At 40.8% G+C, this 58,287-nt stretch overlaps 2 protein-coding genes and 1 non-coding gene across 3 annotated transcripts in view; all 3 read left to right on the forward strand.

Moving 5' to 3' along the window:
* Nucleotides 1-10,063: 10,063 nt before the first annotated feature.
* On the forward strand, nucleotides 10,064-33,747 carry LOC149279546 (ankyrin repeat domain-containing protein 12-like). The gene is made up of 12 exons (XM_089501056.1): nucleotides 10,064-10,153; nucleotides 12,127-12,274; nucleotides 17,514-17,579; nucleotides 23,249-23,395; nucleotides 24,901-25,101; nucleotides 25,524-25,666; nucleotides 26,252-26,399; nucleotides 26,797-31,271; nucleotides 31,980-32,078; nucleotides 32,530-32,673; nucleotides 33,143-33,238; nucleotides 33,562-33,747. Exons 1-12 carry the CDS (start codon nucleotides 10,064-10,066, stop codon nucleotides 33,745-33,747), a joined length of 5,943 nt encoding a protein of 1,980 aa, XP_089357182.1.
* Nucleotides 33,748-38,150: 4,403 nt separating this feature from the next.
* On the forward strand, nucleotides 38,151-38,280 carry LOC149279547 (small nucleolar RNA SNORA35). The gene has a single exon (XR_016278570.1). It is a non-coding gene; the product is annotated as a small nucleolar RNA SNORA35 (small nucleolar RNA).
* An 8,653-nt stretch (nucleotides 38,281-46,933) lies between these two features.
* LOC149279548 (twisted gastrulation protein homolog 1-B) overlaps nucleotides 46,934-58,287 on the forward strand; it is a 12,199-nt gene continuing 845 nt past the window's right edge. The window contains exons 1-3 of the mRNA XM_089501066.1: nucleotides 46,934-47,056; nucleotides 52,730-52,829; nucleotides 55,072-55,338. Of these exons, the coding sequence (XP_089357192.1) occupies nucleotides 46,934-47,056; nucleotides 52,730-52,829; nucleotides 55,072-55,338 (490 nt within the window). The remainder of the gene's footprint in view (nucleotides 47,057-52,729; nucleotides 52,830-55,071; nucleotides 55,339-58,287) is intronic.

Genomic DNA, 58,287 nt, shown 5'->3' on the forward strand with positions numbered 1-58,287 from the left:
TCACTCCCTGTAGTGGACAGGTAAATACTATGCTCAGTACTGCTACTGTTCATAATCTGAAACAACCAGTCTCTGGATGTGCTTCTAAAGAACATCACAGCATTGTGATGTCACAGCAGTATTTGACATCACAGTTAGGGCAGGCTTTACCACAGTGCAAGGGCCGTAGGGGTGTTCTGCCCTGGTTCCAAATATCCTCAGGGCCAATACACAGCTGCCTCTTTAACAAATTAGTGTTTTATTCCACATGACTCCACCCCCCCCCCCTTACACGAAGTGGTTTGTTCCTAGGAGGCTTTCTGCAGTGTTAAGAAGTAAGGTCTTCTTTTGACATTGCGCATGCTTCACAGAAATACTTGTAGCTTGTTAAAAGGTGCCAATGTTAATGATACTTGGACAGGAGAAGAAACCCTGTTTACACTTAATAAAAAGACAATTAACCCCTTAAGGACCAACAAGCCCCTCCAACACGCTGTAAGTAATTCAGTCAGATGTCTTTTGACGGAAAGTGAGCTAATTGTGCACCCGCAGTACGTCTACAAGCGCCGCGGTGAGATGTCATCTTTTTGGTTTCCAAGACTTGTTTACGCAGTAATGCCTATTTGGCAAGGGGCAGTTGTAACGGTTCATAAATAAACACAGCGCATTTTAACAAAGACGCAATGTTGTTGAGTTAAACTGCCTCGAGAAGTATGGTTGACAGAAAGCATTAATGTAGAAATGTTGGGGGGGGGGGGGCTATTTTTGAGAACGAACAAAACCCAGTGCAGATATGGCTAATTTATCCTACTACAAGCCTACTTAAAACTTTCCACATTTATGGTCCTGGTGCGAGCTCATAGTCGTGTGAGTAATATGAAGATGATCAGGCTGGGTAGGATATATCTCGTATCTTGGAGGGGGTTCTAAGCCATAGACAACACATTGATTTCACATGTAAGAGATTTATGTTATAGTGCAGTGTGGCATATAGGGGATAAAAGGCATATTGGGGGGGTAGAGTGGCATATAGGGGATAAAAGGCATATTGGGGGGGTAGAGTGGCATATAGGGGTTATAAGGCATATTGGGGGCACAGTGGCATGCAGGGGTTATAAGGCATATTGGGGGGGCACAGTGGCATATCTTTGGGGGTTGAGTGCCATATAGGGGGTTATAAGGCATTTGGGGGAATATTTTGGCATATTGGGGTTAATTATATCTGAGTTATAAGGCATATTGGGGGCATAAGGCATATTTGGGGGGCATAATGGCATATCTGGGGTATAAGTGATTGCAGAGGGCCCTATGGCATATATATGGGGTATAAGGCATATCTCTGGGGGCAGATTGGCATCTGGGGTATATGCCATATTAGAGGGCACAATGCCATTTAGCAGGGGTGTCCAAGTTTTTTCTGCAGTGGGCCACTTCATCAGAATTGTATACGTGTGAGGGCCGCACTCATTTTTTACTGTGAGAAAATATGGCCTTTAATAAAATATGCAGATTAAAATAAAGTAAATGACACAAAACCTTTACTTTTCCTCTCACTGATTTCTGGGCCTAGAAAGGTTTGTGACCGCAAATTCAGGATAATTAAAAATGAAATACTTCTATTTATTCTAGGGATGCACCAAAATGAAAATTCTGGACCAAAACATTCACGGTTAACTTAGCCAAAACCGAAAATGACCCCCCACCTTTAAAAATAATAATAAAAACTCACATTTTTAATAAAAGTAGGTAAAACACCACAATTGGACAAGAAAAATTAGCAATATGACTTGGCATGATAGGAGTGTGATTGCTAACAGCAATCACACTCCTATCATGCCAAGTCAGCCAGTACATGCTGGTACAGGGTGGCTGTAAGTGATGTGCAGACCCCATACTGCTGGCAGCATCAATACAAGGGGGCAGCTAGCTAGGTTTCAGCATGTACTGGCTGACTTTGCATGATAGGAGTGTGATTGCTAACAGTAGTCACAGTCCCATCATGCCTAGGTTCCAGCACTTACACATCCATGCTATCACACACACACTCATTCATTCATATACTCATTCATTCACAGATTCATTCCCTCAATCAGACATACTCATTCAAACACCCTCCCCACCCCCTTACCTGCACTGCAGCTCCTCGATGCCGCTCACAGACTTCAGCAGAGGGCGCGGCCTCCCTCTGCGTTCTCTGGTACTGCACAGAGGAAGCAGGACTGGAGCAGAGTCATGTGATGTCACGTGAACTCTGCTAGGTTCCGCTTCCTCAATGCAGTACAGAAGACCCTCCCACAGGTAAGTAGCAGGGCTCGAGGTGCGGCCCGCGTAAGATCGGTTGCCCTGCCATATAGGGAGGTATAAGGCATATCTGGGGGGAGCAGAGGGGTATATGGCATATCTGGGGGGGCAGAGGGGTATATGGCATATCTGGTATAAGGCGGATCTGGGGAGGGCTGAGTGGCCTATCTGGGGGTATAAAGCATACAGAGGGTATAAGGCATATCTGGGGGGGGGAGCAGAGGGGTATATGGCATATCTGGGGGGCCAGAGGGGTATGTTATAAGGTGGATCTGGGGATGGCTGAGTGGCATATCTGGGGGTATAAAGCATACAGAGGGTATAAGGCATATCTGGGAGGCAATGTGGCAAGCCTGGGCATACTGGGGGGGGGGGAAAGGTTGGGAAATAAAAGCAAATAATTCATTTTTCGGAAAGTTTTTTTTATTCTGCTTGTTTTTAACTTCCAGTTATTTAAAATAAACAAAGAAATTTACATTTATTTATTTTTATCCGATGAATCGAAAAAATAATCGGCCAACTAATCGATTATGAAAATAATAGTTAGTGGCAGCCCTATAAAGCTCTGTGTAAAATATTTTATCCGGGGACCTCAGGACACACTGGATCTCCGGTGGTACCTTGGAAGGTGCCACATGCTCATCAGATGGATACCTGTGAAGAAGGTTTCAGAAACACAAGCCTTATCCCTGAAGATAATACAATATTACAAAAAATGCCCAATTTCTACATCCGCTTTCGTGCATCGAGAGAAATCTGTACTCTTCCCAATACGTTTCCTTTTTTTGTGACTGATATTATACACACAAAGTACATAAAACAGGCGCACTAATGATCTTGGGATGAGAGTTTTATCCCGTTTTCTCATATAACAGCATACAATAGACCTACATGAGGATGTTCCCTTATATGCTGATAACACTTTGAAATACGGTCCAACACAATGTGTATAGAATAGCCAGCATTCATTGTAAGAAACATGTAAGCTACCAGGCAAGAAGGATTAGGAAAAGATCAAGTGTGAGAAGCTGCAGACTACTAGAAGATACATGTTCTGGAATCAGTGCAGGTTAAAAGAGCACAATGGGAACGCCGTACACCGTATACATACTGCAGAAATTGTGCTAATTGTACTAATACCTTTTTATTGGATTAAGATTTCAATGTAGTGCTGCGGAATATGAAGGCGCTACATAAAATAATCACTAATAACTATGATTAACTTCCATTATCAAGTCCAAAGTAATACTAGACAGAAGAACTGGTAATCAGACCCTGGTGGCGATGGCTGCGTGTGTGACATAGAGCATGTTTTATAATAGAGACCTACGTAAAGTGGCACCATCAGCGTAATTGTAGAACATGGGTTCCTTGCGTGGTGTAAATGTATATATAACATTTATATATATATAATGACCAACATTCAGTGTGCAGCTTGAGCTCCTGGTATATTATTCTAATATTCGGAAGAACAGAGTGCAGAGCGAGAGGGGCTGTTTGTTTCCTGTCCTCTCCAGGCTTACCATGTGAAAAAAAAAAAAAAAAAAAAAGGATCCAGTCAGAGTGTACGAGTGTGGTCAGCATGGTTATGTTTCAGTTTGTTGACTTCATTGTACAGTATGAGTGGCCGACCCCATTGAGCTTCTGTTTTAGGGAAGAGTTGTGCTGGCCCTGTGTAATGTATAGCTAAATCAATGTGTTTCCTACAGGGCTAGGGTTTGCTGGTGAGGACCCTTCAGAATGAACATCATAATGATGTCAGAGAGTTGCAGACCCTCGTGACGGCTCTCGCTCTACTCAATACACCTCTGCAACACAGCCGAGAGCCTAGTATGTAGAATTGCTAGTAATAGCAAAGCTTCTGTTGGTGGCTCCTGATACTCTCTGCTGCTTGAAAGCTCTTCGATTCAAATTTACATTTGCACGACACCGGCTCCGATCTGGGCCTGGCCTCAATTATTTTATTATGTTTATTATCAATTATCAGTAGTACTGTTTTGTAAACCCTGTATTGTGGTAGTTAAAATATAATAAAAATAAGTATGCCAGTGGCTTCAATATTTAATTAAAATGAATGCCCCCATTTAATGAAATCCATTCTTCTCCATGTTTGGAGGTCGCTGTACTGTCTGCGCAGGATCGTGGCTGACAGATGTTGGGATGGTGCTTGCCGTCTACGCTCCCAGCAGGTCCGTGATGCTGTGGTTTTGGTAATTGTGTCCGTGTCAGCAAAGCCGGTCCCTATGTGTAATTTCAAGAACTGAAGAAAGAGCGCGCTAGAAGTATTTCTTCTCTCCAATCATATGATCCGGTTAATTAGGCAGACTGCCAAACATTGCCATAGTGGCAAAATGCTACTATGCACTATAAAAGTTTGGCGCGTCAGTGGTTAATTTCTGTCTGCTAAGTGTAGTTCTCTTCATTGTAACGTAGTCCTTTTCTGCGTTGCCTAATCATTTGAGAACTGAAAATAACCGTTGTCTCCGTTCTGCACCTGGCAGATAGGCGATATTGTTCAGCAACGGCAAGTGCGTGGAGCATAAATGTCGTCCAAATATATAACCTTAACGCCTCTGTCGGGCGAGTTTTGTCTGTTTGTGTATGATAAAGAACGGGTTATTGATGTGTCATTGGGCGATATGTGATGTCAGATGTTCAACTTGACAAATGTAAAACTAACTTGTGACGGGGCCAAGAAACTTCAATATTGATGAATTTTTGCAACTATTTCCCCTACTTTTTTCTGTATTTCTGCAAACTGATATCCTGCATACCGAGGTACTGTTGTTTTGTTTTGCCATTTTTGCCATATGTTGGTTTGATCAAGATTTCCCTTTTCCGTGTTTGAGGTACCCACATAAGTTATACATCTTTTTTTTTTTGTATTTGCAGAAAAACAGGGCTTTCATTTAAAACCATAAAAACATGTAAAAAAATGTGAGTGCTAGTATATAAAATACATATTATAATAAAGAAGTGCTTAGAGTTTCTTCTATACAGTAGGTGCCACTGATGAACAATGACCCGATTTATGTTTGGCAACATCCCCTAATTACAGACATACCCAGCATGCATATTTCTGTATGTTCTAGAGGGCCACATCCATCCCTTACAATAGTACCTTTAGAGGTTTGGGGGGAGTGAACTGGGGGGTAGTGAACTTTTACAGCAATGGGATGTCAGGGCTTTATCTTTTTTATTGTTTTTGGATAGAGATCCCTTTAGTTTATCTTATGTATGTCAGTGATGTCACAGTGATATCTCCAAACTCACTGTATAATAAAAATAATACCTTTGTGGGGAACGTTGTTTCTCGCTCTTTCTTCTGATCTCCACTGCACTGATCTCATTGTGATCAGCAAGCAAAGGGTGCTTAGCCTTGCATTGCTGATCGCAATGCATGTTATCAGCCAGTGGGGGGGGGGGGGGGCAATCAGACTTTGGAGCAGGGATCTCTCCTACAAAGAGCATCCGGTGAATGTCAGCAGTGTGATTGGGCATTCCTTATGTAGCAGTGTACCCGCTGACAAGAAGCCACAATGGTGGCTTCTGCTGACAGGAGGATACTAAGTACATGATGTACAGTTACGTCCTAAGGGTAAACTTGCCACACATTTTGTGGATGTACCTGTCTGTCTATAGGCTAATGAAAGGGTTAACAGGATAGATTTTCCAGGGCATCTTAGGCAGCACTGAGAGGAGACAGCAAGGCGGGCTGGAAAACCTATACACCCCTCCCCCTTAATATGCCATTTTTTGTGCCCTACATTCGGCAGTCACGCCGCACCATCTTGAATATGTGGTTTTATGCCACTCTTGGCAGCTCGCTTCTGTTTTAATCCCTAGAGGGAGATGCTGTTGTTAACTGGTTTGATGACCAGTTGGTGTGGGGAAGTCAGCTGGAGGGACTGTCTCTCCCTAGCTTTCCCGTGGGACTGAGGATCTGAGCTGCTAGCTGCTTTAAGTGACATCTGTGAAGTATAGAAACGGTTGTATGGCTGCCTATTAATTGCTAGGTAGCGCCGTTATCAAGTCTCTCCAATGCTGTTCCTGTGCAATATTGCTTTTTTGGATCCTGCTGCTCTTAGGATATGTTATCCTGATGATTTTCTGCTCCCAAGTAAAGAGTCTGTTTCTTTTTTCCATTTCTACCGTTTCCTCGTAAATCGCTGCTTATCTTTGTTTCTGGGCTCATTCCTCTGTGCCATGTCTGACCTGCAAACTCCAACAGTGTGCCATGGAAGTTTTAACTTCTTCCGTGTTCTTCTTCTACAAATTATGCATGGTGGTTACAAAATGGATTATTTGCTTTCATGGACTGGTCTGAATGAAGATCAGATAAATATTTTATTGGATGTTCTGGTCTGGTGCTCTGTTCGGAACATAGGAAGTGACCTATTTTCGCATCTTGTCTGCAAGTCTTCGGGGACTTATTTAACCTTATTTAATTATTATTATTATTATTATTATTCAGGGACTTATTTAATCATACGGGACCAGCCAAGCTTTTCCTGCAGCAGAAGCTCTATGGGGATGGGTTTTCATGACGTATAGTGAAGTCAAGAGGTTTAAAATACAATTCTACTGTCTACCCCTTACTGTTGTGGCAAGCACATGGCCTCTTTTTCTAAACCTCTTGAAGTTTATATAGGGGAAGGTTTTCCTGTCACATGATACCTGGCACGGATCTCTTGTATATGTAGACAGATGGGTTCAGCTTCCCAAACTTTTGAGTGTCCCTTTAGTGGTGGCAGGTCTCAGACATCCGGTTCTTATGGCCAGGGAAGATTGTCTCAAGGCCTGTCTTCGCCCTTGCAGCATTATCTGGATGGAGCAGTAGTTTATGCTACCATGTCCCGAAGGCATAGGCAGCTAACCTCGTAAATACATCCCTGCGTATCGTATGTTTCGCAAGGTCTTCCTAAGCTGTCATGATCAGTTAGTAGCATGTGGAGGTATGGATATCACTTTTCAATTTCTGCTCTTCTCTACGTGTAAATCCTTCAGAAATTTATGAAAGGAATTCTGTGACACGTTGTTGTAAGGAACCATGTGGATGAAAGTCTTCTACGGTTTTAAAGGGAAAGGTCAAAAATATTACCACGGATCCATCTACTAAATCCATGCGTCTGGTTATTTTGAGTAAAAACTGTGCACGGCAACCTGGGAATGTAAATGGTGAACACGGCAAATGCGTTCTGGCCTGCGTAAGAAAAATAAGAAGACTTGCTTTCCTTGTACAAATCAAGTTTACACAATCTGCCTTTCTTCTTGTGGTGTGTTCTTGAATGGATAAAAGGTAAAGAAACCCTGGGCATCAAATAAGAATTACCATACATTCTTAAACTTTTTACAACTAGTGAAATAAACGGGTTAACCGAGCAGGGGATTTCCAGAAAGGGCATGCGTTAACGTATCTCGCTTCGTTCCTGCCGTTAGTTGGTGCAGGGCGCTGACTTTAGGCCTTTCTCAGGGATTATATCTACTTCCCTGGTCACACGAGTTACACACGCTGACAAAGTGAGTGTTTGTAAACATTAACTTTATCTCCCGCTCTGCTTTACGCTGTCACATGGCGTTTGGGGAGAAGAAGAATGCAACCCGCCGGCCAGCTTTTAACTACGATCAATCAGATCAATACGCTTAGAGTACTTTAGGTCCATGCAAGCCAACGCTCGCTTCTACTTTGTTATTGTAGTGTACAGCATTGCAATATCTATCAAAGGTTCCCTGGTGGAAGTGGGAGAAGAAAAAAAAACAACTTTTGGGATGTTTTGGTATTGTGACATCATCAAGGTGCTTTGTTCTTAGACCATTTCTCCCCATGCTTGCCCGGTTTGCCTGTTTCTTACCGGATTTTTTACTTGTTTATTTGTGCACTTTTCCAAAAAGTAGAAAGGGGGGGGGTGAATAGCTTATTAAATGTGACATAATACTGTTACAAAATATTCCGTTTATTTAGCCTCTGCTACACCGATAATTACCTCATTTACCCCAGAGGATTAAGTAGCTGCAGTAAAATGGGCAACGCTGACATTTAAGTCATGTTGTAAGCAAAAAAAAGCCACAAAGGCAATATGTAATGTTATGCTAAGCAAACGTACTTAGCAAAACCTGCTTATTAACTGCGCTAGATATTATACTTTTTCTTCCCTTCAAACAACAATATTCCTGGTCCGCGGAATGCGCAGTTTTGTTGTTCATTGTTATAGTAAAAGTAATTGTATTGATGTGGCACTATTGTAGTCTAGTAATATGCAATTTAATAGAATTATAAAGAAAATGTTTGCGAGCGAAAAGAGGGGGGGCATAAAAACTAGGCAGCAATCCTTTGTTTCAGGTCTTTTTAGACGCTTTGCGTCTGAATGAATTCACTTTTAACTAGCCAACAATTACTTTCTATCACATAAACAGAGCTCATTGGCGTTTTGAATGTTTTTTTTCCCTGAGAAATGTTGTTTCACAGGATAATGCAATAATTTGTATTTATTAAGATCACAGAATGTCGTTCCTAAAGCATTCCGTGCCTTTTGGCTTCCCAAACCTCTTTAACATTGATTAGTGTTGTACCCAACCTGGTTACCAAAGTATGTTTGTGAAATGGTGTGCAAGACTTCAGGATGAGCTTTTGCGTTGCTACTTAAATGTATAGGTAGTTCTCTCTTGAATCCCTATGGTCTAAGTCCTCTCCGGTTTATTACTTCCACCTCTGGTTCAGGTTTCTCACTTAGAAACATAGCCAGCCGGCCGGCCCGTTTAAAAACCCACTTTTAATTGTTAACCTTGCTAGGACCTCTGATTATATGTATTCTATCCCGTTTCAGACTTCTTTCCCTGTTACCTGACTTCACTTTCCATTTCTTCATGTCTTCAGTTCCATCTCTTAATCTTTTCACTACTCTATACTCAGCGGTGTGTCGGCACAGGCAGATTGCTTGACTGATTTCCAACAACAGTACAATCTTATTAAATCTTACCCCGGCGTGCCATGTATGAGCGTCCGTCAACATTTCCATCGTTCTGTGGGTCCCCTCACCGTAGTAACTGTGGAAGCCCCATCTTTTTGTCCCACATTTTTTTCTGGCCCTGTTTCTATGTATTGTACCGCATTCCTGTATCTTACCCCCCTCAGTCAAAGGGGTATATTCATCGACTTTCCTAAGGATTATGGGCTCATAGACCCTGTGTTTCCTTTGTGCTGATTCCCTTTCTTCCCTGCCTAGCGCCTGACCGGGACCTAGCCACAAATTGTACTGCAGCTAGGAATCATGGCAATTCCCGCCGACACTTGGAGCTGAGTCGCTACAGATGTCACGCGGTTATGGAGAGGGAGCTCATCTGGGAGACCTGGCTCTATTACCCATCCTTAGAACTGGGGTTTACCCAACTGTGGCTCTGGAACTCATCTTCTTCTTCTTCCGCCCCTATTCTTTCATCTCCATCTTTTTCCTGTATGTAAGATGTCGAGAATTTTGCAGGATGGGCCTTTGTTAACTTTGTTCCAGGTCATGTCTGTTAACTCGTATGATGTGAATGTATGCATAAACCTCGTACTTTACAGTGAAACGATTTCACAAATGCAAGATCAAATTGCACAAACCTTCACGTTTCAGAAGACCATTTTCTACCCAGAATATGTAATATTTATAAGATGGTTGATTTTAATAATAAAGACATTTTTCTTCTTTTTTAACTTAATATGAATATCTGTGTTTTTGTTTCTCTCTTCCAGACGTACGATGGTGAAGCGTGATAAGTGATCTGATAACCGAGAAGCTTTACAATGCCCAAAACATTGTCCACAAAAGCCATCCCAAGTGAGAACTCAGACAGTGACTGCAACACTATGGTGGAAAAACCAGCCGGAAGGAAGGTAAGACGAGATCCTCACTAAAGAAGAGCACAAACTGTTCGGCGGGCCAGATGTTTTCATTTGCTTTCCCTTAAATAGGTTGTTTTTGTGAAGTCTGTCTCTTTTTTCTCTGTGTCTCCAGCAACTGGCTCTGGATGTTTCCAGATGTCATTCTCCGAGCGTCGGAATGCATGGAAAACAGCTGGTGGGCTTTCTTGGAGAATTCGCTGTAGTTTACCGTACCACATAGGCTGAGTTTGCAGTCCACATCTAGCGTGTTCTGCCTGCTGGTTATGCCAACAGAATGATTTAATAGCGATACCATGTCAACACCATCTGTGCTAGTAGTTAGAAGAGCTCTTGGTTTTCTTATAGTTCGGTATACTTAGTAAACTGATATAAAGGTTGTAAATGTTTAAAGTAAGTTATTATTTACCCCCTTTGGTGAAGCAGATTGATTCTTGCAGGCTTGGATGGGCGATGTGAGGAGAGAATTGAGGACTTCAGGACAAAGAGTTAGCGACATTGTCACCATCTACAGAACCCAGTTAACAAAAACCCTTAATGTTAGGCCAATTACTTTGACATACACAAAAATAAGCTATAGACAAGTGTAATAAATGCAATGATTAAAGTTATTTGAAGGAAAATACATTGTTGGGTAAATGGTTGTAGAGGCTTATGTGGATTTGGAACCAGGGCTTGTGATTTTGGCAGCTAGGAGAGATGGCTTTGCGGTGGCTGCGCAGGTTGGCGTTGGCCAGGAACATGGTAAGACCTGTGCTTGTTTCAGGGATCTTCCAGGGAGCGGTGAGCGAAGTGTTACAGCTTGTTTAGCTGTGAATTCTCTCCTTTGTTTACCCGTTCACCAAGTTAAACCAAGTTAGAAAAAAAGGATCAAATATGATTAAAAAAAAAAAAAGAAATCTTGTGTGTATACCATTGGGGAAAGGATTTTTCTCTATAACATGTCGCTGGTTATTGTTCATTGGTTTAGACATCATTTTTATGGCTCCTTAAAGGGAAGTCCCATGTGGGGGGTGGTATTTTTCTCCTTGTGTGTTAAATACAATGCTGCTGTATACAGTAATGTAAGGGATCACTGACATAAACCTGGTTTTAGTCATTTTGTTCCAATAAACTTCTTTATCTGCAGACCCAGAGGCTGCCATTTAAATCCCCCATATGGACTAACTAAATTGTTATAACCCGGCATGTCTGCTTTAAATGTGTTAACAGAAAATCCCCCAAAACCGCTTCACTTGGCAGTGAATTCCACATCTTTACTGCCCTGACTCAGGTCTTTTCGTTGTCCTTAAATATACGTCTGTATGGTAATGATGTGTTAACGCAGGAATCTTTTATCCAAAGTAAACAAGCCCAATATGAAGTCCCTTTTTTTAAGGGCTTAGTTTTGTTTCTGTAAGTCTTTACCAGCGATATATAAATAGGCATTCGCACTCCCATGTACATGTCCCAGGTTCAGGATTTCAGACCCGTCGTATGTAGGTAGTATTGCAGACACGGTCAAAATGTATGAAATTTTGTTATTTTTATATGTAAATGACCAAAATTGATGCTATACACAGAAAACACGCTGAGCTTATAACCGTTAAACTGCTTCTAGGAGGGATGTGAAAGGGAAGTATAATAATTTTGAGAGTTTGGCACACGCACACTATATCAACTGTGAATGAGTTTGATGAGATATTGTGGGGTGGCTCAACAGAGACCGGGTTCAACTGACATCTGGGCAGCATATTCTTTGCCCATAATTTATTTGAAACACAATTAATCCCTAGCCTTACTTGTAACTCAGTATTAAATCATTTTTGATTCCACGGCACAGGCCTTTGTAATGTGCTCCTTCATGCGCCGTGCTTTCCATCATTTAATCTGTTCTGGGTGTAAGACGGCAGAGAACCGGCAGCGCAGACTCCCCTCCTCTCACCTGCCGTATGCGGCTTATTCTCACGCGATATTCTCTGTCCTAGAATAAGGAGAAGATTACATCTTACAGCAGAACTCCTAAACTGGACCGGAACGACATTAGCAAAGATGCAAAGGAAAAGTCTTCCATGAAACGCAAGCTTCCCTTCACGCTCAGTCCATCCAGAACCGAAGACCGGGAATCTGACACGGGTAACGCTGCGTTGGCTCATGTTGGCCACTTTATATTTTTTACTTTTTGTATTGTGGTAATTTTTTGTGTTAATGTGCTTTAGATATTTTAAGTAAATATTTTCATTTAAATGCATAAAATATTGGCGTAAAATTCTGCATTTTTTTTTTTTTTTTTACTTGGCTGTTCCGTTTGAGGTTTCATTTTGATCTTGCGCTCTAGATAACTGTATTATGTTTCTGGCAGTAAGAGGAGGACATGATTTGGAATATGAGGTTGTCGGCCAAACCACAAGACAGGGGCTACAGACACTTTATTTAGTAGCATGTAGCAGTAAAGCTATTAATTCATGCAAAAAGATGTTCTTCGTGTTTATGTCGAAGTGGAAACTATTTAGTAATCTAATTGGTATTCAACTTTTTCTTGTTGGTTGTGATCCTGATCTTATATTTGGAACTTTTAACAATATGGAGATATGTAGGGCAGCCTTCCACGGTCTGACAAAGCCAACGATGGACTTGGAAGGGGCCTTTATTTATTTAATAAAAATGGTCATATATACGATTGGTACATATAGAAGCGTAGTCACGGATACATATTGGTTACACTGGTTGGGGCTTAATGCATATGCACTATAATCAGACCTTCTGTGTATGCCCAGCCCAAGGCTCTACTTGTTTGCTGTGTGTTTTATTTTTATTAATGTAATAAAATGGCGTTTATTTCAGACTTTTTTGTCTATGTTAATGATGTGTAAAAGATGGATGTAAATACTGAAAAAAAAAAAAAAAAGTAGAGAACAGAAAGACACTGAGAACAGATGATGCTATCTTGCCCTACAGCGGGTCCCCGCTTGGGTATCATATTTTAGTTTATTCACGCCATTAAAATGGAAAAACCGCCATTAGCATATCAGACTAATCCAGCCTGGAAATGAAATGTGAGCCAGTTCAGCACAAGGCTACCAACTATTTCAAATGTTTGTTTTGGCTTTCATGGCTGAGAAAAGTTAGTTTCATTTAAAGTCATAGAATACACGGATCATATCTGTGCAGACCTAAGTAGTATTGCTTCAATGTTAACTAATGCAGAAAGGTGGTAAGAGCTGGTGGCGCTATATATACTGTGTGTGTGTATGTATGTATGTGTATATATATATATATATATATATATATATACTATTTATATATTCACTACCCTTTAGCCCCTGGTTTGCACATATACACAATTAGAGCTTGAAAGCACTCTGAATAATAAAGTATAGTGGAATACACCATTAAATAGAAAAAGAGTAATAGCTGTGTGATCTGCAGCAGCCGTATGTGTTCTGTGCTCCATTTCCAATTATTATCATTGTACTATTGTTTTGTACAGCGCCATCATATTCCGTGCAGCAGTAGCATGGGTAAATGGGACATCATACGTAGTGCATTAGATAACAGAGGTAAGGAGGGCCCTGCTCAAGCGTACAACTCTTATGCTCTGCTGCAGTAGACTGAAACATTTATTGCTGGCATAAAGCATAGGTTTTGACCTCTGGCATAATTACAGGGGCCCGTGCCTCTAGGGGGCCCGCTGCGACCCCGTCTTCCGGTCTCCCCGTGCCGGTTGAAAATTGTTTCCAACCTGGACCGCACCAATGCAGATCAAGAGGGCCCTTTATAAACGTATCGCATATATATGTACGTATGTATGAATGTGAGCATGGAACTGTACTTGTGTTTTGTGTGTGTAAGCATGCATGTGTACTCTGTGTGTGAGAATGTGTGTGTGAGCAGGGATGTGTAATTGTGTCTGTGTGTGTGAGCAGGGATGTGTAATTGTGTCTGTGTGAGCAGGGATGTGTAATTGTGTCTGTGTGAGCAGGGATGTGTAATTGTGTGTGTGTGTGTGTGTGTGTGTGTGTGAGCAGGGATGTGTAATTGTGTCTGTGTGTGTGTGAGCAGGGATGTGTAATTGTGTCTGTGTGTGAGCAGGGATGTGTAATTGTGTCTGTGTGTGAGCAGGGATGTGTAATTGTGTGTGTGTGAGCAGGGATGTGTAATTGTGTCTGTGTGAGCAGGGATGTGTAATTGTGTCCAGGGCCGGCCTTAGGGGTGTGCGACCTGTGCGGCCGCACAGGGCGCCATGGTTGCAGGGGCGCCTGACCGGGACTTAGATTAAAGCATCGTTTTTGTTTTTTTTTAAACTTTATTTAACATCATTCATGTTAAATAAAGTTTTAAAGAAAAAAACGATGCTTTAATCCAAGTCCCGGTCAGGGGCGCCGAGCGGTTGCTCGTGAAGTTCTCAGCAACCGCTCGGCGCCCCTTACTCTCCGTGACTCCGTCGCTGTGCCGGCATCTCATGTTGAGCGCCCGGCTATTCCGGCTCTCAACATGAAATGCCGGCAGAGCGAGAAGACGGATGCCTCCCGTTCTCACCGCAGGACTGCGGCAACAAGGTAAGTGTGTGTGGGGGGGGGGGTAGTTTGAAGGGGGAAAGGGGGGGGAAGTAGTTTGAAGGGGGGGTGTAGTTTGAAGGGACAGAGGGGGGGTGTAGTTTGAAGGGACAGAGGGGGGGTGTAGTTTGAAGGGACAGAGGGAGGGGGGTGTAGTTTGAAGGGACACAGGGGGGGTGTAGTTTGAAGGGGTAGAGAGGGAGGGGTAGTTTGAAGGGGCAGGGGGGGGCGCCAGAGGAGTAGTCCGCACAGGGCGCCACAACGCCTAAGGCCGGCTCTGATTGTGTCTGTGTGTGTGTGAGCAGGGATGTGTAATTGTGTGTGTGTGTGTGAGCAGGGATGTGTAATTGTGTGTGTGTGAGCAGGGATGTGTAATTGTGTCTGTGTGTGTGTGTGTGAGCAGGCATGTGTAATTGTGTGTGTGAGCAGGGATGTGTAATTGTGTGTGTGTGTGTGAGCAGGGATGTGTAATTGTGTGTGTGTGTGTGAGCAGGGATGTGTAATTGTGTGTGTGTGTGTGTGTGAGCAGGGATGTGTAATTGTGTCTGTGTGAGCAGGGATGTGTAATTGTGTCTGTGTCTGTGTGAGCAGGGATGTGTAATTGTGTGTGTGTGTGAGCAGGGATGTGTAATTGTGTGTGTGTGTGTCTGTGTGAGCAGGGATGTGTAATTGTGTGTGTGTGTGTGTCTGTGTGAGCAGGGATGTGTAATTGTGTCTGTGTGAGCAGGGATGTGTAATTGTGTCTGTGTGTGTGTGAGCAGGGATGTGTAATTGTGTGTGTGTGTGTGAGCAGGGATGTGTAATTGTGTGTGTGTGTGTGTGTGTCTGTGTGAGCAGGGATGTGTAATTGTGTGTGTGTGTGTGTGTGTCTGTGTGAGCAGGGATGTGTAATTGTGTCTGTGTGAGCAGGGATGTGTAATTGTGTCTGTGTGTGTGTGTGAGCAGGGATGTGTAATTGTGTCTGTGTGAGCAGGGATGTGTAATTGTGTGTGTGTGTGTGAGTAGGGATGTGTAATTGTGTGTGTGTGTGTGAGCAGAGATGTGTAATTGTGTGTGTGTGTGAGCAGGGATGTGTAATTGTGTCTGTGTGAGCAGGGATGTGTAATTGTGTGTGTGTGTGAGCAGGGATGTGTAATTGTGTGTGTGTGTGAGCAGGGATGTGTAATTGTGTGTGTGTGTGTGTCTGTGTGAGCAGGGATGTGTAATTGTGTGTGTGTGTGTGTGTGTGTGTGAGCAGGGATGTGTAATTGTGTCTGTGTGTGTGTGTGAGCAGGCATGTGTAATTGTGTGTGTGAGCAGGGATGTGTAAGTGGGGTGGAGTGTGTGTGTGTGTGAGTATAAGTAAGTGTGTTCATATTTGTTGTATGTTGGAAGGGGTAGCAAAAGTCAAAGAAGGCTAGCTGTTGAAGTCGGGGGCGCCGGGGGAAATTTTCTTACCATGGCCCCGTGGATTCTAGTTCTGACAATTAGCGATGTCAGTGGTTTTGATGATAGCGCACTAGTGTAGATTTTCTTTGTATTGTACGCGTCCCGTACATTTGCCAGGTAACTAAAATCTGTAGCTTCCCGCTAGAACGTTAAGGGCATCCCCTATTATCCATCATCCATTAACCACTATCTGTGTGCTACCTGCGGCGTTTGTACGCGACGTGTCCTGGCGCTCGTGTGTTGTGTGCAAGCAATCTGTTGATCTTGGTCTTCCGGTTTGTTTTTTAACCTGGCAGTAATCCATAACCACTAAAAACATGTTTACAAAGAGTTGTTGCAAAGTACAAGTTCATAAGAGGTTGACGTTTTATTAAGTAAGAAAAGAGTTTAAAATTATTTTTTATTTGATATAATACGACCTCCGTTGTGTAAGGGCATTGATGTGTTTTTTTGCTGAACCCCATTGTACAGCACTGCCGAGTATGATGGCGCCATATAAAACAATAAAACTAATCCGTTGCTTTGGGGGAGGCTGCAGACAGTCATTATAATGCGAGAGACGTGTCAGAGAAACGGGTTATGGTTTGGGGGAGAACTGTGTGGCCTGAGCCTGTATACGAGTCTGTCATAGATTTAAGTCAACTATACATACATGTACGTCGTGCGCCTGCCTGGCTTATAATTGAAAGTCTCAGTGGCTTATAGCATGTACTTTTCCATACATGTTGCCTACGTGGCTGCTTAAAGCGGATGCGTACGGGGGAAAGGGATCTCCCTGCTCTCAGGATTTGCATATCCTTCTCTGTTAAGTTAACACAAGTGAAAGGATGACGGAAGGAGAGAACTTCAGGGCGAGAAAGCGAGAGCGTTCTTCCACCGTTCTAGATATTAGATATCGCACAGGGAGTCTCGCTTGGAAACGCATGTTGGACAGTCAAGCGAATGCACAGAACTGTTCGCCGCTTACACTAGGAATGCCAGACTCTACGAGATGGATCATGTTGTATGATCTAAGGTCATGGGGTCAAGTGCCAAATGTTCAGTGTTCTCTACGGTGTTCACGTCACGCTACTAGTGAAGGGGCTCGTGTTAAGCACAGGTGACGTGACCAAAAAGTCCTGCATTGGGAAATATGTTTATTAGGCCTTTTTCCTTCCTGTATGGTGTGTGCGTGTGTATATGTATGTATATGTGTGTATATATATATATATTTATACAGGGATTGTGTACCGGTAGCGTCCTCCCTCCTTGCCTTCTCTCCTATGTTCTTCTATCGTGTAGCTGCTACACACTTATGGGTATGGTTTTTCTCTCTGCTTGTGCTCACATGCTGTCCTCCTTTGCTTTACTTGTTTCCTTTTCCCTTCTCTCCTGTGCCTTTGATTCTGTAGATTCAGAACCAGGAAACACAAGTGAAAACTGGGGCGAGCGGTTAACTCCTTTCAGCACATATGCAGGTAAAAGTAAGTGCGGATCCGTCTCCAGAGCTTGCTCGGTGTATAGGCAGCCGATGCGGGGATTGCGCAAGTACCTTTGGTGTAATGTACCCGTATCTCGTATGATGCAGAACGCTAGTAGCATCTCTCCTTGCCGTTAATTAGCATAATAGGCGTCACAGAGTAATCAGCAGACCTACGAGATCTGTCATTTTGGGGAAAAATAAAATGGCATTTCACGTTTCAGGACGTCCCGGGTTTTGTTTTTATTGCGTTGGACGGCGATCTTAACTTCCTCTTCTTAGATTTGCATGACTGATCCTCCTCGCTGAGCTATTCCACTCCTCTTGAATATAATTCTGGCACCGTCACGATCATTAGGAGGAGCAACACGAGAGAGAAGATGACTTTACTCACATGAAATCATCACAATGTTGCTAAAAGCTTCTCAAAGAGCAGGTTTCCCTATTTCTCTTGCTACGCCACCTTAGTTGGTTTCAGAGGCCACATCTCAGTGGCACAGATGGGTTTTTTTAAATAATTTTTTTGCATTCAGACATGATTAGGAGACAATCAAATTTATTTAGTAACCTCGTATTGACAGTAACAATGTCAGAAGTCACCAGCAATATTCATGAGCTATCACCTGTGTGGATTTACCTTAAGGATAGTGAGCTTCTACCTTACCCTCCTGTGAAAAGAAAATAACTGAATTCAATTATATCAAAATAGGCGAAAGCATTCTGTAACAAGTGTGGTTTGTATTATCGTCACCTGCTTCAAAATAAAAAATAATAATAAAAATGGGAACGCACCTTGATTATAGAGTACCAGCAGATTCTGTAGCGCTATTACAATAGGGGAGAATAGCAAATTGACAACATACAGATTAACATGTACGTGTAAAAGACCTGTACTGGTGCAGGGGAGAAGACGGCTGCTCTTGTGGGCTTACAGCGCTATCGGAGGTCAAGAGAGAATTAGTGATGATTGATTGTAGCAAAGGTCATGTGCAGCTATGAGTGACCTGGAGGTCTCCAGCGGACGGGAAACAGATATATACCTCCCAGCATTTCATATGGTCATAAAGAGACGCTTGTTTTTAGGTAGTGTGATTAGACTCATGGCTAAGGCCGGGTTTCTAGCAAGACTTTTTACTTGTCATTGTGACCGGTTGATGGCTGGTTGAATGTTGTTTCTAAGAAGAATACTGTATTGTATTTGTTTGATAATCGGCTTGTAGTTTAATAACCGCGTGTCCACCAAAGAGATCCTAGGAAAGAGGAACGTAAGAGGAGGACAGAGGGGCATTTGGGAGGTGTAGGGACTTTCTTTTGAGAATGCAGGTTGTGAGAATTGGGTGGGGAATTCCACAAGATGGAAGTATGCAGGTGAAACCCTGGATGCGCGAGTGGGAAGAAAAGACAAAGTGAGTAAGTTATGGGCACGGCGAACATGGTGGCTGCTGGAGAGTATTTGGAGAGAAGTAGAGGGTTGTAATGGGTAAGGGCTCTGTATGAATGGATGAGGAGGGTTTTATTATAGGGTGTATGCGGAGCCTGCACAGCGGGGCAGCAGATGGGATCGGAGTAAATTGGAGTGGGGAAAGAAGGGACATGACGAGGCTGGTTAGCAGTAGATCCTCATAGCTGGTAAGCTTGCAAGAGCATCGGCCACCTAAGAGGAAAATAAGACAGGTTCCTTTATGAAGAAGCCCCATAGTATAGGGGTCGTATAGCGAGCATTCATGCTGTCAAGCAGCAGGTGTGTTTAGCTGAATGTAACCCTAGGCCAAGGAGCTCTGAGCGGGTTATGATGAAGAGGACACTCGGCTTTTATCGGCATTAATGGACATATTTCCTTGGTACTGAATGCACCAGATCTAAATCTATATATATCATGCTTAAAATTCACTTTTTCTCCTTCTTGGCACAACTGACCTCATAAAATAGTGTTGGGAATCCTAAATTGAAAGTACAATCCAGGTTTATGTATAAAATGCATAAAATAATCAATTTTGCATAGACTCCAATGCGTTTTTACTGCATGCAGCGGCTGCCAAGGGAGGTGGCAATGAGACAGAAGTGACATTTTCAAACTCCAGTAACTAAAGAATGTCTGAAATGTGCCGGAGTCTGTGCAAAATCAACTCCAATACACATCTAGAAAAAATTACGACTAGCCTTTTCATTTTACTTTAGTAACGCTCTTTGCAAATTTTGGAAATCTCGGTTGAGGTTGGAGCTGTTACATTTGGCCAAGGATTGTGCTTGAATTGGGATTTACCCCGGACGTGTATCTCTTATAAAAATATGACAAGACGCCAGAGTAAAAATAATCTGTGCTGTGTCCGTTCTGAAGCTCTTGTATGGATTTTTTTTCTTGTAGTTAGAAGGTATAGCTTTTACCCGGACGCCATTGCTTTTCAGTTATAAGATACACATGGCAGCAAGTGAAGAGGGTAAAGGGTAAGTGCTGCTTTTCCCTTTGTATGGCAGAAAGGGGCCCCGTAATAATTACCTGCACTTTATGCTCAGAATATTATACTACCATTACATTGAAAGTAAGGGCCCAAACTTTTTCGGTGCATTCCCTTCCTGCGTTGTCAGCGCTGACTCTGCAGGAGTGATAACCCATCCCGTGATTAGGACGGCAGGCTCGCAGAACTGTATGTTCCTGTGATCGGCAGGCAAAAAGGTCACAATAAGAAGAACGGGGTGAATTAAGTAATAAAAAAAGAAAGAAAAATAAAATTATTAAGCTCTTAAATGTTCCTACTCCCCAGTCATGTTGCCGTTAATGGTTTTCTCTATTTGGGAACCAGTGGTCTAGGGGCATCCCTAAAACTAAGTATGTAAAACGAGCGAAAACTGATTTGTATTTATTTTTTAGTAGAAGGGTTAAAAGAACATGCCCACAAATTATATTGTATATATTGCCATAAAGGGCAAATCCTTTTTAGCTGCTATGCAGAGTACAGTCAGATAGCCCCTGTTAGTGTCTGTACTTGGGGTATGAGAAGGGGGTCCGGATTGCGCTCCAATTAAGGGCGACCTGTGGTTTTTGATCCCCAGAGTGCGGCTTCATCCAATTATTCATCAGAAAGGTTTGGTGTGTCTTATTTTCACGTGTTTTATATTCTGGCCCGACTGTTGTATGTGTCCATAGCCAGCTTTCTAACCTGCTGTAAAGGGATACTGACCAGTACACGTTATTATATTATAAGGGGAGATGGTGCTTGTTTCGGTTGTATTATTGTGTGTGTCTTTTCTATGGCATATTAATGTTTACAGTATGGGCTGTCCTTCCCCAGCCGCTATGTATTACAGCGCAGTGTAGTTAATAATGGTGATCGCAGAATGTATGTAATGGAAGACCCAACTTGGTGATACCATCTGCTTCTCTCAAAGTAATCCTAATCTCATTAGGCGGAAGCTATAAAAGAAATCCGTCTGTCTGTCTGCCTTCCATACTGGACACAGTTTCCACACACTCAATGCACACACCTTTTTAATGGCGTTTCCGCATTGAAATGGTGCTCGTGAATCTATATATGCAGCCACGTCCTTAAACGTAAAGAACGCCAATCCGTTTTCCTATTTTTTTCTAGTCTCAACCTAAAATGGAGTTTTTATAAATACCATGTTTTCTGTTTTAAAACAATGTCCCTTGATGTTTTTAGCCAGCGGCGGATCTGGCGTGTGTTCTAATTGCGTTATCTTGGCTCAATCCGCTAGACGAGCACACGGACTCCTTATCATACTGTCTGTGGTATGTGAGAAAATGTCTGGTTATCACCCAGAGGGATCTTCACAAGGACATTAGCATCACAGCAAACGGCTCAGCATGTGGAGCTAGAAAAAGGCACCATAAATCCGACCTGACAATAAAGCCACGGCGCTCCTCCATGCGACTCCGCCTCGCCGCGTGCAGCCCTGTCGTTAATGGATCCCGGTAACTGTAACGCCCTCTCGGTTCATGCCGCTCATGTAGATAATGGGGGCTCGTCTGTGACTTGTTGTTAGAAGGGTGGTCCTGTCGTGTAAACAGGGCGTATGATCAGGCCCTCTGCATCCCCCGATGTCGTATGTATGATCTGTGCATGGCGTTCTGGGGTATATCGGAGAGGCTTGTAGATGTGTGCACAGCCCACCCGGCGGCCACGTTTGTAAATGTATTTTATTCTAATATGCTGGCATAATAACCCCAATTTGATGGCGCTATATGAAACAATATTCATATATATAATAATAATAATAATAATAATAACAACAACTCATATTACCTATGCCAGTTCTGAGCCCCCTTAGATGGCTTTTGTGATACGGCAAACTCACGATCAGTGCTCTGATTTCACTATTCCATTCTATTATGTGTGTGTGATATTATTATTATTATTGGAATTACTGCAGGGTTTATAAAGTGAAGTGCTGGGTTCATGGACGTCTGTGAGCGTGTGTGTTCATATGTATGTGTGTATACCGATATACGAATACACTGCATTTACAGGTCTCGTGCGGGGAGGGCTTTGTTTAGACAGTCTTGGGTTATCTGTGTCCGTCTTGTCCGCTTGTCTTTTGTGTACGGGAGGCTTGTGTGTCGGCTGCCGTGATAAGCGTTACTAGGGCCCGACTGGTTTGTCTTAAAAGGCTTTATTTTCTTGCTGATTGGGCTGCGTTTCTTTCTGTCCTGCAGACTCCGATGTCTGATCTTATTTAATCCGGGCTCTTATGTAGCATAACGTGCAGCTTCTGCTTCCCCGAAGAGCTTAACGTCTATATCTGTGTATTAAGGCGGTGTGAATGTTTTCTGGCTTAGAATGGGATGCCGAGGGCTACCTAAACGCTGTCCGTCTTCACCGCGTCCGTTTGACAGGGATTTTCATTTTTTTAAAATAATAAAACAGGTTGCGTCTGTGTTTTGCTTGTGTGTAGTTCTTGGTTAACGAATGTCGTCGGTTGATGTGCTCAATCATCTAAGTTGCAGTATAGCCCTCACTATACAGCTACGTTAACATGCGTTTGTTTGTTTTTTCCTCATTAAAAGTGTTTATTTTGTTTTTCCTAAATAATTGATAGTGGTTTTCTAGTAACTAGTTCTTCCTGCTATTATTTGGCACAAAGCATTTTTTGTGATTCTTCGATCTGCATCGTAAGGAGCCGTGGGTACTTGGTGGCACGCTACTCCATAGAGTTCCTCTGTTGTTTAATGGTGGTGTAAAGGTCTCCTCTATGGTTTGGGGGGGTTTACCATTCAGGGAAAACAAATTGAGTCCGGCAGTAAGACCTGTAGCTCTAAGTGTGTCATGATGAAGCAACAGATAGTTTGGCAGCGAGAGAAGAGCATTAGCAAACACACAATAACACAGTCATTTGTTTTAAGAAGAGGGGAAGGATGACTTTCCGTCTCCTTGTGACCGGCAGCTGCCGTGACATCTATAGAACAAACCAGAAATCGAACCGCTTAAAGTAAAAATAGTAACATTAACTATAAGTCCTAATGCTCAATTCAAGCAAAGATCTAAATGAGCAAGAGGAATTTGCTTAACTCTGGAAATCTGCAATTAGTTGGTTCAGCCAAAATTGAGTCATTGTTTCCAGTTCACCTCCCAGATCTGGGCTCCAGTCTAATGCGCTGCATATTTCTAAAGTGTAGCCCTGAGATCTTAATCAATTTCATACTAATTACAGAGAAAGAAGGTCCAGAGAAAAAGAAAATGAAGAAAGAGACCGGCACCAAGAAATCTACTCCCGTTAATATCCTCTTCGGTTACCCGTTATCAGAGCGCAAGCAAATGGCTCTTCTGATGCAAATGACAGCTAGAGACAACAGCCCAGGTATACCATCTTTAAATCTTTTTACAGCATCTTGAAGAAAGACTTCAGTATTGACATTTTTGGTATCATGGTGGTTGAGCTTTATGGGTTGTTGAACTTCAGTCTTTAAGGGCCACAAATGCACTACAATTTAGGTAATTCCTTGCTTTGAATATAAGCGATTTAATCAGTTTTAAGCATTGATTAAGCTGCACGTGCTCAAAGTTCTGGCATCAAGGTCTGGAGTATGATAGCTCTGAAACTGTGAACACTATAGGTTGCGATGGCATGATGTGTAAATCAGCCAGTGGTAAAATCCCAAATACAATAATAAAAATGATGATTAGTTATATACTGTATTTGCTCAATTATAAGGCAAGGTTTTTTCAGAAAAAAATCATCTGAAAAAAGGACCATGTTTTATAATCAAGGTCGTCTTTTATTCGACCTCCAATCGTCACACACACCCAATCTCGCTCTCATTCCCTCGCTCTCATTCTCATATACACTCTCACGCTCTGTCTCTTCCCATATTCTCCGCTGACCGTTTCCGTGTCTCTCCTTTGCTGCAGCTCCGCTTCTTCTCTTGCCTTCTTGTTACTTCTGTCTTATTTCTTCGACCACTGCTTCGTGATACAGGCCTCCCAGAGCATTTTTATGTAAGGGGCGGGGCCTGTGGGCACACCCTCTCCCTGATTGGAGCGATGGGGAAGAGGCTGTCTCCGCACCTCGGCTCTTTTGCAGAAGTACTCCGAGACTCCGAGAGGCCAGAACAATGAGACAGATTTGCAGAACCGCTTCTCTTTCATCCGTCTGCAATATTCTGGCTTCTTGGGGTACTTCCTCAAAAGAATGCAGCCATAGCGTGCACCACAGGGACAGCCTCTCCCCCATTCCTCCAATTGGGGAAGAGGGTGTGCCTAAAGGAGTATGCCTTATCCGTCCGAAAAGTTGGGACCAGAAATATGATAAGGAATTTCCTGATAAAGGATAATTGAGCTGATACTGAAGAGAAGCAGACGAAAAAAGAAGATATAAGAACAATAAGAGGCAAGAGAAGAAGCGGAGCTGTGGAAACTGAGGCAGGAACACGGAAGCAGTCGGTGGAGGATCTAGGGAGACATTGAGAGAGAGTGAGAGTGTGAGAGCAACGAAAGCAAAAATAGTGTTTTTTATATATTTTTTTTTCTCATGGGGTCGCCTCATATTCAGGCCTCTTTCTTTTTTTCTTTAGTTAAGATCCAAAGTGCGGTAGGTTGCCTTATAATCAAGCAAATACAGTATATCCTGTGTTGAGGGTTATCTTGATAAAATCTTGATATACCCACTAAAAATGAATCGGCTCTCAACAAAAATCCTTGGTGTGCTCTTTTACGTTCTTACAGATATATAGAGAGAGATAGATATATATGTATGTTTTACGAGTTTCATAAACTGAGGGAAAAAATAAGCACTTGCAGAACAGGCTAAAGAATACTCTGTAGCTTTTTGAATGGATATTTTTACTCCTTTCCCTCTTTGTTTAGATTCCACCCCAAATCATCCTTCTCAGGCAACACCTGCTCAAAAGAAAACACCCACATCTTCTACACGTCAGAAAGACAAAGTGAATAAAAGGAACGAGCGTGGGGAGACCCCGCTGCATATGGCTGCCATACGAGGAGACACGGGACAAGTGAAAGAGCTGATTCGTCTGGGCGCTAATGTCAATGTTAAAGACTTTGCAGGTAATGTTTTATTGTATACGGGGATAAAATGAAATGTGAAGGGGGGGGATTGTGGTCAGTTCATAGTGGGGAATGAAGATGATTTCAGGACACCTTGCATTATTAATACCTGTAAGGTTGTTGTATTTTTCACTGTGGTTCTTTGGCCAATAATGAAACTGTTCAATAAAAATTTGCCAATTAAAGTATTCCAAAATGGAATAAGGTAAAAAATGATTTGTGTACAGGGTAAATGAGCAAGAGGAGCGCTAAGAGATGCTCAGATATACCCATTCATTCAAGAGTACTAGGGAGTAGCATTATTTCCAAAGTGTGACGGAGACCTTTTGTGGATTCAGATCATGAATCTGATCACTATATGGGACTTTATTTTATCAGCTGTCTGTTTGTAATGAAAACATGTAAAATTTCTTTTTTTTAAGGCTGGACACCACTCCATGAAGCATGCAACATGGGCTATTACGATGTTGCAAAGGTTTTGATAGCGGCCGGGGCGGATGTAAACACACAAGGCCTGGATGATGATACACCTCTTCATGATGCTGCCAGCAGCGGGCATAGAGATGTAAGTGTGAAATATACTTCTAACAAAAACCCTTTAAAACTGTTGTCTTAGGTGCAAAAAAAAAAAAAAACTACTTACATCATCTTACAAAGGATTTAAAACCAAGTACAAATTAGTGAATTGTTTGGAACTCTTGTGTTCCCCCTGGTGGTTAACTTAATCCACAACATGATTTTTTATTTGTTTTATTATTTTTTTGCGCGAGAGAGAATCAATATTAGGAATGTATACAAGGACATTATGCCCGTTTACTACACACCTCTTAAAGTTGTGCTCAGCTAAAACTGGATTAGGTTATTACTCAGCAAGGACATTTTTACTTGAAAGCATAGGCTGGTTTACTGTCAACAGAGTATGTTATTTATGACACATGATTGTAACTAGCCAAATAAATACATCACAAAGAATTTCCCTATAGTGGAAAATGACGTTTTAATCGGCGCAAGTTCACTCTGCTGTGTGAATTGTCACCTTTTCAGGATGTGGTTGGCTTTAAAATGTAGAAATCAGAATGTCATTAAAATGACGACACCTCTTTGCATGGAAAAAATCTTTTTTCATTTGAACATATATGTCTGGTTCCAGATTGTAAAGCTGCTTCTTCGACATGGCGGAAATGCATTTCAAGCAAACAAACACGGCGCGCGGCCTGTTGATGTAGCTGAAACAGAAGAATTGGAGCAGCTGTTGAAGCGGGAAGTGCCCATCTCAGATGATGAAGAAAGTTATGCAGGTGGGATAAGTTTGTATTTCTTTTTCGGCCAATGCAAAATGTCTTTTCACAAGGGAATGTTCAAATCATTGAAATCCTGAAATATAGCATTATCTGAATATCTTCATACATATCGCCCATTCTAAGTACCACTTTAAATGTTCCATTGAGACTTTTCCCATGGTGATTTTATGAAGCAGTATCATAAGTACATCATCAGTCATGTAATATGTACAGTCATCTTAAATGGGGTGCAGTGAATATGAATACGTTTCGGAAAGGTGGTCCCTGTCCCGTAGAGTTAACAGTGTAAGTGGAGTCATTACATGATTTTGCTGAAATGTACACGGGTCAAAAATACATATTTTAATTAGTATTTAATTTTGTATGTTTCACTTTTTTTTATTTTTATTTACAGATTCTGAAGAGCCACACTTTACAAATCTTTCAAGCGTGGATGAAAACCTAGACTCAGAAGGTGACAAGGAGTCTCTCGTTAGTGAAAGCAAGCATGTTACAACCAAAGGAACACCTTGCGTTTCAGGACTGGATGAGTACGAGTTTAAAGATGATGAGGAAGAGGAAGAAGACCCTGAAATAAACAAGATGCTGGAAGATAAACGTGTACTTCGGAATGATCTAAAAAAGGAAAACGCAGATGCAAATGATACATTCTTTGTAAAGCACGACAAAGTGGATTTTCCCAAAGTCTATAAAAACAGAAAACCAAAGCCATCTCGGTTGTTGTTCACGAGCTCTGACAGTTCAGATGAGGATTTGCTTCCTGATAAAGTGAGTCTGAATTCTGACCTGAGAGTTAAAAAGGATTACAGTGCTTTAAATGACCAGAAAGAGAAGGGCAAAGTCAAAAGGAAACTAAAGAATCAAAGCAAAAACAAGGAAAACCAAGAATTAAAGCAAGAAAAAGAGAAAAAAGAAAATGTGAAAGTAGTAAATTTAGTAATGTGCCCAAGTTTAGACACTCTAGATAAATCCAGAGAGGAGGATATATTTAGGAAATCTATATGTACGAAAGATGAAACGTCTTTGCACTTATTTCAGATCGCCTCCGCTAAATCCCCTAAACACTCTTACACGTTTGTCGACAAACAGTCGGCCCCCCTCAAGCAGGAAAACACTAAAATGTGCGTGTCGCCACCAGGAGGATCTGAGACGTCTTTGCAGACTGAGCTTTTTCGGTATGACCAGAGCCCCGAGGCTGAATACTCATTAGAAAGTTCAAGTTCTACGTTTTCCAAATACAAGGAAAAAAGCAAACATCTCAAAGAATTCTTTATTGACTACGGGGAAAAGCCTAGTACCAAATGTAAAGAGGATGATAAGAACCCATTTGAGGCTTCGGAATCCATGACAAAAAATGACAAAGATGGTAAAGTGGTAAAAAAGCACAAGGTTAAGCACAAAGAGAAAGAGAAGATAAAAAGAGAGTGTGAATTGGAGAAAGAGAGAGGCAAGCAGAGGGAGAACAATAAAAATGTGCAGAGGAATATAGAGTTTGACAGAGAGTTCTGGAAAGAAAACTTCTTTAAAAGCGATGAGAACGATGAAGAATTTGCGAGCGTGGATACAAAAACCGCATCCCCGGAAAAAAAAGCCAAGGCTGAGAAATCCCCAACAAAAGAAGATAAAGCAAGAGAAAACCATGTTCACTTAGAGAGCTCTAAAGACGAACATGAAGAGGCAACAAAAAGGGAAGATAAGGGGAGAGAGTGTAGTAATGACACAGAATATCAAATATTGGAAAAAGAAATGGAGACTTTGCCGGCAAATGCATGTGTCAAGGAAGAGCCGTTATACATCGAAAGAGATGTAGACTCGGAGAAAACATTCAAAGACGCTAGAGAGAAAAATGAAAAGAGATTAGCCCTTAAGGAGAGAGACATGGAGAAGCCAGAGAAAAAAAGCATTGACAAGGATAAAAAAGCTAAATCAGAAAAAGAAAAAACAGACATACAGGAGAACGCAGACAAACTGAAAACTCCCGTTCCTTCAACAGATAAATTACAAAAAGAAAATAAAACAAAAAATTCAACAGTCTGCAAAAAAAGTGATGACAAAGAGAAGACAAAAGACAAGAAGGCTGACAAAAATGAGAAAGACAAGCATCCAACAGACTACAAACTCTGTGCAGATAAAAGGATAAAACAGGCAGAAAAGGATGCGGACCTTGGTAAATCAGACAAGGCAAAGCATAAAGAAAGAGACTATCGGAAAAAAGACAAGTCACGAGAAGGAGACTTCCAGCTTGTTTCTTCCAGCTTAAAGCACAGTCAAGAAGACCGTAAACAAAGCAGCTCGGAAAGCAACAGACTACAACATGAAAGGCTTTCCGTTATCAAAGACAAGTCAAAAGAGGAGCAACTGAAAATTTCAGACTACAAGGAAAAAGATCGCAAAGAGAAAGACATTGATAGGTACAAAGAGCGAGATAAACACAAAGATAAAACACAAACAAATATACCGAAACTCAAACCCAAAGACGCCGAATCTGAAAAATGTAAGCCGAAGTTACAATCGTCATCAAAAGATGCTCGGCCAAAAGAAAAAAGGTTGGTCAACGATGATCTCATGCAAACTAGTTTTGAACGCATGCTAAGTCTCAAAGATTTAGAAATCGAACAGTGGCATAAAAAGCATAAAGAAAAAATAAAGCAAAAGGAGAAGGAAAGGCTACGGCATCGAAACAGTGCTGAGCTAAGCAAAATCAAAGAAAAAGAAAAACTGAAGCATTCGCTTACTCCTTCCAAAAACAAGGAATTGATGAGGTCAAAGAGCTCAGAATTATCCGATGTTTCAACAAAAGAGAAATTATTGAAAGATGCCACCAGTTGCAGATCCCAATCTGTTGATGCAAAAACCCATTCTGCAAAAACACTGTTGGTTTTGGAAAATAACAATATCGCTCGGTCACCTAGATCAGAGAGTGAAAAAACTGGCCTTAGCTCTCGATCGATATCTTTGATTTCTGTTGCCAGTTCAGAAGACTCTTGCCACGCAACTGTGACTACTCCACGACCTACGATTGAATATGATTCAGACTTTACCCTGGAAGGGTCCGACTCCCAGATGTCTTTTTCCCAGTCGCCCTTTTTACCGTGCGCCAAGTCACCGGCCGTTCACGACAGAGAATTAGACAACGTCGCAGAGTTACCAGAACGTGCTAAAGCACCCATACCAAACCGGCTTTTCCCAAATTATTTCCGCTCGGCCTCTGTTGAAGATGTGAAACTGGCTATTGGGGAATGCAGGCCTGTCGTCGAAGTACGTCGATGCAGCATGCCGGCTGCCTTTGTTGATCATCTTAAGCCTTTGCAGACTGTTTCGGAGAGTAGCATACCAGAAGTGATAGCATCCAGTAGCTGTGTATCCCCAAAACCAGAAGTATTAGGTGCTCCAGACAAGGATTGTCAGAGTAGTGTTTCCAGCTGTCATTCCAACGGTAAGAAGTCATTATCTTTTAGTAAACACTCTCTAGATTCAAATATTGTTGTCCAGACCCCACAAGCCTCTGAAGGAACTTCCATTCAAAATGGGCCAGATGTAATTGCGTCACCGTTGGTAATGCCTTGTAGCTCAGAATGTGAACCTTCTAAGCATTCTGAACAAGACCCTCCTGACACAGACACCGATAGCAAAGCATCTCTAAACTTGTTGTTTATTAGACAAGAAAATACAAAATCTGGAACAAATGAATCTTGTGGTTTGATTTCCCCAACAAAATGTCTGTCGGCTACACACCCTACAGAAACTCTGTGCACGCTAAAATCACACGTGCTCCCCAATATAAATGAAGAGCACGCCGCCTTGAGTGTCAGCTCTAATCTTGTCACGAGGGATGAACCGGGAGAGACTGAACATAAACTCGTGGAAATGGAGAATATTTCAGCGTCCTCTACGCAAAGCTCTGAAAATTCTCAGACTGCAGAAACGCTAAAAACTGTCCAATCAGAATGTTCTGTGGAACAAATACCTAGTGTGGGAGAAGCTTCTGACCAGGGGAGCATGGACTTAAAGGAAAGCACTGTAAGTACCGTTCAAGTAAAGGAAGAGGATATTTCCAAAGGCAGCACAGATAGCTGTTCATCGTCCCTGAAAGAAGACCCATGTGTTCCGGAAAATACATCTGGACCCGCTTTAATTAACAGTAAATGTGAAAATGATGCAAAGTTGTGTCACCTCGCAGAAACAACAAAAGAACATCATGTTACCCAGCAAGCACGTTCTGGACACATGAAGGAGTCTGTGCAACGAAACGTGGATCAAGCACACCATACTTTGTCTGTTTTAGAAAGTCACCTACCCCCAATGGTTCAGGAAGAGATGCAAAAACTAAACCAGCCCATCAAGATGGAAGTTGATGAAAGTACTGAAGACAAACCAGAGCAGCAAGAGATCCCTCAAAGAATGACGAGGAACAGAGCCAACATGCTGGCTAATCAGAATAAACAGACACAAACTACTTATCCACAAACACCTGAAAAGGAGCCTGTAGAGACATCGATATCTCTCCGAGGACGGATTCGACTAACCGAAGATGACGATGCACAAGTGCATCCGCCACGTAAAAGAAAGATGGCGCGTGTCCCTCAGCCAGGGCTTCTCAATTCCTCAATACAGCAGGCAAAAGAAAAAACCCAGCAGTCTCTTGCAGCTGTAGTAGATTCCTTAAAGCTGGAAGACATACAGCCATATCAATCAGAAAGAGCAAATCCTTACTTTGAATATCTACACATAAGGAAGAAAGTAGAGGAAAGGCGTAAAATGCTATGCAGCGTCATCCCCCAAGCACCCCAATATTATGACGAGTATGTGACTTTTAACGGAACGTACCTTTTGGATGGAAACCCTTTCAGCAAGCTGTGCATTCCAACAGTAGGTTTCTTTCTTTTCTTATTTTTTTTTTTTTTAATATATATATATATTACGCAACAACTTACGCACCACATCCTACAGTCCATACATTCAAAGGATTTACCAGAACTATAATTGACAAACCGATTCATTAGGTAAAGAGGGTCCTGCTTGCAAGTTTACAATCTAGAGGATCCGCCACTTGCCATGAAGTTAAATATGTTAATATTTTTCAAACTTTTTTTTTTTTTTTAGATTCAATCCTTCTATAAATGAATGCACCAACCATAAAACATGTTACAATCATTTAAAGCGTCAGCCAATGAGTAAGAGGTACTCTAGTGAATACTAGTGAATCTCATCATAAAAGATAGGAAAGTGGCCATCTGTTTTCTCTCTCCTCGCTCATGGCAGCTTTAAATCATGTATCCTTAATACAAGACTTGAATATTAATATTAATGAATATTAATTGCCTCTGTTCAATGGGCCGTATAATGTCCAATACTGCCCCAATAATGAATAATGCATATTAAGCATGTACATGCGTACTGGCAGTGTGTGTGCTGCGCATGCCAAATACATCACCTGTATGCAAAGACATTGGGGGCCGGGAAACGTTTACAAGGGGAAAATTTTATTTTAAAACGAAGGACATTCCACACTCAGAATACGCAGCATCAATTAACAAGGGGATTATTTCATGTTGATAACATTTAACTGTTTTTCAGATTACTCCGCCGCCATCTCTCTGTGAGCCACTGAAAGAACTTTTCCGACAGCAAGAGGTTGTGCGCATGAAACTCAGATTACAGCACAGTATTGAACGGGTACGTGAATAATACAACGTAGACTTTATTTTATATTTTATAACCAGTGGCTTCTATCACTAGTTCCTTTGATAACATATCAGAAGAGAAATAAAGGTCCCTGCATGCTGGCGACTGATCAATAACAATCATCCAAACCTGGCATACAGGTATCATACTCTATGACATAACAAGTGACCCCATTTTTTAAAAAGACACACTTGTAACTATATATTGAAGACACTTGGGCACATGTTGTAGAAGCCATAGTACAAAACTATGTTATAACTATGGCGTAAAGCCCATCTACCTCTGTCATCTTCCAGTATGTAGAACGCACATATATTTGATGTTTGTTTTTTTGCAGTTTTATTGTTATACAGTGACTTATCTTATATTTTGGTCTAGTAAAGCTTCAGCACTTTGATCTATAGTAATTTAAACCACATGCTTCTGTCCTTTTCTCATCTAGGAGAAGCTCATCGTGTCTAATGAGCAGGAAGTTCTGCGTGTGCATTATCGAGCGGCGAGAACTTTAGCTAACCAATCCCTTCCCTTCAGTGCCTGTACCGTACTGCTGGATGCCGAGGTGTACAATGTCCCCCAGGAGTCCCAGGTAAGAAGGAGAGCCCCAAACCCAGTGTACACAATACTGGAAGTACAAAATGTTATTTCATGGAATCATTGTATTGCTAAACATTGGTGATGACTTTGGCTGTAAATGCATACATCGTACAGCTAAAAAGAAAAATAGTAAAAAAAACCCATCTAAAACGATAGCGTGTACTGCTGATAGATCTGATGTTGCAGCAGAGGCTCAAATAAATATTTAAGTGTATTTTGTGTAATGCAGAGAATGTATGTGACACTTATAGCAATCTTTATATTGGTAGATTGTTCCTGCTTCCAGTGTGTAAAAAGAGAAAGTTATGTAAGAATTATTACCGGTTATATTAAATAAATTCTAAACTCATGTTTACCAGTTATTGAACGTTCATTCGTGTTTCTGGATTGACGATATTGTTGCGTACGTCACACCGACTGACATACAAATTATCCTTTGTCTATTTCTTGTGTTTTTGCAGACTGAAGACGGCAAAGCTTCTGTACGAGATCGGTTTAATGCAAGGCAATTTATGTCTTGGCTGCAGGATGTTGACGACAAATTTGATAAACTAAAAGTAAGTTGTTACGACTATAATACGCTATAATAACCCTTGTGGGTTTGGTTATGCATAATGCAATACACAAAGAGGCTATCGCTCTCTGTAGTTCTGCATGCATCCTTAACAATAACAGATCAATGAGTACTTCGGAAAATATGTCAATTTAGGGAACTACAAAAATGTAAATAAGCAGAAATAAAAATGTTCCAAATATATATATTATGTAAATTTAAAGGTGTCTTGCTAAGAAAAAAAATATTGTGTCTACGGGATAGGATGTTGTCAGGAGAAAATGTTAAAATGTTAACTGTGCTTCTTTCAATCTGCTCTCTTTCCAGACATGCCTCCTAATGAGACAGCAGCACGAAGCAGCGGCCCTCAATGCCGTTCAAAGATTAGAATGGCAGCTGAAGCTCCAGGAGCTTGATCCAGCCACGTACAAGTCTGTCAGCATCTACGAAATTCAAGAGTTCTACGTCCCGCTGGTGGAAGTCAATGATGACTTTGAATTGACGCCTATATGACATTGCTGTATTCTGCAGCTGCCTCCAAAGACTGTACCTCGGCAAACAAAGCTGCAGAATATGAATAAAATCACCATGCACGCGGCATTTAGATCTAACCCAGGGATGAACAATAATAGGAATGAAAATCTTCATAGGACCATTTCAATTGTCTTTATGATATCTTAACACCAACCTAAATTTCCTAGATTGTGTGTTAAAAGCCACCATAAAAGAAAATGTAAAAAGATCACTGGCAGCGCAGGAAGCTGCTTGGGGGAATGCTGCTGTTAATTTCGTGGGAACCAAAACTAGTACCAATTGACCATTTCCCATTTTGCCACTGAAGGCCCCTGCTATGTTTCCCATTTCGGGCTGACGTTCTTTTAAAGAGTTTATGGCGTATTCTACTCTGTGCCATAATAATGATCTCACCTTTTTTTACCCTAGAAACATTTTACGAGGGTAACTGTGTCTATGGAAAAGCAAGGAGAAAATTATGTTCTAAGTAAAACATAATGTAATTGAAGCAGATGTAATATTGTCTTATTTTAAATAACTTATTTTATATATAAATATATATATAATGTGCATTTGTACATAGAATTGTAATTATCAGAAACTGTACAAAGCTAGATATTTTATGTGTAAACTGTTCTGTCAGAGGTTTTATTGGACCAAAGTTGTTGTCTTTTTATTCTTATTTTATTATTTGTAATGTGTTGTACTTGTCAATGTTTTTCGGTATGGCATGTTACATGAACTGTAATGGTTTATGGATACACGGTGTTGCATGCGTCACACAGTTCAGCGCTTCAGCTGCAACCATTCTTGACTTATTTAACACAGAAAACAAATTTCAAAGTTAGCCTGCTGCCAATATCCTTAACCTTATGCAGAGTATATTTTTTGTTTAAATATGAAAAACACAAAAAATACTTGTTAGACATTCGACTCAAATGAGCCTATTTTTAAAAAGACGCCTTTGAATGAAAATTCTAAAATTGTAAATGGTCTATTTTAATATTTACCAACAATTTGTACATATCTCTGTAAATAGTGTTTAATAAATTTTATGGGTCATGTTCAAAAACCACACGCCATTCTTGAGTACCGTGTTTCTTTGGATACTAGTGGAATGCAACAAAAAAAGAAATGGGGGCGATGTTTTCTCTTTTGTAAGACAAAATAACCATATCTGGCTTCATGTTAAATTCCAGTCCTCTTACCAGGTAAACATTCTTAGCTCATAGGAAAGGAGATCAGAGGCGGAAAAGGGGACAGATGGGGACAGTCCCTCCCAAAAGGGAAAACATGGGTAGTATGGATTTGTGCTTTTCTTTAGTCACTATGCATGTGACAGTAGCCATTTCGTCGGTCTCTTCATTAAATGGGAGACATTCAGTAGCCATATTTGTGGTGGCATTTTTTGTTAGATGACGTACTAATGCTTGATTGGACCATTCCATGTGTTGCCATAGTTGTAAGACCACTTTCAAACTTTGCACAATTACATATATTACAATCTAATTATGTTGTCCGCTGTAAGATGGCACTGTGTATTTAGTTCTGTGTCAGAAGATGGAATTTCTCAAATTTCTTAGAAGGAATATTACTTTAGACACACATATGTTGTGTCTAAAGAAAGTAAAGATTGTATAGATAAGTGGAAGAATATATCGGAAAGTTTTTATTTATTAACCCCTTCGTGACAATTGCCGGTCCGGGCACGTCACTGAAAATCGTGACGATTATGACAATTGACGTGCCAGGACCGGCACGTCTTTAAACGGGTGAAAAAATCGATCCGTGATCGATTTTTTCACTCAAACGGTGTTGCTCTAATGCCTCGACATCGAGGCATTGAGCAACACCAAAAAAAAACATTCCCGCCCCCCCCCGATGGCTCCTAGGAGCAAAAAAAAAACATGTTTGAAAGACTGCACGTCTTTCAAACATGGCGGCGCCCGCCGCCGAAAAACGGGTTTAGGAAGCGATCGCGAGTCGCTTCCTTTGCTTAGCTGGTGTTGCTAAGATGCCTCAGTATCGAGGCATCTTTGCAACACCTGTTTAGCAAAGGAAGCGACTCGCGATCGCTTCCTAAATGCTCAACTTACCTTCCCGGTGCCGGTGTCTTCGAAACACACGCGGTGTTTCAAGATGGCGGCGCCCATCAAGCCGGGGGGCGGAGCCTGCTGACATCATCGGGGGGTGTTGCTGGATGTCATGGACATCCAGTGAATAACACCCCTAGTGGTCAGATCACTCATAAGAGTGATCATGATTTGATAAATCAAAGGCAATGTTTTCTAAACATTGCCTTTGATCAGTATTGGATCTGCCTCCCTCCTTCACTTGCTTCTAGTGAGGGAGAGAGACAGATCGGTGTGTTCTGGTATTTCAGGTATTCCCTAATAAAAATATATATATATTGATCCAAAGGCTCTTATAAGAGCCACCCATATAATATTAACCCCTTCATTGCCATTGATCACTGCATAAACAGTGATCTTGCATAGTGGCAATTGTTTTTGGTTTTGTTTTTTTTTTTACATGTTTTTTTACTTTTTTTATTTTTTTTTAGGTTTTTTTTTATTTTTTATTATAGCCATTAACCCTTTCCTTCCCCACTATTTTTGCTGCAATTTTTACCATGCAGCGGTATACGGCTGAGGAGGCGTATGCCTTTTTGGCCACAGATTCTGAGGCCACTGATACAGCGTCAGATTTTGACGTTGGTCAGTTCACAGATACATCTAGTGATGTATCTGTGGCTGTTAGGACGCCTACCACACGTAGTCGTGGCAGTGCACCAGAGGCATGGGTAGCGCCTAATAGGTACAAGCCAGCTATCCCTCCTTTTTCTGGAATTCCTGGCATCAATATTGATGTTACAGGATTCACTCCACTGCAATTTGTGCAGGTTTTTTTGGGAGACGATGTCTTGGGAGACATTGTCACACAAACAAACATTTATGCCCAGCAGCACCGTGCTGCTAGCCCTAATTCTTTTTGGGCAAAACAGCCATGGACTCCCATTGACGTGCCAGAATTTCTTAAATTCTGGGCACTCACAATGTTAATGGGCATTATAAAAAAGCCCTCCATCCGCTCCTACTGGAGCACCAGCCCCATCTTTAGTACCCCCATTTTTGCCCAAACTATAACTAGGCAAAGGTATGAAATGATTCTTCGTTTCATGCATTTTAGCGACAACAGCCTGTGCCCCCCTAAGGAGGACCCCCAGTTTGATAGGCTGTACAAAATCCGCCCCCTGATTACCCATCTCGCTGCCAGGTTTCCAGAGGTTTATACACCTGGAAAGAATATCTGCGTGGATGAATCCCTAATGAAATATAAAGGAAGGTTGGGATTCAAGCAGTATATTCCTTCCAAGCGCTCCAGGTATGGAGTAAAGGTGTATAAGCTCTGCGAGAGCGAGACAGGATATACTCATGCCTTCCGGGTATACGAGGGTAAGGATAGCTACCTTGACCCTCCAGGTTGCCCAGATCATCTGGGCACCAGTGCCAAGATTGTTTGGGACCTAATATTCCCCCTTATGAACAAAGGCTACCACTTGTATGTAGATAACTTCTATACAAGCGTCCCTTTGTTCAAGCTGCTGTATTGTTTCGATACGGTAGCTTGCGGTTCTATAAAAAAGAACCGCTTGGGTTTCCCACAACGCCTGGTACGAACCCGGCTAGGAAAGGGGGAGACCTCAGCTCTACGCCAAGAGGAGCTTTTGGCATTGAAGTTCAAGGACAGAAAAGAGGTGTGCATGCTGAGCACCATCCACGATGAGAGAACCGTGGAGGTTTCTGTCCGTGGCAGAGCTGGGGTCACTACAAAGCCAGTGTGCATCAGGGCCTATAACAAGCACATGGGTGGAGTTGATCTGTCAGATCAACTCCTACAGCCCTACCTCATTATGAGGAAGACAAAGGCCTGGTACAAGAAGGTTGCAATTTATCTAATGCAAATTGCAACCTATGACGCTTTTTTGCTGCACAAAAAAGCAGACACTGGGCTGAAGCTGTCTTTTTTGCAGTTTCAGCTCGAAGTAATTTCAGGTATCTTGTACCGTGATGCACCTGGTCCCCAAGTAGTGATGGGAACCAACAGAATTGGGGCTACCCATTTTATTTTTAAAATCCCCCCTACAGCAAAGAAGCAGAATCCCCAAAAGAGATGCAGGGTATGCTACAGCAGGGGGCAAAGAAAGGACACCACATGTTACTGTCCAGATTGCCCTGGAAAACCTGCACTCTGTGTCGGTGACTGCTTCAAGCTGTATCACACAGTTTCCCATTTTTAATTTTTTTTTTGTTCCTGCTCCATTTTTGTATTTTTTTTTTATTTTTTGTTACATTTACTGTTTTTTAGCTTTTATTTGCTCCACCATTTTTAAGCGTTTTTATTTGCACTGTCAAGTGACCCCTGTGTCCATTCCGTGGCATGAGGGACCACTTAAGGTGCTAGATCAAATCCCTTCTTGGAGATAGGCCAGGCTTTCTTGTAACCTGTCCCTACTGATAGTTGGGTACAAGCATTTTTCTTTACCCAGATGTAAAATTCCTACTGAATTTGAATTGCTCATGTTCCAAACGTGGCCCTTTTGCCCCCAAACAATCTGACAAACCCATGCATGTGGGGTATCAATGTACTCAGGAGATGTTGCTGGACACATATCTGGGTGTTGTGTGACCGCAACATATACCAGGAGCTGTAATTTCACACCTGAAGTACAAAGTATGTGAAAAAAACACCAAAAACAATTACTATCCCAAACTTTGACAAGGGTTGGTGGTAGGATTAGTGCATGGAAAGGGTTAAACTATCAGCATCTAAAATACCCTGGGGTGTCTAGTTTTCAAAAATATATGGTTTGGTGGGGTAAATTTAATTTGCTGGCTTCAAAGATGCCCCAAATACCACATAGAGACAGAATTACCAGATTCAGAGAAAAATGGTTTTGAATTAGCAAAACGCTACTTGTACTTATTGCCCCATAACGTGTAGAAGAAAGCAAAAAAACATAAAAACATTGGGTATTTCTAAACTCGGGACAAATAGTAGAATCTATTTAGCAGGTTTTTTCAGTAGTTTTTTATGATGAATAAAAGATTTTTCAAATAAAAGTGAGAAAATGTGTTTTTTTTTCAATTTTTCGTCATATTTTATTATTTTTATTATAGGAAATTACATCATATGAAAAAAATTTTGGTGTCTGAAGAAAGCCCTTCTTGTCCTGAAAAAAACAATATATAACTTGTGTGGGTTTAGTAAATGGGTTAAGAGAAAATTACAGCTAAACACAAACACCGCAGAAACGATAAAACAGCCATTGTCACGAAGGGTACAAAAAGTAAAATCAGCCTTTGTCACGAAGGGGTTAAACTTGCTTACTCTTAATGGATATCTATTTAGAAAACAAACTAAATGGAACTATGTGACCAGTTACAATAGTAGAAAAACGTACAAATTTCGATTATTATAGAAGCAGAATTAAAAAGCTCTCATGAAAGGTTATGAACTGACTACTTACAGTGAACACAAGAAACATGGAAGTAACATTCCTTTTAATAATCAGCCATTCCGTTGGAAAGAGGATTATTGAGAACAGAATATTGAGAAAAGTGCAGGCACCCACAAGAAAGAGGATATTTGGAATAGAGGAAAAAGTTCTAAAGGATGTAGGGGAGAGAAATTAAAAAGCATATTTCTTCATTTATCTCATGCTATGTTAAAGCCTCCCGAGATGTCTTTAATTTCCAATTAGAAACCTAGATGTTTTTCTTTATAGATGCTCAAAAATCATGAGAAACGTTCCAGACCATTAGTCCATCCAGGTGTGTCACCTTCATGGGTAACAGGGAAAATAACACATAGTGTTACCTTTGAGTAATGACTATTATTGCCTTGGATTCTCTCCCAGGGTTAGACCAGTGCCAGTCCAGTAGAGGAAGCAGCTTATGTGTCCATTGCCAGCTCAAATATGCTGCATTAGAACTTTCCATGACTGAATAGGACCAAACGGCTGTAAGTCCTTCCGCAGATGATACAAAGGTCTGCAACAAGGTAGATCTTCCGGGTGGAACAAGTCAAATGGCAAGTGGTTTCAATAAATTACAAACCTCACCTAGAATATTGTGTACAGTTCTGGAGACCCCCTCTCCAGAACATTAGAACATAGGAAAGAGTTCAGAGGAGGGCTACAAAAATGGTAAGTGGTTTGCAGCATAAAAATCATCAGGAAAGATCTTAATATGTATAGTATGGAGGAATGACGAGAGACTTAATAGAAACATTTAAGAGTTTAATGGGATTTAAATGAAAGGGTCAGAGGCTTTGATGTAATTGATCCCTAAATCTAATAACTGGTTGTGCATCCCTTGGCGGCAACAGCTGCAATCAAACTGGCACTGAGTATCTTACATTACTGTGGAGGAATTTTGGCGTACTCTCATTGGTAGAATTTTCATTCAGCCGCATAGGAGGGTTTTCAAGCATGAGCTACCTTTTTAAGGTCATGCTACAGCATCTTAATCTGATTCAAGTCAGGATTTCGACCAGGCCACCCCAAAACCTTAATTTTGTTTCTTTTAAGCCATTCAGAGGTAGAGGTGCTTGGGTGCTTCGGATCCTTGTCCTGCTGCATAACCCAACTGCGTATGAGCTTTAGGCCACACATTCTCCTTTTCTGGTACAGAGCAGAATTCATGGTATCTTCAATCATGGCAAGTCGTCCAGGTCCTGAGGCAGCAAAGCAGGTACAGACTATCACACCACCACCACCACCATGTTTGGTTGTTTGTATGAAGTTCTTATTGTGAAATGCTGTGTTAGTTTTACATCAGATGTAACACCCATGTCTTCCAAAAAAGTTCCACTGTCCACAGAATATTAAAGATGTATTTTATTTTTATATCAGTGGTTTTTCACCTTGCAACTCTCCCATGGATGCCATTTTGACGCATATTGTGAAATCATGAACACTGACAGCGAGACATGCTGTTTTTTTACACGTTAGTCTTTTGTGATCTCCTGGATCCGTAGTCGATGTGCTCCTTGAAGGAATTTCGGTAGGCCGACCACTCCTACGAAGGTTCACCACTGTTCCAAGTTTTCACTTTGTTAGGTTCTATTTAGTTGAGGTGTAGATTTAACAGGGCTGGCACTAATCATGCCTGGATTTGTCTTGTCATATTGAACCCAATTATCAATTAAGTTAGGCTAATAGGTTGATTTAGTAACTAAGGGAGCAATTACATTTTCAAATAAGGCCAGGTAGGGTTGGATAGCTTTTTCGTTCTGTAGATGAAATCATCATTTAACTCAGGTTATCTGTATCTAATATTAAAATTAGTTCAATTATCTGAAATATCTGAAGTATAACAAGTATGCAAAAATAGTTGTTCCAGTGACTTAAATGGCCAAACTGTCACTGTAACACATACAGCAATATAATAGTGAGGATAGAGGGGAAACAAAGTTTTTCCTTATTCCAGAAAATTGTAAAAAATATCAAGAATAAAAAATAGAGATGCCCATGACATTATGAGGGTACTTTCTAGTAACAAGAGTGTAACTAACACTTCAATGGGCTCTGCACTTATCTCTGGTAATGAGCAGTGTAAACCATAAAATACTGTATTGGCTCGCATATAGGCCGCACCCGAATACAGGCCGCACCCTAAAAGTTTGGTGCTTTTTTAAAGAAAAAGTTTTGTAATAGATATGCTGCCACTCTGTCCCCCCCCCGAGATATGCTGCCACTCTGGCCCCCCCCGAGATATGCTGCCACTCTGGCCCCCCCCCGAGATATGCTGCCACTCTGCTCCCCCGAGATATGCTGCCACTCCGTCCTCCCCCCTCGAGATATGCTGCCACTCTGCCCCCCGACTTACCAGAGCAGACTCCCCAAATGTGAATAAGGAAATTTGCATTATTATTATTTTTTTATTCTCTGCAGCTCTAATATTAATTTCCTTTTAATTTATTTACTTTTCTCCGTATAACCTCTGTAATGGTCATAAAATTAAATGGCCTGATAAAGATGCTGCGCTGCAAATGTATCTCCCTCATACCAAGCAGGTATTATAATCAGAGCAATGATAACTAGACGGGGGTTGCATTATGCTAATTGTGTGGGTTGGGGAGAGTGGGTGTGGCTTTGTTGGCAGTGGGTGTGGTCTATAGTCAAATGTTGGCAGCTGTAGGTTTGGTACTACCTCCCTAATGTCCCTTCTTGACACCAGAATCCCTCTTTCCTCCCCAGATGTTAGCTCAGGTTTTGCTATAATCACACACACACATTAGCACATTGTATTATTAATAAAATGCAGTATGCGTAACCTAAATGCTTTTATGAATGACATAAATCACTAACAAAGTCCTATACAAAATTCCAGGTAAAGCCCAGTCCCCTAGCCACACCTCTAACCACACCCACTTAAACAGGCTCCCCCTTTGGCCTTGTGAAATACCGGAAGGCATGTAATATAGACCACGCCTACTTTTTCTCTTCTGTTAAGATGCCTAGTAAAAAGTAATGGATGTGGGTATCCCACCGCAAAAGTAGCTGCTTATCCGCACAAACTAGGACGCCTAATGCACAGCACCACACACTCACGCTGCTTGGGCTCCCTTTAATCACCTTGTTGTTTCTGTCCAGTAGAATATTTATATAGGTTAGCTACCTAGCAGGGAATAGACCCGCCCATTGGGTTTTTTGATTGGCTAAAATGTGTAGCTATTCTGCAATGATTGGCTGGTCCAGCTATCAATTCAGAAATCCATCCGGAGAGGGGCCGGGGATTTTCTCCTTGAGAAATGAGTTTGTAAAACATGATCACATTCATCAGAATGAATGAATGAACGAGAGAAGGGTGCATGTCCACGTGGGTAAGTGGTTAACGTTGATGCATCCCGTGCATGATTTACAGATAGTGTCATATGTCATGGATTCTACCTGCAGTGAAGTATATTGCTGCTGCCATAACACATTAGCAGTCTAGTGTGGGATATCCAACGGCAAGTAAGAACTGATCTACTCACCTGAGAATAAGCAGCACCCTCCTTAGCTCCACTGATTACCTCTCCTGTATCCAAACACCTTTATAAAAGGAACATCCCACCCAGCTTTAGTTTTTGTAAAAAAAAAATGCATTTTAGCCTATGTTGGGAGATTGATGCATGCAGAATAACATTAATCACTTTTAGGAATTTAGATTGAACTAAAATACACTTTTTATCTGTTATGTTGAAAATATACTGAAAACATTTTTTGGTTTTCCTTATTTTAAGTAAGCTTCATGAATTCAGATTAATATCACCTACCATTTTTGTATGGCTATTTTTAATTAGAAAAATAAAACTTTTGCATGATGACAAAAAGAAATGCGAAATCATCTCCATTATTCTTTTTAATGACAGCACACGGAACCTGGATTTCCCATTTTTATATTTTATTGTGTGTGTATATATATATATATATATATATATATGTATACCTAAGCCTCTTTAATGTATCAGTTTGTCTTAGTCTGTCCGTTCTAGTTTTATCAGACCTAGTTTTATTTACTGTGAATTCATCGCTGTCATTACAAAGCCCAGATCTCATGCTCTGCAGCAGAGGTAGCCAACAGGTACGTCTCGTCTGTTGAACAACTCCTATGATGCTCAGCCAGTATCAAGGCATTGTTTGTGTGGCTGGCTTTTCATCAAGGATTTGCCTTTGGCTACCACTGCTTTAGAGTCAAGCTTAACCTCTGTGCAACTTAAGGGTTAAAATCTGATTGTAGCTATAGAACGCTTCCATTACTAAAGAGCAGCATTTTTTCAATAACATTTTTTTTTATTAATGTAATTAGACAAAATAATATTCCTTTTTTTTCCTCTAGCAGATCTCAATAAATGCTAAGATGATCATGTTCTGACTTTCTCCCGTGATGGTTATCCCTATGAGCTGAAGGGGAATTCCCATAGGTATGAATGTATGGATATGCTGCCTGCTTGGTTTAAGACGTCATCGCTTACAAGACATACAACAGGTAACATGTGGAAAGAAACACAATTTAAAAAAAAAACCCCACAATATAAAATGATAGATTAATAAAAATATTGTTAATCCCTAAAATACCACTTTTTTTCTCAATACTTTTTCACAGTAGCTCTGGAAAAAATGTAATTAATCGTATATAGCGTTCATTATAACAAAGGGTGGAAACTATATATATATATATATATATATATATATATATATATATATATAAGCTAAATGATGAACTTATACAAAACTACATTTTAGATTGTGAGCTCTTGTGCCAGTTATTTTTATGGTCATGTTTGACACTTTGAGCTTGTTTTTCTTCTTTTTTTTTCTATTAGCAGGTATGTGTTTTATGGCGTGAGTTACTCACATGTAGATTTAGATTTTTGTGAGAATAAAATTGCATTGTATAAAGAGCGGGTTACGGTCCGAGGTTCTGCGTCGCTGTTGACGTCCTTAGTGTTTGCATATTGTGTCGGGGTGAACTTCCATTGTCTCGTCTTGGAAAGCTTTGTTTATAGTCGTAACATGTAAACACTCAAGCCCTGTGTCCCCAGATCTATTTCCATTTAAATACAGACATAAACACTGCTTTCGCTGCCCTTAAAAGAAGTGCTAAGACACGTTAACCTATCCATACAAAACCTTTCTAAAGGTCTTCTAGCTCTCTGCAAAAAAAAAATCTACATAGCATTTAGGAGGAGAATAGCTTTCATCAGCCTTACGGGAATGGAAAAGAGGAGGGAGGTGATCTAGAAACTGCCTGGAAGTTTTTTTGTGAATATACTGGGGGCTGGGATATCCCTGCTCCTCCTTCTCCTTCCATTCCACACGCCATCAAGGTCTGGGAGAGTGCAGAATTGTGTAGCTTGATCCCTGGAGTAAGGGACACTTCTGCAGGACAAATCCCAAGTTGGAAGAGGACCTCCAGGCAGACAATCCATTGGTGAGCAACTAAGAGGAACGCTTGGCACGGGGGCATCGTAGAAGTATGAAAATGGGGTCTCTTATGTCTTCTGCTGGTAAAAGTGATGCAACTTGGGGATTCAGAGCGCTAATTTAGTATTTGCTTTTAATTGAGTCGTAGGAGGGCAGCCTGCTAGAAGGAAGGAATCTGATATATGTTATTCGGGGCTAAAGGTAAAGGAGGAAGAACGTATAGCTTCACCTATACTGTGACCAATACGGAATGATCGGTAGTGATGAGTTACAAAGGGCTGTGTTGCTTAACCCACTATTCTCCGTGTAACTGCTCGGCACACAGACTCAGAAGACATAGAAACACATTCTTTATATCTGTCATTTATGTATGGGAGAAAGTGGGATTATTATTTTATTTATTTTTTTAAATATATTTTTTGGAAAATTAATAATTCTAGTATTCTTTGTTGTAGTACTAAAAAGACTACTTGCATCCCGACTTGTAATGGTCTAGAAACATGACAGGTTGTTCGATAAACTTGCGCTCTAATATAAAATTATTGGCTGTTCATTTTGGATGATTATGAATCAGTATTAATGCCATTTTTACAGCAGTTTCATGTGGATTATAGGCATTGCAGTTAGTGTAGGGTTGGAAGGATGGCAACTTGTGCATCTTTAAAAAAAAAAAAAGGGGTATTTTTTTTCTTTTTATAAACCATTTTAACCATTCTTTAATTTTTTTTTTCATTTATACATATTTTTATCTATTCAAAATAGCCAGAAAGTGTTTTTTTTTTGTTTTTGTTTTTTTTAAAACAAACTGCATAAAAAAAAATCAAGATGTAAAATGAGTCAACTTGATCCCTCCTGCCAAAAATGACGCTCGTTTAGTTAAACGATATTCCTCTGTTATTAAGAGGCCTAACATTCCTCATGATAATTAGGTAACCATCCTTCAGTGAAAAGAATGTTTCAGTGGTTATCTTATCTTTCAGATGGAGAGAACTTGTATTAATGAAAAGGTTTAGGAAAGTTATTGTGCCAGCTCTCAGATCCGGTGGGGTTTGGTGGTGGTTGGGGGGGGGGGGTAAACCTGATCTTCTTAGTGGATAAGGAAAGTGGGGAGATAGCCATGCTTGTTTTAGTACAGTGTTCAATGTTTTAAAGCATTTGATACCTAATCCTGGCAATACATGGATATCTTGGGCTACCAAATGCTTAACCCCGCTTAATCCCCATGCTTTAAGAACATACAATTGGTTACCTATGTCGCATTGCCAGGGAACGCAGAACATGTGTAGTATTGCTACAATGTTGTTAAAGGATTGGGCTGTACCTTATATTGTGGGTTTTTTGTGTAATTCCCTAACATTGCTTCAAAATCAGTTTATTAAAAGAATTACTTAATGAGATTTGAGAAACTGAATAAGTCACAAGATTATACTTCAAGCTTGACCGGTTTGGCCGCGTGTGATTGAGTTGGCCATGCGGAGCGATATGTACTGCAGACATTATGTTTTGCAGGTCTTTTCTTCCAAAAGGGCGTATTAACCAAAAATATGGAGCAAGCTCACAATTCTGCAAGCGTCAAACTCTCCATAGGTGTAAACGTAACTCCCCAAAACATTATCAATAATAAATGTTTTTGGAATCCCATGAAAGGACTGAACTTCAACAGATTCCACATATGCTAATGGAAGGGCCACGAGTGGTGGCTTTGGGAACTCCTTGAGATGGATATGGTCTCTATTATACTTTTGTAATTTAATTTGTAAAATAGGGAGGTTGATTTTGGGATTGTTGGGGGCACTGTAAATAACTGCTTACCGGAATCCAAAGACATGGTAAATCATGAGACTTTTAAGGAAGAAGGTGAGATGGATCTCTACATTGACCTTGCCTTAAGCAATGCAATGTGTGCCAGGGCAGATAATTCCAAGGCTGGCCTTGTTGGCAGATTAGCCAGTGTAAGTCTTAGCCCTAAAATCTACAATTGTCAAGTATTACACCTAACAAAAAATGAGTTTGAAGGGTTCTCCATATCCAAACGCATAACATTTTTAATCACTTATAGTCATATGATGGCTGTTGCTCTGTAATTGGCAACATAGCTTTGCAGACCCTGGGACCCGTGAAGTGCATGTATGACTGGTCATCAATCTTTTATTTTTTGTCTAAATTATTATTTTTTTCTTTTTAGACATTTTTACGGGCAGAAGACCAAGCATGAAGCCTGCTCAATTTCCCATCTCAGCCATAGTTTTGCTCCTTTGCATTTCTTGGATATGGCCTGTCTTGAGTTGCAATAAGGCTCTCTGCGCAAGTGATGTCAGCAAATGTTTAATACAGGTAACGTGGTTTCTAATACTCCTATCCCATACCAACAAAGACAATATATAATGCATTTGCTCATACGTTATTTAATTACATTAACTAAGAAGGTTATGAGTGACCAGCTCACTGGAGTTATGAAATGCAGACTGGCCAGGCTCCAAAATCACTGCTCTGGCAGAAAATAGATGCGAAAGAAGAGAGAGAGAACACGTATACCCGAGCCATGAACATTCGAAATTGTAATGGTATTCCGATTGATAGCATTCTTGCGTTCTTACAGCTTGAAAGATCCTTCTCCACTTAGACAAAACAGTCTTTGCAGATAAGCCTTGACAGATCTGTCATTTTGTTCTTCTCTCTGAATATTTAATCCCCTGAAAGCAAAACACAAACTTTTTAAGAAGCATTTTTTGTTTCTATGGCAAGAACCTATCAATACCGGCTTTTGTGTCACATGACAATTGTGTTCCTGGCAACAACAAAAAAAGTGTGAATAAGACAAAGTTTTACATGATGAATGTGACAGTTTAGTGTCTCATACGCTGATTTAATGTGAATTCTTTATTTGTAAGGGGAGGGTAAAGCCAGGACAGAGTGCGTAGATGGGGATTATGATGAATCTTTCCATGCGTTTCCACTGGAGAGAAAAACTAAATAATGAATGTAACGGTGACATTCCTCAATAAAGTACATATGATGGCCAGATTGTACTATTAAATAATTATTTATGGGAACAATTTAGTTACCCACCGGTATTAGGAATTATTTTCTGTAATGCTGTATCTACTTACAAACTAGGTGGAACAGCAGCTTTAATTACCACTATTACAATTACAACACAATTACTACCACAATTTCTATGGGCTTTGCCATGCTTAATGCAATTGATGATGACCTTTCTCAGGTTGATTGTTGGCTAAAAAGGTAAAAATCCAGCAAATTGAGTTTGATTGGATTTTTCACTTAAAATAAAATAAAAAGTGTGTGGGGACTCGTTACCACTTGTCCACATTACCAGAACAACCACCCATGGATGCTAGTGTTGTTATGGGGCATGTGGGGAGCTGGAATGGAGATCTGTTCTTCAAAAATACTGACTTCTGTTGACTTTTTGCCTCCCTGGGTCTGTTCGGGGAGGTCAGAGGATCTCACCATCCAGCCCATGCTCCCCACTGCCTGCAAAAGTGGAACAGTGGGGTGGCTACCTGGGACAATAGGACAGAGCCCAATAATAGAGACTGTCCTGTGAAAACAAGGACTGTTGGGAAGTATGCAGGTGTCAAAGGTAAATTTCATTGTGGGAGTTGCGAAACACCAGTTGTTTTAAAAACAAATCTGTTTTAACTAAAATGTATAACTTAGACATAAAGTATTTGCCATTTTCTTGCCCATTCTTCCTCCTATTGGCATGTATTTCTCCCTCAAGGTCCATAGAGAATTTCTTATGAATCAACCAGGTTTCTGATGTATGATCCTATAAAAAGCCACCTCATGTTTTCTCCATGTTCACAATATGGCGTATTTTTAAACTCTGACGTGTTTGGTGTTCTGCACATTCACAAATAATTTATTTCCCAAGGACCTGTGAAAACCTCTAGTTCTGCCAAACCTCTTGCAGAGCTGGCCTGTCAACTTCTGATTGCAAACAAAAGGACGCTGGCATAAGCCAGGGCTCGACAAATCCCAGTTCGCCATGGCGACAGAGAATTTTGTCCTGGCGCCTAGGTGTTTGTCAACCTGTTACATGTACATGCCCAGGAGTCTGAGCAGACCAGCACAGCCACTCCGAGCCCCCCCCCGAGCCTGAGATCACTCCCACGGAGTGATCCTGTAGGCTGCAAATGCGGTTGCAGGAAATCCAGCAATCGCGTTTTCAGCTGCCACAGGCAGCTTCAGGGAAGGGGGTTGAGTGTTGATTGGGTCCCCACACAAGTGTGGGGACCTGACCCAACACCCCCCAGCTGCCTGATCGCTCCATGAGAGCGACAGTGCAGCGTTAACCCCTTCAATGCTGCGATCGCGGCATTTAGGGGTTAATTCCCGTTTTGTAAGGGGCTCTGCTGCTGGCACCAGCAAAAACGAGCCCCCACGAGCCCTCTGATGACTCCTGTATGCATGGAAGGAGAGGGTTCTTCGGTCTCCACATGAGTGTGGGGAGCAGCCCCAACCCTCCCCTGTTGCCTGATCGCTCCATGAGAGCAACAGTGCAGTGTTGACCCCTTCAATGCCACAATTGTGTATGACACATTTGTGGCATTGCAGGGGTTAACATTTGTCCCCACAAGCTTGTGGGGACTAAATATCAGGCAATGCTGTGCTCCAATGGAACATCAGCATTGAAAGAGTTTAAAAAAATAAATAAATAATAATAATAAAAAAACAGCACTGACCTGAAAGTCCAGGGTGCTTCCAGGTCAAATGCTGTGAGTTTAGTAAGTGGGCTGATGCTGATGAGATCTTTGCTGGCGCCTAGATTCACAACAAATTTGTCAAGTCCTGGCATAAGCAACACTACTACGTGAAATTAAACTTTATTTTTCCTTGAGCATCAGTGCCATACGGTCTGAGACAGAAAGCATGTGTCAGGAAGTGATTGGCAGAATGGGAAGTAGTTTTTTGTTTTTTTCTGAAATGCTGAAACTCGACTTTTCATATAACTATGAAAAATAAAGTTTAATGTCACTTTTAAACATGAAAGTCTGATGTATTCAAAGTATTAACTAGTAGACCAAATTCTTTGTTTAATTGATGATGATAATAAATCAGTTGACTCGTGACCTTCCGTCCCACCAACCCCATTCTGTGATAGCAATGATTAGTTATCTAAAGCAACCATGGAACAGTAAGCTTGTTTAAGTAGGGCCTTCTTTACCTGTTGTTTCTGTAAGTCAAATTGATATGTTATATACTACTTATGTCCTGTCTGGCCATTGTACAGCACTACGGAATATGATGGAGCGTTATAAATCAATTAATAATAATCTTCCTTGCTAGTGAAAAAAATGTTTGATTTTCTGACTAGTTTGCCTAATCTAATGTAATGTAGCTCACCATTGTATTATATAATATTTATTAAATTTTCAGTATCTGGATATTTAGCTCGGTGTGGGTTTTTTTTGTTTTTTTTTATAAAACTTGAGATGCTCCCAAGCAGCAACGCACCATAGAACAGGCTGTGAAGTGGAGATCTCTTCTTGATGAGCATTTTAGATCTTTGTTTTATGATCTTCTTCTTATAATAATGAGATTGAAACGTTCATTAGTTTTTTCAGTTATTGTGTTCTTTTTTCTTTTGTTTTTGAGTCACTTGGTCAGTCCAGGCCATTGCATGTGTTTCTTGATAGTCTGTTCACTCTTTAGTTTGTTGGCGGTCATTGTTGTTGATACACCTATTCTCAGCCTTCAAGCATGTCTTGTTTATTTTACTATAGTGTTCATTATCAAAAAACCCTCAAAACGCTAAAATATAACCGCAAATAGTGGGCGGACATATCATAGTATTATATAAAGGTAAAGCAAACCATGACGAGATACAATTTGTGGCTTGAGTAAGACATTCCATTGGGTTTAGCAGCTCTGTCTTTATTTGAAATTAATGAACTGTCACTTTGTAATGAATTTGTCAGGCTTGTCCACGCCTTTAAGACAGTGTTTGCAGAGACAGTCGAATTACTGGTAGCTCTGTCTGACCATTGTTCAAAGGCAATTAAGGACTTGGTGTGTAAACAGCGGCTTAATTACTTCCTTTTGTGTGCAATTGCAGACTTTTGTTAGACTGTAGATCAGGAGTCTCCGCATGGTGAGCACCATGACTGCAAACAGGAATAGTTAATGTGACAGGTTAACCGAGATAAGAGCCTCTGAAGAGAAAACTCCTACCATATTTTTTATTACTAGTATCACTGGATTTCATAAATATGTTTTTTGTATTAATCAGTACTGTTTTTGTACAATGCTTCCGACAGCTACATATTAGACATTTGTATGTGTTCTAGCTCTGTGAACTTAGGCTAGTCTACTAGAAGAACACTTGGACAAGTCTACTAGAAGAACACTCCTTATGATACCTCCTGTGGTAAATCAATCACCCAGACATATACTCAGACTAATGAAACTTTATGCAGGGAAGCTTTTCATTGGACAAGCAGGACTTCATTAGCATTGCCATAAAGAATCAGCTGAGTGTGGTGTTTGAGCAGGGGAAGCAGCTTCCACATCTACAGATAGGTTTAGTTTATTAGAGCAAAATGAAATAAACCATGTTAATAACTAAACTAAACAATGATAATCTGTATATAACATTGTATTCAATTCTCAAAAAAAAAAATAATGGGACTTCCTCCTTAAATTCCATCACTTGAAAGGCTCGTGTCTGTGTCTTTGTAAAGGTATGCTACTCAATCATCAAAAACGTCCATCCCTTACCACTCAAAAGGAAGGAACAAATTGTTGCGTATGTATGGCTTTCGCTCAACATATTCCCAGACCCTGAAACCATATCAAATAGCCCAAGACCCTTCAGAATATCGAACATTCCATTGCCCGTAATAAAAACTGTACAATTGAGGTAACCACAGTTGTATTGTTTTTATATAGAGCAATATAACCACTAAGAGGAATGTTTTAGTGAACCCTTGTTAATATTTCCTAAAATTCAGGGTGGACACTTGGAGTAAGGCTTCCATGGTAGGGTATCTAGACACTTTTTAACCTCTTATAAAACAATTCAATTGTTCAATGAAAGTAAGATTTCCAGAGGTATTCCCTCAAAGGTTTCTCTGAAAATAAAACCCCCTTTAGTCCCATTTAGGTTTTGTCAGTCACTCTATTAAAAGATGACCAGCTGAATAAAAAAATCAAAAACAAAGAAACCTACCAAATGCCATCAACAACAATTTTAAGTGTCTTACAAGAAAAACATGATTTTAAAACAAATCCACCATGCTCAGGAGTTAACTCTGGCCAAACCAAAAGATGCCCTATACTTCCTTCCAGTTGACTTAAGGTGGGAGACATTCTTCCAAACATTCATTCATACGTTCATTTTAATATTTTGACATTTTGCCCATAGCATGGACTCTTCCAAACATTAAAAAAAAAAATGTGCTAGCTTTTGGAATGCGTTAGAGTGTAAAAATATCCTGGTTTTAATGGCTTTTGAATGCATTTTTTTTTATTGACGTTTCTTACTCCTTTTTAATATTTACTTTTTTTCCAGCATTAGTGAGATTTAGGTCTTGATCCAAAACACACATAAACATGGAGGTTTTTGTAGGATGTTTCTGGCGAACTGGCATCGCTCATCACACTGTGCAAATTTGATTTCTTCCTTCCTGTTCATATAAAGCAGTATAACGGGGGAAGAGTAAATGTGCAAGGTGCATAATGCCGGACAGAGCCTGTTTAAATGAGTGCCATTGTTCCTGCTGGGGCAAACTGCTAGTAGGGGCAAACTAATTAGAATACCCACAGTGTGTATAAGGTGTAGGTACCCAAACCCCCCGATGAGTGAGTGTAGCATACATGTTGGGTTATTGAGTAAATCAATGCTTACTTCTGATCTTTAATGTGTAAATGTTTCTGAATATACTGGGGATTAACTTCAATTCTTTCCTTTTTCTTTATTTTTTATTTTTTTTTTAATTTTACCAGTTTCAGTGACTTACATAATGATCCTTGTTTCGGCAGGAGCTATGTCAGTGTCGACCCACAGATGGGAACTGCTCTTGCTGTAAGGAGTGTATGCTCTGCCTTGGCACGCTGTGGGATGAGTGCTGTGACTGCGTGGGTAAGTGATCGCCACAAATGCAGAATCACGTATAAGAAGTCACATGTCTAAGCTGAATATAGAGATCCACACATCAGTGGTGTAGATTGAAGCACCTCCATGTCTCTTTTGGATATGTTTAGATTTTAAAATTAAAATGATGTTTTTTAAGTGCAAAGGTTCTCTGTACATGTTCTCATCAGTGCAGGTACCGCACACTATACCTGGGAACTTCTCATGGTGGGCTACTTTTAGGAGGAGTGGCTTTACGAGGGAACAGGGCTAGTAATGCAGGTGGGTGGAGCTTTCTGTACACTGGGTGGGGCTAGTCCCTGACATACTTAAACAGGCTGGGGGTAGGTGGGACCAAACACCATTCCTCTGTCCTGAGAGAGAATTAAGTGCCCTGGAGACCTGGGGAATGAGTGCTTCATCTGGAAACTCTGGGTCAAATATGGAGCATCTCTAGGAATGCTTATCAAATAGCACTTATTCAACTCTCAGTAGGCAAAGCAAGCAAACCCTTACCTTTCTGAATCAGAGGGTATGTGTCATACATGGCATACCTGTGATCCATGGAGCAAACCGTAGATTTTCCAATGTTCTGTCAAAGTGAGATCCAAAATGGTGCTTCTTGGCAGCTTCAAAATACTACTGATCAAAGATGCTGACAACAGCAAAGATGTTTTTGATTTAGCACCTCCTATATTGTGTTTCTCCAGAAAGCACTTTCCAAATGCCTGGTGCATAAATAGACATTCTAACACCTACACACAGCCTCAGAACCCTCAATATCCAATAATTACACCTAAGCTACTTCTTAAATTGGAACACCAGATCCCTTGGCTTGAGTGTGACAGCTGAGGCGTCTCTTGTATCAATGTGGAAATACATGCACACAGCTGACAAGGAAGTGTGCCTGGAGTGTGTCATGCAGCATTTTAATCGTAGCTCCAGAAGCATTTTATGCGACTAATTTACCCAATCGACATACCTGGGAACTTTCTGGCTCTGGCTACCCATGGCACCCTCTTGCAGGATGCGGGTAGGAGGTCCCACTGACGTCGTGGGACACACGCTATTGTTGGAGGGGAAGTGGGCTGAGAGTGTGACGTGACGCCATGCTGCTCCCGCAACCAGGAGTTTCTGCGTGGTGACCCACAGAAGCGCCGCTTCTCTCTAGTGATTAGGAGACTACAAAGAAGCTGTTATTACTTCTTAATTTAAATATCTATTCTGTAGGCTTCAAAACCTGAGTACAAGAGATGTTAATACTGAGAGGCTCACACTTGGCTTGTTGTGATGTTTCGCTGATTTTCTGGAATTTGTGTGTTTTTCTGTGATTGAAGGCAGGTGGCACAGACTGAATGCCAGACTTGTGCACACCCGGTATGTACAGATGTTCAGAGTGGAGAGAGAACATATAAAAAAAAAAAAAGTTTCACTATAACTACAGTCCAAAAAGAGAGACTTTAGTGTTTTTTCTTTCTGCTCATGTAAAACACTGGATGGAATTTAGTCAAAATATGTAAATTGTTTTGAAACTTGCTGCCTGCAATTAATAGTGTAAATAAGGCCAGATGGACCCATTGGCCTCGACCCCTACCCTTTTAATTAATGCACTGGCACAAATTTAAACACACATTCTCACGCTAACACACACACACACACCTAACGCTAACATACAATTACACATACAGGAGGTACTGATGCAGTTTGTAAGATGTGAGGACCTTTATTCTGTTGGCAGTTGTGAATCCTCTGGGAAATTGGGTAATGCCGTGTGTGCCTATCGAGTGATGACATACTGGTCAGAAGCAATAAAAAACCCAGCTAATAAGTGTATTTTGTCTCTGGCAGGAGAACTTGGATCCTTTCGCTGCCAGTGATCTTAGTTGAATGACTTTCTTTATGTAGAAAGGAAAAACACATATTGGGTACAAAAGCTCAGTAATCCGAAACCATTAGGAAAACAGAAATGTTTATATGGGATTTCTTAATGCTAATAATATGAAAAACAGTCACTAGTGGTTCCACATGACAGGTGTGATTTGAAAATGACTGGTGCAGAAGATGGTAACATTATTGACCATTTATTTTACGTTCTGCCTTTACTTTTGACCATGCATTGTTAGGATTCAAGGCATTATGCTTGCTAAAACGGTGTGTTTTATTCATTTTCATTTACAAAATAAGTTTAAATTGTATTTTTGGGGAATATGCAAATATGAAATATAAAATTTGTATGTTTATGTTTCTCAAGGAATGTGCAATCCAAGGAATTACAGTGATACCCCACCAACCTCCAAGAGTACCGTAGAGGAACTTCATGAACCCATTCCATCCTTGTTCCGGGCACTGACGGAAGGAGACACCCATTTGAACTGGAATATTGTGTCCTTTCCTGTAATAGAAGAGCTTTCGCACCATGAGAATCTGGTCTCCTTCCTGGAAACTGTGAATCAACCACAACCCCAAAATGTGTCTGTTCCTCAAAGTGGTTCTCATGTGTCTCATAGCAGCGAGAAAGGTATTTGCCTTTAACTCAGTTAGACCTTCCATACAGATCTTGTTCTCAGCATGTTTACTATTTTGACCGTTGGCAAAGTAGAAAGTATTGTCCTTCACCACCAAGAGACTAGCTTTTTTCGTTCGTGCGTAGTGTGGGTCGGGATATCAAGAATCTGGAAGCCTGAGACCTTTACTTCATTTTACCTTGGTTAGATCACCAGGGATGAAATTTGTTTACGTGGAATCCTGGAGGTGTAGATGATTTTTGCATAGGACATCTAAAACCCTACCATTGGCCATGGGCATCCTTGGGAACTCTCTGAGTGTAGTCTGCTTCCCTGGGTTAATGTCTTTTTTTATCTGGGCAGGGGACAGTGTTTGGTCACCCACATATTCTGGTTCCCCACCAAGTAAAGGCTGGGGCTAGTCCTGCACCTGAGCTCATCTAGAGTGCTGTGTCTAGCTAACCCAGGGAAGTTCCTGGGCATGTTCATGAGGCTGCCACTTCTAGTCTATAGTCTATATAGTCATTTAGAGATGCTGTGCAGCGTAAAAGTAAGGGTTTAAATGTTGTGTTTCAGTATAATTACTCAATATGTTCAAAGTTCTGGCAGGTAAAGTTCATGAAACTTTTTAACAGAACTTCTATCATCATCTGCAGCATTATCTTTCTGGCAGCAGTGTTGCATTGTAAGTGCATCCCTTTGAAACTAACATTTTATTTTTTCTATACTATGAGAAATGGCTTGTCCCTCATCATGGATAGTTGCTTTACAGTTCCGTAATTTGGGTTCAGATGATGCTGCTCACTTTAGTGCTCCATTCTCCTCCACTAGCTTCTATGTACTAGGTTTTGCTCTCCATTAACACACTACTTGTAACAAATAGATTTTTAGTTTCTTAAACCTTTATGCTCTCCTATCAAAAACGCCACACGTATATGTGCCAGAATCCACCAAGATATGATCCTTCTCTTCTGAAAATCTGAAAATGGCTAGGCTGTTATCTCAAACTGGGGTCAATATGCTGGTGTAGTAGTCCAAGTGGTGGCAATGGGGGTATCCCCTACCTATTCTTAGTTTGAGTAAGTCTTTGTATAAACCATTTAAATCTACACAGTTTTTTAAAAGTGCAAAGAAATTTCAAGATGGCTTTCTGCTTAGGATTTAGATTCCACTAGCACAACTACCATTTCAAGAAAACCTCTTACCAGCCGAGTAACAAATTGTTAGTTATCATTCTGCAGCTCTGATTTAATGTACTCATAAATAAGATTTAGCACATAAGTAAATTAAGTGAATTTATTTCTCTTTTTCCTTCCCATGGTATGAGAAGCACCATCATGCCATAGATGTGCATGTAGAATTGAGATCTTATGTTGCCATCTCAATGGTTTATAACATTCATTGGGATACTTTCAGCTGTGTATCCCTTAAAAAAAACTTGATATATCCCTTATTCATTAGGCATTTCTTTGATCTCTTGCAAACCCCATGTATATATCCCTAGGCTAAGAACACTTACAGCTGCTTAATACGTCTTAATATGGAAATACCGTATCTGCATACATTTATCGTTACGCATTCAGCTCTGACTTAACTGAAATGCTAGCATACGGTACCAACGGCCAGCCTACCTCATTGCGAGTGATGTTTGGACACCATTGTGTCGTTCGTCAACCATAACCAATCATGTATTAATTATTACAACAAGTTAGTCATATATGCAGGTTGGGTCATCATGCTATTGCTTTGTCGGTACTCGTTGTGAGTCCAGGCATACCTATGCCCTGATACAGCCTTGACGACTTGTTGATAATTTTAAAGTTCCCATGGAAAAATGTTATATACAATGCTCCATACTGTGATTTTATTTAACGTTGACAAAAATTATTGTTATTTATTTAAATTTATTCTGATAAGCTTTATCTGCAGACTTGGAGACTGCTGTTATAGGCTACTATGATATTGTGGGAGACTTTCCCTGCCCAAATTCTGCTTTAGGTTTATGTAAATAAAACATACCTATTTCCCCCCTAAATCTCCTTAAGAAATATTTTTCTTTTATCCATAAACCATGCATTTTTTATTCTATCACACAACTGTTAAACCTCCCTTTTTCATACTCATCTCTGTTTCTCTTACATTCATCCCATTTCCCCACCAACTCCAAGCTCCCTTTTTTTCTGGGAATGAACACCTGAACTGGAACCATCCTAATTTAACCCCAACCCTACACATGACAGGCCTGTGATTCAGAGATGATGTCATTAGAGGATAAACGCTTCATATAAATGCTGGAAGTGTGCTTCCTGTTTCAGCATTGGCAGTGAAAGAAAAAATAAACACTGGGTTACTCAGGAAAAAGAGGAAACTTTTATAAGTTCGCGCCCGTTATACAGGATCCCAAACTGGAAATAAAGCCAACAAGCATATTTGTCAGTATGTGTTAGCCACCCTCGGTGATTTGGCCAAAGTTAGTTGGTTTGGCAGGATCTTTCCAATTCCATTGATGATTATTTAATTATAATTGTTGCCTACATAAATATAAAGCAGTGGATATGGTGTATCTTTTAATAGTTTGTCCCCTAAACAATGTTTAGAAGCTACCACTCATTCCCATAGACATGTCTAGAAATGTCCATCAGGCACCAGTGAATTCAACAAGCCTTTTCATAGACACTTGTGTATACACTATTATTCCCATATGTTAAAAGACCGTTACAATGCTCTGTACACTGGATAACTGCTTCATCACTTATTGACCACTCAATGCAAGCAGAGTGCTAGAAAACAAACAAAAACAGAGAGAATGAGCTCTGGATTATACGTTTCCAGACCGCTGCCATCGCTTTCCAAAATACTCGAGCAATGCAGCTCTATCAGAATTTTTTGTGCCTCACCATTACAGCTCATTCCCTTTAGGTGCCCTCAAGAAAAACCTACCTGCCCCTTCCACCAGACCTACC

The sequence above is a fragment of the Sceloporus occidentalis genome, unplaced genomic scaffold, assembly GCF_023333645.1.
Source record: "Sceloporus occidentalis isolate IW3139 unplaced genomic scaffold, rSceOcc1.0.p SCAF_162, whole genome shotgun sequence".
Taxonomy (NCBI): Eukaryota; Metazoa; Chordata; class Lepidosauria; order Squamata; family Phrynosomatidae; genus Sceloporus; species Sceloporus occidentalis.

Coding starts and splice junctions, on each gene's coding strand:
- LOC149279546 (XM_089501056.1), top strand. CDS start 10,064: ATGCCCAAAACATTGTCCACAAAAGCCATCCCAAGTGAGAACTCAGAC. Junction 12,275..17,513: donor AGACCGGGAATCTGACACGG/GTAACGCTGCGT, acceptor TTGATTCTGTAG/ATTCAGAACCAGGAAACACA. Junction 26,400..26,796: donor TGATGAAGAAAGTTATGCAG/GTGGGATAAGTT, acceptor TTTTATTTACAG/ATTCTGAAGAGCCACACTTT.